General features: G+C 47.1%; 2 long non-coding RNA genes and 6 other non-coding genes across 17 annotated transcripts; 5 read left to right on the forward strand and 3 right to left on the reverse strand.

Moving 5' to 3' along the window:
- Nucleotides 1–1,904: 1,904 nt before the first annotated feature.
- Nucleotides 1,905–2,039, reverse strand: LOC117202514 (small nucleolar RNA SNORA71). Its single transcript, XR_004484935.1, has one exon. It is a non-coding gene; the product is annotated as a small nucleolar RNA SNORA71 (small nucleolar RNA).
- Nucleotides 2,040–3,841: 1,802 nt separating this feature from the next.
- Nucleotides 3,842–3,974, reverse strand: LOC117202518 (small nucleolar RNA SNORA71). The gene has a single exon (XR_004484940.1). It is a non-coding gene; the product is annotated as a small nucleolar RNA SNORA71 (small nucleolar RNA).
- Nucleotides 3,975–5,765: 1,791 nt separating this feature from the next.
- LOC117202516 (small nucleolar RNA SNORA71) lies at nt 5,766–5,899 on the reverse strand. Its single transcript, XR_004484938.1, has one exon. It is a non-coding gene; the product is annotated as a small nucleolar RNA SNORA71 (small nucleolar RNA).
- An 11,670-nt stretch (nt 5,900–17,569) lies between these two features.
- Nucleotides 17,570–24,671, forward strand: LOC117202473 (uncharacterized). 5 transcript variants are annotated; one of them, XR_007472107.1, is made up of 4 exons: nt 17,570–18,128; nt 19,362–21,206; nt 24,127–24,226; nt 24,333–24,671. It is a non-coding gene; the product is annotated as an uncharacterized LOC117202473 (long non-coding RNA). The 5 variants fall into 5 exon arrangements; XR_004484859.2 differs by having other exon boundaries at nt 17,570–17,747; XR_007472108.1 differs by lacking the exon at nt 17,570–18,128 and adding an exon at nt 18,161–18,434.
- LOC117202517 (small nucleolar RNA SNORA71) lies at nt 18,775–18,908 on the forward strand. The gene has a single exon (XR_004484939.1). It is a non-coding gene; the product is annotated as a small nucleolar RNA SNORA71 (small nucleolar RNA).
- On the forward strand, nt 20,072–20,205 carry LOC117202513 (small nucleolar RNA SNORA71). The gene has a single exon (XR_004484934.1). It is a non-coding gene; the product is annotated as a small nucleolar RNA SNORA71 (small nucleolar RNA).
- Nucleotides 21,770–21,900, forward strand: LOC117202515 (small nucleolar RNA SNORA71). Its single transcript, XR_004484937.1, has one exon. It is a non-coding gene; the product is annotated as a small nucleolar RNA SNORA71 (small nucleolar RNA).
- A 9,779-nt stretch (nt 24,672–34,450) lies between the features above and the next one.
- On the forward strand, nt 34,451–45,854 carry LOC117202474 (uncharacterized). 6 transcript variants are annotated; one of them, XR_007472112.1, is made up of 7 exons: nt 34,451–34,540; nt 35,318–35,478; nt 36,705–36,821; nt 39,308–39,381; nt 40,020–40,640; nt 41,900–41,978; nt 42,909–45,854. It is a non-coding gene; the product is annotated as an uncharacterized LOC117202474 (long non-coding RNA). The 6 variants fall into 6 exon arrangements; XR_007472111.1 differs by having other exon boundaries at nt 40,020–41,978; nt 42,909–42,949; nt 43,226–45,852; XR_004484865.2 differs by having other exon boundaries at nt 41,900–45,854.
- Nucleotides 45,855–55,620: the final 9,766 nt, after the last annotated feature.

Genomic DNA, 55,620 nt, shown 5'->3' on the forward strand with positions numbered 1-55,620 from the left:
ACTCCTCCTTTCTCACCAGGGCCTTTGGGAGAGTTCCCCTGTGTGGATGACACCTGAAAGGTGAGCAGAGTACCACGTACCCACAGGGTGGTGAAGCGCACCACTGCTATTTTTGTTACTGTACCAGGAACCCCAACACCTGGCCTTTGCCCACCACACCCCCAGAGTTCTCCCGAGGGCAGCTGTTCCTCATACATCCCTCTCCCAGCCCTGCTCCAAACCATCTCCCCAAATTCACCCCGTGTACTTTCACGCCCAGAGCCCAAGGCGCTCCTGCTTCCTCGAGGACTTCAGCCCCTGACTGTCTCTACATCCACCGCACCCTCATCCTCTCTTCCAAAGCCCTGGAGCAAACATTCCTCCGCCAACAATTCCCATCTCTGCTAAACCTGAGCCCCCAGAAGCACCTGGGATTATTCAACCCCATGTCAAGTCTACATCCCATCCCCCATCCCTAGGTCAGGCCTCAGGAGTGTGCTAAGTGGAAAGTCTCAATGACTGAAACCTGGAAGACCTGCCCCTGTGACCCACTGTCTCTATACCCAGCTGTGCACATGGAAGCAAGTATTAAAAAAAGAAAACAAAACCATAAAAGGCGGCAAGGCAGTTTCAAGATTTATTGAAGTGGGTTAGAGGACACGATGCCCAGCACAGAAGACTCCAATGGGAACTCTTGTTTCTAAAGTTACACCAGGAGCAGACAAGGGACACGGAGGCCACTGGATGACCTGGTCCAGACGGAAGGAAAGCAGACTTCTGGGTCCGTGGTGCTCTGTGGCATCTGCTGGGAAGGGCAGAGCCAGCTGAAGGTTTCCAGTTCTGAATCCCAAGTCCCCAGAATCCCAGGACTTTCCCTCTGCCCCGCTCACAGGGACAAAGCCCTTCCATACTGTGCTAAGGCAACAGGAGAAGGAAGTCTGGTGATGATCGGCGGCAACACCCCTCTTCACTCTGCTATGCCAGCATCCGTGAACAGCCCCAGAACAACCTAAAGGAGGAAGTCACATGAGGCCGGCAGCTTGGAATTTCTATTTCAGAAACACAGGTCAACTTAGCCCCTTGGCAGTTACTCACCATGAGGAGGCCCTTCCAGGGGAGCTGGGACCCAGGTCACCATCCTGAGAGGCCAGAGCTTCCATCCCTGAGGCTTCCTCCAAGGCAGCACCGCAGAGTGACGAGGAGGCCACGGGGCAGGAGGTCAGGACCAGGGATAACTCTCCAACGTTACCTCATCTTCCTTCAAGCTGACATGTGTGAGAGTGCCCCCAATTAGTCAGGCATGAACTGCGGGCTTTTCACACTAAACCTGGCTCACAAAGGAATCTCAAAACTCCCAGAGAAGAGTCAAAATGAACAGTCTTTAAAAAATGGGCCTTCTCATGGCGACAGAGCAAATGTAGTAACTGGCAGAGAGACGGCTGGAGAGCTCGCTCTCAGGAGCTCTTCCCACTCGGCCCTACCCCTGTGGCAGGAGCGGGGACCGCCACCCCAGCAGCTGTCCCCCGCACTGTCATTACTGCCTGTACACCGGACTCCCAGGTGCTCATGCTCACCCCAGCCTCAAATCGTCCTCGTGTTCCTCCCTTCCCCCGAAGACCTTCCTATGGCCTATCACATCCCACTCCTTCAAAGGCCAGGTCCGCCACCTCCAACAAGCTGCTTCCCTTTGAAAATCTTACAGCAACGACTATACACCACCCAACATCGTGCTTATTCATTACGTATAATTCATCCTGGTTCCTTACACCCGTAAAGTATCTAAACCTGACGCAGACGTAGCCTGGCTCTGCTAACAGGAGGCCAAGCTGAGACAGGCCAAGCTCGGAAGTCTCCTGTCACTGCCTGTCACACAGCAGCCCCCAGTGCCTGAGGGCTGGAAAGCACGGGCTGGAGAGAAGCAGGAGTGTGTGAAAGCGCCAGCATTTGAAAGGGACTGGTGTGGACCCTCCAAACACGGGAAATTGCTTTCCACAATTCCTCTCCCTGCATTATCAACGACCAGAGCACAGACAGCCCATGGCCACCTTTTGAATGCAGGTGCGTACAAGGCAGAGAGAGCTCCAGGAAGAGAAGGGAGTGCCAGTGGCCTATACGGTAGACTGAGTCTGGGAAAACCACCCAGCCAAGCACAGGACCCACGGAGTGGCCATTCCTTCCTGCAAAAGCCCAACAGGAATCTTCTCCCAAGGGGAATCAAAGAGAAGTCACTTTGGGGCTTCCCTGCTGGCGCAGTGGTTAAGAATCTGCCTGTCAATGCAAGGGACACAGGTTTGAGCGCTGGCCGGGGAAGATCCCACATGCCGCGGAGCAACTAAGCCCATGTGCCACAACTACTGAGCCTGCGCTCTAGAGCCCGCAACCCACAACTACTGAAGCGTGTGCGCCTACAGCCCATGCTCCGCAACAAGAGACGCCACGACAATAAGAAGCCTGCGCACCACAACGAAGGGTAGCCCCTGCTCACCGCAACTAGAGGAAGCCCGCACACAGCAACAAAGACCCAACACAGACAAAAATAAATTAAAAAAAAAAAAAGCACAGTAAAAAATCCACTCAAAAAAAAAAAAAGAGAAGTCACTTTGGACAAAAATGGGAAAATACTGCAGTTGGAAATTACAGAAATCATGTGGTCTTAAGAACCACAAAGTCACCTCTAACACAGCTTTGGTTTTTCAAATGAAGAAAACAAGGTTCTGAACAGGACACTGACTAAGCCAGCAGCAGAAGGGGATTCAAAGCCAGGGGAGGGGGCTTCCCTGGTGGCGCAGTGGTTGAGAGTCCGCCTGCCGATGCAGGGGACACGGGTTCGTGCCCCGGTCTGGGAGGATCCCACATGCCGCGGAGCGGCTGCGCCCGTGGGCCATGGCCGCTGAGCCTGCGCGTCCGGAGCCTGGGCTCCGCAACGGGAGAGGCCACAGCAGTGAGAGGCCCGCATACCACGAAAAAACAAACAAAACAAAACAAAAAAAAGCCAGGGGAGGAATCTCTGATGCCCAGGTCCCCCCATTTTCCATCACAACATCCTTCTGCCCACACTCCAGGGAAGGACAGATACCCCACAACTCTCATTGCCCCAGTGGAACTCTAGAGGCTCCACCCCTGCAGCAGCCACTGCAGACAGTGAAGGGCCAGATGTGGTCCAGGATGCCCAGAGCTGGGGTGGTGAGCAGACCTGGGGACTCGTGGATGCTGCCTTCAGCTCACCTCTCAGCTCCCCTACATCTTCACCCAAAGCCCCTGGGAACACACACACACACGACTACCGGATCAGAGGACCCAACACTCCAGAGAATGGACCAGAGATCTTACCTCAAGGACACTGGGGTCTAGACCACTCCTGATGACAAGTTCCATGACACCTCTGCACACAGTGGACTCATCTGCAACAGACAAGAAGCCAAGGATGAGCACCCGCCTTGTCCTTGCTCACAGCAGAGCATGTCAGGCACCAGGAAAGGACTTAGTGCAAGAGTTACCAGACAGTAAACGTTCTGCAGATGTTGGCTGTTATTATTTCCTGAACAGACACACTATTTCCTCATTAAAAAACAGTAGTTAACTCTAAAAAGGGAGACAGTGGATGGCCTATGGCAGGGTGGCCAACGCTGACCCATGCGTAATTGATCAGTGAAGGCGGAAAAGGACGCCATTGCCAGGTTTACGGGAACGTGCCATGGCCGACTGATAGCAACTGGGCATCAAGGGGAACTTAAGCAGCACACAGGGCCTGGTTCCCAACAGCAGGGGCAGGAAGCGAATGCCCCAACAACGACACTAATGCACGCATGATAGACCCCAAGGCCCTGGAGGCCCGAGGTGTGGCAGGGAAGAAGCAGGAGTGTGTGGGAAAGCTCCCGGAACTGCAGGGTGAGGATGTGAACCCTCCAAATGCAGGACAACCCTACCATGTTTCCTCTGCCTGCACTACCAAAATGCAGGCCACAGGCAGCCCGTGATCACTTCCAAGTGCAGGGGCAGGAAAGGACAGAGGGCTTGCTGAAAAACGAGGCCAATGGCAGAGGCCTGGAGCAGTCGGCCTAACAGAGCACAAGGACCCAGTATTTGCTTCTAATCCTGCAAAAAAGCCTTCCACGTGGCCCGGAAGGGAGAGACAAAGGGAGGACACCTCTGAAAGAAAAGTGACAGAGTTCTTAGGTTGTAAAAGACAGGGACTAGGTGATCTGAGGACAAATGGCCTCATTGTAGTCCTGCTTTATGGAGGATGAAACCAGCGATAAGAGAAGGTCCCAAAGTTAGGAGGAGGCAGAGAAGTGACTGACACCTGGGTACAGGTGGGCATACCGAAATCCTTTCCCTGCCTCCGTTCACACATTCTGCTGCCAACATAACAAACAGTCTGAGGAAGGGCTCCCCAGGGGCTCTCAGAAACAAGCACGTAAAGAGGAACCAGGTGTGTTCCCAAAGGCCCCAGACAGGGTAACGCTGAGGGCCGGGTCGAAGCCACTCTCGTCTCTCCTCTAGCTGCTTCCAGGACCACGGCGGGACCTGCGTGTACCTTGAGGGAGGCAAAGCCCCAGATCTCCAGCGAACAGAGCTCACCTCAGCAGCACATGGTCCACCCGCTTCTTGACAGGATGGGGACACATCTCAAGGGTCTCCTCTGCAACAGTCGAGAAGCCCTGGATGAGTAACCTAGATCCCACCTGGCCACAGCACGTCCTGGGAAGCCCAGGCCGAGTACGTGCATTGCGGCCACTTCACAAGCATGGGCTGCTGGTACCACCCACGAGCCACGCCACCACTCATGAACAGGACGGAAGTTATTACTCCACATGGGACAACAGCTCATCTGCATCTGAGGCAGAGGCCCTTTCAGATCATCTTTTGTGCAAACTCTAATGACACTGTACAGTTTCTGGAAGCTGGATCTTGAACAGGATAAAAGTCGAGGACAGGTCTGGGAGCGTGCAGCACCTGACAGGCCGTGCCTGGCCTGGTCTGGCCTTGACCCGGGGGTGGGGTAGGAGGGGTAAAGGCACCTCAGGCTGCCTGCGGAGGTGAGGTCTGGTGTCTATTGAAGCCTTGTCCAAGTGCAATACGGCTCTGGTTCCTGCCACCATAACCGCAGGCCATGGGGAAAGTCTCCCCTGGTGGACTGGGCTCCATCTCATGCCAAGGGACCTCCAAGGGATAAATACTGGCCAATAGGAAGAACAATTCCAAGAAAAGGACACACAGGAAGTGCCCCCACCTCTCCCCTGGCTGGCTGGCTCACAGCAGTCTTCCCCTGATTCTCCATGACATGATGGGCCACGCCACCTCACCGGGATGCGTTTGTCCTTTCCTTCTTTCCTGCTGGGCAGTTGTTGCACAGTTGCTGAGCACCGGACACCTGCCAGGCACTGAGGCTGCGGAGAGGCAAAACTCAGACACTGACCTTGAGATCAGAGCAGAGAGAGGCAAAAAAACAAGAAAACCAACGATTTCCATGAAGTATGATTAGTGCCCTCATCTCACATCAAGCCACTTCCCACACTACATCACACCAGGAAACATGCTTGACTAAGGACCTGGAAAGGGGAGAGGGGGGAGGCAGACCTGGCTTCCTGGAGGGAAGCCCTTGGTGAAAATTACCCGAACAGTGGCTCCACAGCCAGCCCACAGCTCCTTAGACACAGGCCATGCTTTATCTTCCTTTTTTAAAAGCTTCTCTGCAACTAGCACTGGGCCTCGCATAGGGAACACTCAGTAAGCCGGACACCAGGGGCCAGGAAGCATATGTAAAGGCGGCGGGAGGACGGCCGAGTGGGACAGCTCCAGAGTTGGGAAGGGACAGGAGTGAACCCTCCAAACACGGGGAAACGCTTCCAGCAACTCCTCTGCCGGCACTACCAGGGACCAGGGCACGGGCAGCCCATGATCACTTCCGAATGCAGGGGCAACAAAGGGCAGAAAAAGAGCCAGGCAGAGGAGCCCATGTCAGCAGCCGGCTCTCCGCCCAGGCACGGGAAAGCTGCCCAGCCAAGCCCGGGACCCCAACACTATCCTCACTTCATGGAAAGACTCCATCTCCCCTCATCAACAGAGGCCACAGGAAGACCAACTTCTTGTAAAAATGCCTCAAGTACTCCTCCACCCACAAAATACCAACTAAGTACCTACTAACCACTTGCCAGGCACTAGGGGTTCAAAGACACAGACCAGGCCTCTGCCCTCCCGACTGATTGCTGTTTCCCCCCCGGAAGGAAAGGAAAGCTCAGGAGAATGAAGTAACTCACCCGAGGTTCCACGGCTAACGAGGGGCTGCGTCAGCATCTGAACTCAGGCTTTTCTGGCCCCCAAACCCAGCCCCACTCTCCTGCACAAGGCTTTGCAACACAGTTCCCAGAACCCCCCTCAGCCCAGGGACCACCCCCTCTGCCGCATGGCAGGAAGGCCACGGCCCCCAGTTCAAGGCCCTCAGGAGCAGCACTTGCCCAAGGGGCTGGGGCGCCCTCACTTTAAAGCTCAAACACCCGTTTGGAAAATGGAGGTTTCAACACTTTCCCTTAAAGCTTATTAGGGGGAAATGGGCTAACGCTCACCAGAGTATTTGGCCGGTAACCGACGAACGGCTTTGGGGCCTGAAACGCTAGAGTCGGAGGTGATGGGCAGTGAATCAGGGGTTCTGGCGCCCCTCGGGCCAGGTTCACACGGGCTCTGCACGACCCCCTGCGGGACCTCGGGCCCACGCGTCACCCGACCTGTCTCTCAACATCAGCGGGCACAAGTCTCCCCACGGGGCGGGTGAGGCCAGGGGACCTGACGCTCCGAACCGGCGCCGGCCGGTGGCGCGGTGACCCGAGGCCTCTTTGTCTAGGACACGAGTCCCGAAAGGTCCACACGCGGCGGAGGGGACGGGCTCAGAACAGGGAGCGAACAAGGGCTCCGAGGTGACCTGCGGCTGGAGCTCCCCCCATCTCGGGCCTCAGTTTCCCCTCCTGTCGGGGGCGGGGAGACGGAGCACCGGCCTTGGAGGCCGCCGGGGGTCCCTGGGCAGCGCGACCTCGCAATGACTCACCCAGGGCGCCGGGACTGTCGGCTGCAGGTCATAGGGGACGACGAGAGAAGATGCTGCACGATTCCCGGCGACTAGGCCGCAAGACGCAGCTTCCAGCGGTTGAGCGCCAGCGGAAATGCAGTTGAGGTGCGGGATGCAGCCTAGAGCGGCAGCTCCCAGGGCGGAACCCGCGCAAGCGGTTCTTTCGCGCCCCCTTGTGGATTAGAACGGAAACTCTGACCTGCCAAGTCTCCAAGCATCCTTTCCTCTTCCCAACCGCCAATCTGAATATTAAATAGCTAGGACATCTGTAGTTTTGACCTGTCTACTCCTTCTCCCTGATTTTCTTGTGGCATTCACTTTTCCTGTTGAATTCAGTCTTGTTGGGAATATCAATTATGGTGTCTTGCCCTCTCCTGAGAAATGTTTGGGCGTGAGACCCAAGCTGGGAAAATTATACTTTCTTCCTTAATTATGTATCTCAAGTGTGAGAGAAGGGATCCTAAAGGAGCTTGGAGGCTAGTTGTGGAGCTATGAGTGGAGTCATACTTCAATTTACAAACTAAGGTGGTTTCTTGTAGGCGGTGTACCTTAGCAGGGTTTTGAAGGACTCAAACAGAAAGGGGGAATGGGAAGATGTTCAGAAAAGGGAGGAAAAGGAAGACGCACAAGCTGATGTGGCGGAAGGGATGGGGGAGTGGATACATGTGTTTGGATGTGAACAAGTTAGAAACTGGATAGAGCATCTCATTGCATGGCCTGTAATAGATGAATCTTTAAATGTTACAAGAGAAGAAAGAAATTCTCATTGTTGCAATGGGAGAGGCACTCACTTGATTCTGAAATGTAAGAAAAAGTCCATGTGTCTCAGTTTGCTCTTGTTTTCTGAGGGCTTAAAAAAATGAGGAAAAGGACAATTGAAATGATTCAAATAAAGTAAAATCAATAAAACAATGAGTAGAAACCAAAATGGCAGAAAATGAGCCTAACCATATTTAGAGCAACATAGCCAAACAACTTTAGGAATGGGAAAAGGGGCTGTGTACAGTCAGCAGAGGGTAAAAAGCTAGAGAACAATATGTTTGACTTTTTGCCCATAAAATTTTAACTTTAGGTAAAATGAACGCATTCCTGGAATATATTTAACAGAATTGCCTTAAGGAAAAATAGAAAACCTAAATAATTTCATAACACTTAAAAAAATTGAATCAGTTAATCTTCCCACAAAGAAAACATCATACCCAGGTGTCTTTTTCTAATATAAATTTATTTATTTATTATTATTATTTTTAATTAATTATTTTATCGATTTATTTTTTTGGCTGCATTGGATCTTCGTTGCTGCATGCGGGCTTTCTCTAGTTGTGGCGAGCAGGGGCTATTCTTCATTGCAGTGCGTGGGCTTCTCATTGTGGTGGCTTCTCTTGTTGCAGAGTACAGGCTCTAGGCGCGCAGGCTTCAGTAGTTGCAACGTGCAGGCTTCAGTAGTTGCAGCACGCAGGCTCAGTAGTTGTGGCTCGCAGGCTCTAGAGCACAGGCTCAGTAGTTGTGGCTCACGGGCTTAGTTGTTTGTCCTCATGAAGCTTGTGGGAAAATTCCCCCAAAGTGTTGCCCTTTAAAGATATTCCCAAGAGTCTTCATTAGAAGGGCCCACCATTTAAGGATTAGAATGGAGATTTTTGAACCCCTCCCTTCAGGATGGTAGAACGTAGGGTGACTCTGCTGGACGAGAGAAGGATGTGCTAGGAAAACATCAAGTGTTTTCTATGTTCAGCCAAGTATCCCTAACATCTCTGCTTTTCAGCCAGAGTCTATGATGTGAATGGCACATCCGTGAGTTGGGCAGTACACAACCTGCACAACCATATGTGGCAATTCTGCCTACCTACAGTGGAAGATGTATGGAGATGTACTTCAGGGCAAATGTAGCATATGTCTCCCCCACCCCATATACAAGAAACGGAGTAAATGTAAAGCCAGAAATCCACACACACAGAGAGGGGGAGATGCAGGACAGAGAGTACTGGTGGAATTTCAGTCCCTGGTGTTTGTCATCTTGGAAGCCCAGTTCCACCTCTGCCTTTCCTTTTGTTCAGTTACATAAGCTTTCTAAGAATGTAATTCTTTTTTTTTTTTTTTTTAGCATAAGTTAAGTTTCTGTCACTAACACTCCTGGCTAAATGCCCAAGTCTTTTCCTTAACTTATCCTAAATGACCAGTTATTAAGGTATTCCATCACTGGGGGTGGGGGTGGGGAGTTGGCATTGCACGAGGCACTGCGTGCTTATCTCAGATGACTTCCCCATCTACGACACTGGCCTACCTAACTGGAGATTCCAGCAAACAGGGCAGCATGCTGAGGTCTTGAAATAAATGTGTTACGACAACCTTTGCTCTTGGCGTTCAGATAACAGTCCATGATCAGTGGCTTGTCCCTATTTGTCAGTCAGCAGTGTGTCTGCAGACGTTAAAAACAAAACAAAACTGCAGTGCACTCTCTGCAAGCTGCAGAAGGGATGGATGTTTCAAGTGGGTCTTTTGCCAGAAGGGGGTGTGTTGGGGACCTACCCAGGCAGGAGTAGGCTGGTGATTAGGTCTGCCTGGACCAAGGCTCTTTCAGGAGTGGACACAGGGGGCTTAAGGAGGCTGTAGGGGGAGGAAGAGCCACCAGCCACTTGGAGCCACTGGTCATCAAGACAGAACAGTAGCAGCAAAAAGGGGTCAGGGGCACTGCTGAGCCAATGAACCTTCTATTCATTCATTCATTCATTCATTCAATACATGGTAAATAAGCGCTTCCGCTCTATGGGGCACTATGCTGGTGGGTGTGTCCAACAGATGTCAACAACAGCCTGATTGGCAGGAAATTGAGAAAGGAACAACAAAAACTACCACCTAAATAATTCCCCAAACAACTGTTCGAATGATTTTTCCCCATAAAGGCACTGGAAAAGCTATACCACTTTTCCAATACTGTTTTTTGTTTTTGTATAATGACTGGAGGCAAAGGGATGAATGAAAGAAGCCTATTGTGTCTGCCTTCCTCCAAGCTTATAGTCTAATAATCCACTAATAGCAAAGAAGTTCTGTCCCATAAATGCAAGCATGACTTTCGATTGGGAAGTCTAGTAGTTTATCACATTAAGAGGTCAAAAGTATGGTAAATATCACAGAATTTGGAGGAAGACAGATATGATGGATTAAGCTATGTAACCCCAAAAGGTGTTATGTTGAAGTCTTAACACCTGGTACCTGGGAATGTGACCTGATGTGGAAATAGTATTTGCAGATGTAACTAAGATGTAAGTTAAGATGAGGTCATGTTGCAGGAGGAAGGACCATTAATCCAACATGACTGGTGTCCTTACAAGTGAGGAGAAAGACACCCCAGGAGAATGCCAGAGATTGGAGTGACACAGCTGCAGGATTGATGGACACCACCAAGCACTAGGAAAAGGAAGACTCCCACCCAGAGTTTTAGAGGGAGCATGGCCCTGTTGACATGTTGATTTCAGACTTCTAACCTCCAGAATAGTGAGAGAATAAATTTCTCTTTCAAGCCACCCAGTTTGCGGTAATTTCTTATGGCAGCCCTAGGAAATGAATTCAATAGACATACTTGAAATTTTTGTCTACCACGTTTTACACATTAGCAAGCTACTTAATCCTTCTGAACCCCAAGTTTTCAACTTCAAAGTAGATAAAATATGCAAAATGGTGCCACTATGGAAAATAGGATGGTGGTTGCTCAAAAAATTAAAAACAGAATTGCCATAGGATCCAACAATTCCACGTATCCTCGAAACAAATGAACGCAGGGTCTTAAAGGGATATTTGTCCGCCCATGTGCATGGCAGTACTATTCACGATAGCCAGAAGGTACAAGCTACTCAACCGTCCATTGATGGATGAACAGATAAACAAAATGTGGTCTCTACATACAATGGAATGTTATTCAGCCTTAAAAAGGGAGGGAATTCTGACAAATGCTACAACATGGATGAACCTGAATAATATTACGTTAAGTAAAATAAGCCAGTTATAAAAGGACAAATACTACATGATTCCACTTATATGAGGTACCCAGAGTAGTCAGATTCAGAGACAGAAAGTAGAATGGTGGTGGTCAGGGGCTGGAGATAGTGGGGAATAGGGAGTTAGTGTTTAATAGGTACAGCGTTTCAGCTTGAAAGATGAAAAGAGTTCTGGGGATTGATTGTACAATGATGTGAATGTACCTGACACTACTGAACTGAGTATTTAAAAATGACTGGGGCTTTGCTGGTGGTGCAGTGGTTAAGAATCCGCCTGCCAATGCAGGGGACACGGGTTCGAGCACTGGTCCAGGGAGACCCCACGTGCCGCGGAGCAACTAAGCCTGTGCACCACGACTACTGAGCCTGCACTCTAGAGCCCATGCTCCGCAACAAGAGAAGCCACCGCCATGAGAAGCCTGCGCACCACAATGAAGAGTAGCCCCCGCTCGCCGCAACTAGGGAAAGCCCACATGCAGCAATGAAGACCCAATGCAGCCAAACATAAAGAAATAAAATAAAAATGATTAAGATGGTAAATTTTATGTTATGTGTACTTTACAATTCAAAAATTTTAAATTAGGTAAAATAATGCATTGAAATACATGAACACCATAAGGGCTTTTTTTTTTAGCTTTTGGCTCATCGTCAGCTAGTAATACATTCTAGCTGTCACCATCATCATCATGATTATCATAATTTGATAAAAATTACTATTCATTCATAACTTTGAGTCTTAGAATTCTAAAAAAAGAATATACATCATAAACCATCAGTCAATATCACATGTAATGGTGAAATCATAGAAGAATTCTTCTATTTTTATTCTAGAAGTCCCAGAAAAGTAGTCAGGGATGTCTGCTGCCCTTGGCCAGGACAACCCAAGGTCTTAAGAGTAAAGAATTGATATAGTCTGCTAGCATGGTGAGAGATACTGACCCAAAGTCAAATATTGTTACCCCGGAAGGCCCAGGTATTCAGGCAAGAAAGTTCATGATTCTCAAGCCAGGAAAGCTTACATATAATTAGCCACAAACATCTCAGTTATTTAGTTAGCAAAGGAGGTCCAAAGTTGTTGTTCAGGGAAACCCAAGTTAATTAGCTAAGGCCATCCAGATTCATTAGTCAAGAAGGTTGTTTTCAAGGATTGTCCACTGCAGATAGAAGGAAAGTCTGATGTCACCGGCCAAGGTTATCAGTCTTTTGCTTGGACTCCGGTCCCCCAGGGCCCAGCCCTGCCTGTTTGGGAAGGGAACGGGCCACCTCTTCTCCTGTCTGTCTGCATGGCAGAGGCCTGAGCCATTTAGACTTTCACTGAGCCAACATTGACCCCCCTCTCCGGAACCAGGGGCCTTCAGCCCAGGACAAAAATGAAGCAGAAGCAGAACTAGTGACAAAGAGGCTGTGGGGGTCAGAGGACCAGCGAGGGGACACAGGGAGGAGGGGATGCTGACACCTCGGTGGGAACTGACCCTGGTGGGGAGACCCTCTGTCTCACCTCAGTGTGTCTGAGCATCCAGTGAGGGCCTGGGGGCTGCTGGAGGCTCCCAAACAGGCCCAGACCCAGGCCATGGGGCAGCAGAGGCCCTGGGTGGCTGGACTGGCCAAAGCTACCAATGGGCCTCAGTCCCAGCCTGCAGGAGCCCAAGCCTATTCCTCCCGAAAGATGCAGTAACAGATAATCAGTAAGACGGCAAGGAGGAAGATGAACAGAATAAGCAAGACCGCCAGCATGCTGATCATTCTTAGTGCAGGGACAGGGCTTGGAGATCCTGCAGGGCTCACCGGGCCAGCTGCTGGCTTCCAGCCTAGACCCTGGGCATCACCTCCTTCGGACAATCTGTCCAGCCAGCCGAGACCCCATCTCCCCATCCCGCCCATCTCCAGGCTCCAGGAATCTCTCAGCCACTGTGAGGTCACAAACTCCAAGATGATGGAATGCTGACCTCCCAGCCACAGCCCAATCCTTTATAAGTGTGACCAGTATGTTGAAAGAGGGACTTCTGGTATGTCATCATAAAAACATTTTTTTTTGCCTGTCTCTTTAAACTTTCTAAGTGGAAGTATCTTTTCACTGCCCCTAGAAAAATATCAGGCAGTCGTCATCAGTCTTCTGATCATTCTTAAGTAACAAGTCTTGTATTACTAAAAATGGGGAACATAGTTTTCATTCAATTATTTTAAATGTCTGTCTCATGTATCAATCGTGTTTTCAATGATCATTGATAGGTCAGACTTCTCTGCTCTCCACCAACTGGCGCCAAGCACAGGGTGGGTTGCTGTCTGCTGGGAGGGGATGGGAACTTTCTCCCCTTACTTATCCAAATGTGTTTCTCTTCACCAGGTTTCTGCTCACTCTCCTCAGCCCACCCCCACTCCCAGTACCTCCAGGATCAGGATCAGATGGAATGACGAGTGAGATGGGGGAACATTTCTCTCCAGGCTGGTCATGAAATTAATGCTGAGCATTCTCCCTCAGCCCCTGTTTCAGGGGTTCTTCAGAGACCCCCCTCCTGGTGCCCTTCGACTGTACCCCCAGTGATGTGAACAGGCCCTCTTCTTGGGGTCCCCTCCCCCTAGCAGGCTCCCTGTAGGGCAGAACCTCTTGGGCAGCAGGTGGACAGTCCTATCCCAGATTTTACACTTGTTGGAGGAGACAATGAACTTTTTTTTTTTTTTTTTTTTTTTTTTTGCGGTACGCGGGCCTCTCACTGCCTTGGCCTCTCCCGTTGCGGAGCACAGGCTCCGGACGCGCAGGCTCAGCGGCCATGGCTCACGGGCCCAGCCGCTCCGCGGCATGTGGGATCTTCCCGAACCGGGGCACGAACCCGCGTCCCCTGCATCGGTAGGCGGACTCTCAACCACTGCGCCACCAGGGAAGCCCGACAATGAACTTTTGACTGAGGAGTGGGTTGGGCACGGGTCACCTGTGCTCCCCGATTCCAGGTGACACTTATCAAGCTCCCATGTGTTCCTGCTGAAGCTCCTGGTATGAGGATCACCAGAGAAAGGGGAAATTCCTCCTACTCTCCCTCTTGGGGGCAAGGTGGGGGGAATATTTTAAGACACAGAGTCCATAATTCCCTCTCTTTTTCATGTCTAACACTGTACTGTTAAGACCCTCAAATTAGAAGAGAGAATTGAGTCACAAGTAACCATTTTCCAGTTATTTTCTTCCTAAATTCTGCACCTGGTCCAATGTCTTCTTTAGAAGGCCGCTGCCATGATAGCAGGTGGAACCTTCAAAAACTGCCAAGACTGAACCACCTTTTACCTACCACAACTGTGATTCGTTGTTGTTCCACTGTTCATTCCACTATCTTGGTGCCTCCTTGGTGCTTGGGCTGAAATGTCCATTTTAATATCCTGTTACACTAACAGCAAACATCAACCATGCCTCTTAGATGCCCAGCCTTCTCTAGGCACTGGGGATGCAGAAATGAACCAGCCTAGATCCCCTCCCTAGCATCATGGGTGCACAGGGTACAGGAGATCATCTAGGTTGGAATTGTGGCTCTGCCCCTTCCCAGCTTTTAGAAGGCACCTTTCCCTTAATCTCCAGCTCAGAACAACGAGGCTCCCAACCTGAGTGTTGCAGGAGGCCCAGACTCTCCTAGGATGTTCCAGGCTCATGGGTGGTGGGGGCCTGTGGCAGGGACATGCTCTCAGCCTCCTGCTTGCTGCTTTTCTCCTCTGGCTCTGAAGAACTGATCAAAGCCAGATGGCCTTAGACGTGTTCTGATATACAGCAGCCACCAGGCACATGCAGCCACATGTGGCACAGAGCACTGGAAATGTAGCCAGTCCCAACTGCAATGCACTGTCAGTATAAAACAAGCACTGAGTCCAAAGACTTTGAACAAAGGAAAAGAAATCATAAATATCTTATTAATAAGTTAAAAATATTGATTACACACTGAAATGCAATATTTTGGTTATCTTGGGTTAAATAAAATATACTATTAAAATTAATTTCACCTTTTTGGGTACCTTTTTATTTTTTTTTAATTTATTTTTATTTTTTTTTGCGGTACGCGGGCCTCTCAGTGTTGTGGCCTCTCCCGTTGCGGAGCACAGGCTCCAGACGCGTAGGCTCAGCGGCCATGGCTCACGGGCCCAGCCACTCCGCGGCATGTGGGATCTTCCCAGATCGGGGCACGAACCTGCGTCCCCTGCATCGGCAGGCGGACTCTCAACCACTGCGCCACCAGGGAAGCCTTATTTATTTATTTTTTTAAATTTTTAAAAAAATTTTTGGCCATACCTCATGTGGCATGTGGGATCTTAGTTCCCTAACCAGGGATGGAACTTGTGCCCCCTGCAGTGGAAGCATGGAGTCTTAACCACTGGATTGCCAGGGAAGTCCCTAAATTTTTTATCTTTAATTTATTTATTTTTATTGCAGTAGAATTGATTTACAATGTTGTGTTAATTTCTGCTGTACAGCAAAGTGAATCAGTTATGCACATATATACATTGTTTTTTATCGTCTTTTCCATTATGGTTTATCCTAGGATATTGAATATAGTTCGCTGTGCTGTGCAGTAGGACCTTGTTGTTTATATGTTCTGTACATTTGGTACCTTTTTTTACTCTTTTTTTTTTTTTTTTTCATTTGGTACCTTTTTAATGTGGCTCCTGGAAGGTTTAAAATTACACATGCGGCCGGCCGGCATTATGTTTCTACTGGAGAGTGCTGCCTTAGGCTCTTCAAATACAGCACCCTCTCTCTGCCTCATAAATAATGTCACGGTGTCCTCACAGTGACAGAAGCCCTGGGCTTTCTCAGAAATACCAAAGTATAGCAACTACCGCGCTTGGCCATCTGCTCTGTGCTGTGTTCTCGGTGTGCATTGTTTCACTTAATTCTCACAGCAGCACTGTTGGGGGAGGGAGGACTAAGACTCTGCCCATTACCAGAAAAGGAAAACTAAGGCTGGGCAAAGTTAGGTCACTTAGCCAAAGCCACAGGGAGAGTAAGGGCAAGAGCAGGAGGCAGCAGAGGACACTGGGGCTGTGTGCACACCTGACCCCTTTGTCCAGTATCCTTCCAGCCACAGCATCCCATGGCCCCTCCTCATCACGGAGATCCCCAATGTTCTCACAGTGTTAGAATCCCACAGGCTCCTCTCAGGTACAGAAGATGGAGTGTTCTCACCCTCAGAGGCCCCCCACCCCATTTCCTTCTCCGCCGCATCGGTCAGGCCTGGATTTCCACATTGTGCTGACTTCGTGAAGCGCCAGGAATCTGAAGTGGGGAGATGCTTGCTCGGACACAAGCGTGGGCTGTTTGCACTTCAGAATGTGGACCAAGTTAGTGGCGGGGTTGCCTCAGGTCTGAGAGAGACGCCCGGCCTAGGATGCAGGCAGTGTTAGTGCTTGCGGGATTAGGGGCCGTGAGCCCCCCCTCAAGCCTCTCTGCAGTGCCAGCGGGAGTATGGGACCTCTGTCTGTCTTCTCTGGCACAATGCAAATCTGACCAGGTCCCCAAAATGCAAATTTGATCAAGTCCCTCTGATTCAAGACTGCTTTTACTTTTAGGATGGCATTTTAGCAAAGCACCTGCCCGCCTCTGTAGGCTTATCTCCTTGTCACCCTCATGATCCAGTTTCAGGTCATCTGAACAATATTTTAGTCTGGTGATGTGTCCAAATAACTATATGGCCAGAATTCATTCATTTGTTCAACTGTGCCAGCCACTAAACTCAATACAATGGTCAATCGGACAAGATGCCTATTGTCCACACAATACGTGAGTTCTTCAACCTAAATATCCATCAACAGATGAATGGATAAAGAAGATGTGGTACAGATATACAATGGAATACTACTCAGCCATTAAAAAGAATGAAATAATGCCACTTGCAGCAACATGGATGGACCTGGAGATTGTCATACTGAGCGAAGTATCAGACAAAGACAAATATCATAGGATATTGCTTACATGTGGAATCTTAAAAAAAAGATCAAACAAACTTATTTACAAAACAGAAACACACTCACAGACTTAGAGAACGAATTTATGATTACCAGCAGGAAAGGGTGACAGGGGAGGTATAAATTGGGATTGACATGTACACGCTGCTATATTTAGAATGGATAACCAACAAGGACCTACTGTATAGCAGGGGTAACTCTGCTCAATACTCTGTAATAACCTAAATGGGAAAAGAATTTGAAAAAGAATATATATATATGTAACTGTATAACTGAATCACTCCGCTGTACACCTGAAGCTAACACAACATTATTAATCAACTATACTTGGATATTAAAAACAAGAAAGAGCTTTTGCCAATTAAAGCTCCTCATGTGGAAGAGTCAGCATTCCTACAAATTAATGACAAATCAGTGACAACAAACAGAACACACTCAGAAAAGCAAAACAGGTGAGGGAATGTTATTTTCAAAATTTCAGACTGCTTCTGGAAATTACCAAGTCATCCTGACGCAGAACTCGGGCTCCGATCCACCAGAGGTCGCTGCAGGACCGCGAGCGAGGGATCCGCTCCCGGCGACGCCGCTCTAGGCCGCAGGCCTCGTCTCTGCTGCAGTTCCGCCGCCGCTGAGCGGGTGGAGGAGGTTCTCGGTTCTGGTGGCTTCTGTTTCTCTTGGATCCACGCCATCTCCCAACATCCGCGGACGTCCGCACCTTCCCGCACTGGCTGCAGTGTTTCCTCCTCTGTCCCGCGCCATCTCTCACGGCGACCCGGGTGCGTTACTGAGGGGAGCGCTGGGCACGTGGTCTGCTCCGCCCCCTCCCCCCACCCTAAGGGAAAACTGAGGCCCGAGGGGGCGGGGAGGGCCACATGTCGACTTCTCGGCCCTCGTGTCTTCGACAAAGAGGCCTCGGGTCACCGCGCCACCGGCCGGCGCCGTCTCGGAGCCTCACCCGCCCCGTAGGGAGACTTGTGCCCGCTGATGTTGAGAGACCGGTCGGGTGACGCGTGGGCCCGAGGTCCCGCAGGGGGTCGTGCAGAGCCCGTGTGAACCTGGCCCGAGGGGCGCCAGAACCCCTGATTCACTGCCCATCACCTCCGACTCCAGCGTTTCAGGCCCCAAAGCCGCTCGTCGGTTACCGGCCAAATACTCTGGTGAGCGTTAGCCCATTTACCCCTAATAAGCTTTAAGGGAAAGTGTTGAAACCTCCTTTTAACAAACGGGTGTTTGAGCTTTAAAGTGAGGGCGCCCCAGCCCCTTGGGCAAGTGCTGCTCCTGAGGGCCTTGAACTGGGGGCCGTGGCCTTCCTGCCATGCGGCAGAGGGGGTGGTCCCTGGGCTGAGGGGGGTTCTGGGAACTGTGTTGCAAAGCCTTGTGCAGGAGAGTGGGGCTGGGTTTGGGGGCCAGAAAAGCCTGAGTTCAGATGCTGACGCAGCCCCTCGTTAGCCGTGGAACCTCGGGTGAGTTACTTCATTCTCCTGAGCTTTCCTTTCCTTCCAGGGGGGAAACAGCAATCAGTCGGGAGGGCAGAGGCCTGGTCTGTGTCTTTGAACCTCCAGTGCCTGGCAGGTGGTTAGTAGGTACTTAGTTGGTATTTTGTGGGTGGAGGAGTACTTGAGGCATTTTTACGAGAAGTTGGTCTTCCTGTGGCCTCTGTTGATGAGGGGAGATGGAGTCTTTCCATGAAGTGAGGATAGTGTTGGGGTCCCGGGCTTGGCTGGGCAGCTTTCCCGTGCCTGGGCGGAGAGCCGGCTGCTGACATGGGCTCCTCTGCCTGGCTCTTTTTCTGTCCTTTGTTGCCCCTGCATTTGGAAGCGATCATGGGCTGCCCGTGCCCTGGTCACTGGTAGTGCCGGCAGAGGAGTTGCTGAAAGTGTTTACCCGTGTTTGGAGGGTTCACTCCTGTCCCTTCCCAACTCTGGAGCTGTCCCACTCGGCCGTCCTCCCGCCGCCTTTCTATTATTTTACTATTTTAATATTTTAATAATTACTGCACACCGCACGGCTTGCCGGATCTTAGTTCCCTGACCAGGAATTGAATCAAGGCCGTGGCAGTGAAAGCGCACGGAGTCCTAACCACTGGACCTCCAGGGAATTCCCCCCAGCGCCTCTTTCGATGTCTCCTGGCACCTGGTGTCTGTTGAGTGCCCTCTGCCTGGCTTGGTGCTGGTTTCTGAGGCTTTAAAAAAGGAGAATGGGAGTGGGTCTTGCCACAGCTGTGGTCTTCTGACCCTGGTCTCCAGTCTCAGCAGCCCTGTGTTCTTTTCTGCCTCTGGATTTGAAGTGGTTACAGGCTGCCCGTGTCCTGGTCATTGGTAATATGGGCCAAGGAAAAATGCAAGACTTTCCCCATGTTCAGGGGACCCATACTTGTCTCTTCCATACAGGACAGCCTTCAGTGACTAGCAGTGACCAAGCATGAGGCAGTCCGAGGATGGAGAGAGTCAGGCTGTAGTGCGTTCATTGCCTAAGACCCGAATCCCCCCAACACACACACCGTGTTTTCCTGTCGATGAGCATAATGGTTTCCTGCCAGTTGGGCAGATCACGTGATGGCTTCTTGTCCCCTGCGGGAGTGTCACATGGCTGCTGTTGCATGAGACGTGTCGTCAGGGAGACCCGGGACTGAGTCCCAGGTAAGTGGTGTCCCGCCCGTTCTCTAGTACTTGAGTTGTGTGCAGGCTGTGAGGCCAGAGATGTTGGGTGCTGAGGTGTGGAGAGCGAGGGTGCAGTGGAGGCTTGGGCCCCCTTCTGCTCCTGAGAGCCTGGATGGAGGCTGCTGTGATGTTCAGAGGACAGAGATTCACATCCAGTGACCAGCCAAGTGCTCTTCTGTGAGCCTGAGCGAGAATTCTGTCAGGTGTTCGATCCTGGTGCCACTTACACACATTCCTTCAGGACCTAAGAGTTCTCAGTATTTCTGCCGTTAGTCTTCTCTTCAGCTCTTGGCAGGGACTGGTGAATAATCGGGTGGTTCTGTCATCTTAGGCTGGAAGTCTGGTCAGTGACCTGTCTGATGGTCTGTTCCTAGGCCAGGCCGTTTCCCAGGATGCTGGCAGTGGCCTCCCTTCTCCGCTGCCTCACTGCCCTTTTCTGCCCCTGCATTCGGAAGTGATCGTGGGCTGCCCGTGCCCTGGTCATTGATAGTGCAGGGAGAGGAGTTGCTGAAAGCCTTTCCCCGTGTTTGGAGGGTTCAGTCCTGTCCCTTGCAAACTCTGGAGCTTTCGTACATGTCTTTCTTCCCACTGATTTGTGTTGCTTCCTGGTCCCTGGCGCTGTGTGCTCGCTGAGTGCCCCTGTTCCCGAACAGGGCCCTGCCTTAGCAGTTCACGGGCTGGCAGTGGAGGGCTCCCCTCTGGATGTTTTCTCTGATTCCCCATCGCACCCCTTCCTCATCCCGCATCCTCAGCCCCGCCCCTCAGCGCTGATCGCCTAGAAAGTGTTGATTTGCTGATCTGGCCCCTTATGCTGTAATCTTGAGGGCAGCGCCTCCTTGTTTTGCGTTGCGTCTGGTGCCTGATGCACAGCACCGGGACCAAAAAAAAAAACCCCAAAGAGGTGGAGATGACCCATCTGTTGTGAGGTGACAGGGCTCCTCCCATTGCAGAGTGTCAGGGAACCAAGCCCTCCAGCAAGCCAGCCTACCGGGTCAGCTTCCTTTTCTCCACTGGAATTGTTTCTGTAATGAAAGGTAGACTTACTATAATCTAGGTAGACTTACTGGTCATGAGCAGGGCCCGTGGTCCGCTGTGGGTGTTTTTCTAGTGACCGACCTGGACAAAGCCCAGTATAGTTGAGGATGCATATGTAAGTCGCCCTTATACTACGTAGCAGGCACGGGGCCCTCCCCCCACCTGTTACCCCTCCCGGTCCATTCTAGTCATTGCCAGGCAGCCACAGCCTGCAGACTGGTTAGCAGCAAATTGATCACAGTTGGCACATAGGGTAACGTAGGTATTATTCCTGTCAGAGATGACCTGCAGACCCCCTCCTAGGGTTAAATCGTCCTTGTTCCTGAGACCGTAGTGTGGCCGTTCAGGTACTGCAGTAACAGCCTGCCTTCGTGGGTGCTAGAGACTGCCAGCTGCTGTGCCAAGTGTTCTGTGCGTCCCCCAGGGCCTGCTGTGAGTGCCCGTTCACCGATTTTCCTTTGCAGCTGGGTCTGTGTGCACAGAGGCTCCACAGGACGCATCATCTTCGTGTCAGCCAGGCTCTAGGCCCCGGGGCCCCAGGTAAGGCTTTTGGACCTTTCTCTGGAATGTTGTGTTTTTTGTAAAGTCACGTGTGTGTTTTCTGGGGCTTGGGTGATCGTGTAAGGGGAAGTGCGGTGACAGTAGCATCCTGCTGTGGGGCAGTCCCCCACATGCCTAGGGGAGGGCCCTAGAAACCTGCTTGGGTGAAGGGCTCCCCGGGGCATCTCCCTTCCGAGCTCTGGGGTGTCAGTGCAAGTACCGTTGTGATGGAGACCGGTCCCGCCTCTCAACCTGTCTAGCACTGTGATCCCATCTCAGACTCCACGTCTTCATCTGAAGAGCAAAGCTGGGATAGCAGCAAAAGTTCTAAAAAATTTTTCATGGTGTTGCCATGACCACATGATCCTGATCTTTTCAGCCCGAAAGCATTTGCAGTTTTTTATGCTGGAAGTGTCTTGACTCCCCCTGGCAGAGAGGTTTTGTGGGGTCTTGGCAGGACACGACAGAAACTGCTGGGACTCGGCTAGGCTGGGCTGCTCTCCCTGACCCAGGCCCCTGGCTCCAGCCTCCTGTCCTTCCTGGCTCTTTCTGCCCTTTTCTGTTCCTGCATCGCAAGTGATCGTGGGCTGCCCGTGCCCTGGTCACCAATAGTGCAGGGACAGGAGTCGCTGGAAGCCTTTCCCCGTGTTTGGAGGGCCCAGTTGTCCCCTCCAAACCCTGGAGCTTTCACACACTAGCTTTTTGGTCCTGCCATTTCCTTCAGCGCACGGGCCTTTGCCGGCCCACATGTGATATGGTGACCGGGCTGGGCCCCGGACTTGTGGAGGTTCACTTTGTCTTTGAAGTAAAGGAGCCTCCGGACAGAAACCAGTCCATACATTTGTATTTGGACCTCACACTGGAATAAGTTCAGATAATGCTGAAGGGCACATGGGAGAACTGTAAATCGTGGGTTCTGCTCTATGAACTTAACAGGAATGGAGGACAACCCATAATACATTATTCAAGGCAGCCCATGACCGACATGCTTGTTTGTGTGTTGACTTTGCTCCTTTACTCTTTTGGGTTTTTTCCCTTTACTGTTTATTTTTTTTCTTTTTTTTGCGGTACGCGGGCCTCTCACTGTTGTGGCCTCTCCCGTTGCAGAGCACAGGCTCCGGATGCGCAGGCCCAGCGGCCATGGCTCACGGGCTCAGCCGCTCCGCGGCATGTGGGATCTTCCTGGACCGGGGCACGAACCTGTGTCCCCTGCATCGGCAGGCGGACTCTCAACCACTGCGCCACCAGGGGAGCCCCCCTTTACTGTTTCTTGAGCACAATGTGTATTGCTTCTCCAGGAGCAGCCAGTGGTGTCGAAAGAAAAATAAAGGTGGGCCAGATGTAGGAGCAAAGAGGGGTTCTACCAATTCTGAATCATTCAGAAAGCTTCCATTTGTCATGGTCTGCCAGGAGCCCGAGGAGTTCTCTTGTCAGTCACTGAAGAGAGAAGAGTGCCTTGACCTACCAACTTCTTTGTAGCCCCTGCTTTTAATCTGTGCTTTGGTGGGTTCTCTTTTAAAAAGGGTGACCCCAGGTGTTCACTAGGGAAGAAATTCCAGGCCTGTGGGTCTGTGAGTCTGTGTCTGTAGACTCAAGGCTTGCTTTCTGGTTCATGTTAGGATGTGGTGCGGCAGGAGGACTCTCCCGCCGTGTAGTCAGCCGTCAGCAGGGGGCTGCCCTTCTGCCTTTCTGCGCTGCAGATGTGTTGGGTGGAGGCCGCAACTCTGCCCCGGCGCCTTCACTTAGTAGACTCTGCAGGGGCAACGTGGTGCTCCCAAGAGGCATGTCTGGCTCCCAGACAAACAGGTGAGGTCAGGTCCCACTCACCCCCCACTTTTGGCCTGAGGGCTCCTTTTCTTCCATCTACATTCGAGTTTCTCCTGTTTGATCCTGTTTTGCCAGATGTTTTTGTTCTCATCTCATGATGATGTGAAGGTAGTGAGACTAATATTTGTGAACCACCTGGTCCTCAGTAGCCGTCTAACAAATCTGAGACTTCCCTTGTCTTTCAAACCTGCCCTCTGCCCCTTTGCATCAGAGGCTTGTCCTGTCCCACAGCCTAGTCCCTGGTCCTCGGGCTCCTCAGCCAGCCTGGAGCATTTAATGGCTGGTGGTGACCATTTTGAAAAGACTTTAGCTACCCCCCCGTCCCCCCCCATCCCAGACCTGGCACTTTAAACCTCTGGGTGCAAAGTCCCACACGTTGAGTTGGGGGTCACTTGTGTAGTGTCCTCAAGCATTAATGATATTTTCTCATTATTCCTTCAAATGGGCCTGGCAGTCTTGATTTTCACCCATCTGGGCACCTAATGAGTCTTTCTGGAAGTTTCTCTTTCATTTGCCTTTCTTGGGTGGGCATATTAAGTGGGTCTTTGCAGAATAGGATGACAGCTGCTGGGGCCTTGGGATGGACTGGGCAGAGAAGTAATGACAGTGGTGGGAGAACTGCTGAGGACGATGGTCCATCCTTTGATCAAGATGCAGTAGGAACTTGGTGTCAAAGTCTCTGACAGTGAGATCAGACTGAGCTCTGGTGTATCTGGCCAGTTGCCTTTATTGGGAACTGTTTGAAAGAAAATTGTTTATTCTAAAAACCGAACCTTTGAGGTGTTTTCCTTTATTATCCCATCTATTCTGGTGATATCTAAGGTCAGTTTTTTTTGTTTGTTTGTTTTAATATTTATTTATTTGGCTGTGCTGGGTCTTAGTTGGCGGCATGTGGGATCTAGTTCCCTGGCCAGGGATCGAACCCGGGCCCTCTGCATTGGGGAGCGTGGAGTCTTAGCCTCTGGACCACCAGGGAAGTCCTATTCTGGTGATACCTAGTAGGGCCTAGTCTATTGGGACCCTCTCAGTGATGTTACTTGGGGAGAAGATGATGCTGCAGATTAAATGCTTGTATGGTTCTTCTCCCTCCTAGGTCAGCGTTCGATCTGGAGATCGTTGAGGAAGTCCCAAGGCCATGAGTCAGTGACTTTGGGGTGACTTGGGATCTGGCATTGCTGGTATTTCTCCCCAAGGTGAGTTAATGCCACGGGCTGGGAATCCACCGCCAGAGGGTTGGCTGGTTTGAGTTTATGCAAATGGGAACTCCCAACCGTTGGTCTCGTCTGTCCTTTCTTGTAGATTCCTTTTGTTCGTGGACACCAGCGGGGCAGAGAGTGGAGAGTGCAGTCCACACATGAAGAGCTCCCCGCCGCCTGCTCAGAGTGTCATGGGAGAACTGTTTACTCAGCACGAGAAATCAGGGCAAAGCACTGGGACTGGGGGCTTGGGGCCCCCTTCAGCTGGCTCTGAGTCCCGACAGCAGTGCCCTTGGGCGCCATGGACAGGGAAGGCCTTTCCCCGTCCCTCTGCCATGCCTGCGTGACTTCAGCGACCAAGAGTTTTTCTCTTGAGTTGGCTGCTGCTCATCATCATCACTTTTCTCTCCACCCATCCATTCAATACACCGTATGCACCCGCCCCACCTGCGTTTCTCTCCACCCATCCATTCAATACACCGTATGCACCCACCCCACCTGCGTTTTAAGTCAGTAACAAGCCACGTGCCAGCGAGACTGGGCAGGGAGAAAGTGGGTCACAGGCCAAATCCTGTTTCCACTCTGAGCCTTTCCGTCCTGCTCCTGAGGCTTGGCACATGGGCTGTTGTTTGAGGTGTTCTGTTAGGACGGGTGTGAACAAACGCTGGTGGTTGGCTCAGGTTAGGACCTATGAGAGTTGAGGGCGTCGAGGAACAGTCAGGCCAGGGCTTGGGAAGGGTGATGGGGACCGGAGTGAGACAGGTGCTGATGTCTTGGGGAAGCTGTGGGTGCCTGGCTAATGAGTACGTACCTGCTTGTGTGACCAACTGGCCTAGTTTGCCTGGAATTGAGAGCTTTCTCAGACATGGGACTTTTATTGCCAAAACCAGGAAAGTCCTGGGCAAACTGGAACAAGTTGGTCAACTTATCTGGGTGTAAAATACATGGTGTCAACTTGAGAGGACAGGTTACTGAGTAAAGGTGAGAATGGTGAACGTGGAGCTGCCATTGGTGGACTCAGTCTTTTGGAGATAATTGGGGTAAAATCAACAGTTGCACTGAGGACACGTATGTGAACTTTTTAATCTCCATTTTATAGATGGAGGCGTCTACATGAGGAAGTATGTCCCAAAGGCTGTGATGAAAGGCTCTACTTAATTGTCCAGTTTCTGCATTTGGAATTGAAACCACCTTGGCTAAGCTGAGGCAGGATTCAGGCTGTCAGGCCTGCCTGGTGGCTTTGACACCCTGAAGGTCTGTACAGGGGCAGGCATTCTTCATGGCTGAAACGTTCTGCCCTGCTAGCCATTCTTCATGGCTGAAATGTTCTGCCCTGCTAGCCAGTTCCTGGTAGAGGCTTCCAGAAGCGGGCAGTTCTTTTTCTGTCTCACTCCGAGGACTGTCCTCTGACTTCTGTTTGCCACCTTTATTCAGCTGGTTGTAGCTGCCTGGAAAGATGCCAAGAGAAGGAGTCTGGGTCCACTGGAGCTAGCTGTGACTGAGCGTGGTATTTGCTGCCATGCAGGAACAGCAGCAGCGGGACACAGGCCAGTCCTGAACAAGTGTTCCTGGGGACACCAGGCGCTGGTCATCATGCTAGCCCTGTTCTACCGCAGTGTGTGAAGCACGAGCCATCCCAGGTCTGTAGGGCCTGAGGAGATCTGAGGAGAGCAGTCATCCAGGGTGACCCAGGAACCAGGCTTAAGGTCAGTAAGGCACAAACCTTGGCTGGGAAACTAGGCCTCACTGGAGCAGCTGGTGGGAGATTAACCAGACATCATACTAGACATAGGGGTACAATGGTGAATAAGACAGTTTGTGCCCTAAAAGGGGTCACCAATAAATATATAGATAATGTCTCCACACACCAAACGTTACAGGACATGCAGTGCTGGGCACTGTAGGTGTTGGGGATGCAGCTTTAAACAAAACGGGGTGCCTCCTGGAGCTTGCTTAGAACTGCTGTCCATTGTGGCAAGCCACCAGACACTTGTGGCTCTTTTAATAAAACTTAAAATTCAGGTCTTCAGTTTTATCAGCCACACTTCAAGTGCTCAGTAGCCACAGGTAGCTGCGGGGTTGGACAGTGCAGATACATAGAATATTCCCGTCACTGCAGGAAGTTCAGACAGCGCCAGTCTAGAAAACAAGGCGTTGAGTTCCATGAAAGGAGTTGCTGGGACACCTTTACAGAAAGGCTGTCATTTGAGGAGTCCAAAGAGGGCTGCTGTGCCTGGCGCTGCATTCCTGTGATTATGAGGGGGGAGGGGGTTGGGTACATCGGGGGCATCAGCCCGGAGGGGGTGTGAGAGCACTGGCTTCCGAGTCACAGACCTGGGGTCTAACCCAGCAGGGTGACATAATGTGGGTTTCCATCACCTGACCTCTGTTTCCCCTTGTGAAATGAGAACCACACCTCCACAGGAATATGGTGAGGTAAGGATTAAACAGACTTGTATGTGGAAGCCTGTGTAGGGTGTGGCTTCAGAAAGTGTTCAATAACTGATAGCTATTATTATTTATTGAAGTTTCCTCTTCAATTTTTTTTTGTCTTTTTTCGGCCTTGAGGCTTTCAGGGTATAGCCTGTAATGCTGAAGTTTCCAGGAAAGCAAAAATAGTTCCCCTCCTTTTACAACTTAAGATATGTATAATGCAATGGTTAATAAATATCTAGAAACATATACCCCCAAATTAGAGGATACATGCTTTTCTCAAGCACCTACATTTACAAATACTTTTTATGTTCCAGGTTACAAAACAAGTCACAAATACCAAAGAATCAGTTATACAGATTATTTGTATCATACTACAGTATAATTAAGGACGATAACAACAAAAATGGGTTTGGAAAAATCCATATATTTGGAAAATTTTAAATGTTCAAAAATAACTCGTCAAAGATGAAACCAGAGGGGAATTAGAAACTACTTAGAACTGAATGATAATGAAAATTTCTACATACCAGTACTTGTGAGATGTAGCTAAAGTAATTCTGAAGAAGTTTGTGCCTCACGTGCTTATATTAGAAGAAAGGCTGAATAATTTTTATTAATAAGTAATAAAAAATAGAAGTAATGAGAATAAAAATTAGAGCAGAAACTAAAGCAGAGGGCAAAAATACAACAATCAACATGGCTAAGAGTTGGTTCTTTGAAAAGTCATGAAACTGATGAAGAAAAATAATTTCAGGAAGGGAAAAGGACATAGGACAGAACTGGGATTAAAAAAATACAGATTACTTTTCACGTATAAAAATTTAAACTTTGGAACTTCCCTGGCGGTCCAGTGGTGAGGACTCTGTGCTCTCACTGCTGGGGCCAGGGTTCAATCCCTGGTCGGGGAACTAAGATCCCGCAAGCTGCATGGCGCGGCCAAAAAAAAAATTTTAACTTTGACAAAATGAGCACATTTCTAGAAAACATCCAAAAAAGTTGCCTCAAAGAGAAAGAAAACTTGAATAGTCTGATAAAACCCATCTGATAAAAGACCACAAGGGAACAGTAAAGTCAGATTTATTTGCCTGTTGCAACATAAACTTTTTTGGTCACTGTTAAAGCTGTGACTTTCTCACAAGAGGAATTTTTGATCCTTTCTTGAATAGACATATAATGACCAAAACGTATGTCCCATTGTTAAGGGACAATTGAATGCAGTCCATTTGGAGGAGGTTGAAGGGACCCTGGGCTCTGGCTTCAGACTGTCCGCAGTTTTGTCGGGATTTGGTTGTAGACAGGACATGCATGAGAAACATTGGTCAGGCCTTTAAAATCTTCCCGCCAATGTTGGCTTTTGCTTACAAGAACTTTCTGATCAAGTCTATTATTCTGCATAAACCCAGTCAAGCTGGGTGTCTGTCACCTATAATCCAAAGCATCATCGATTCTTTTTCTAAGCTTGTCAGGTATGATGCTTATTAGGGTATCCTGTGATGGGCCCGGCCCTGGCGTGAGGCCCAGCAGGTGTTGTACTTCTTCAGGAAGACTTGCCTGCTTGTGGTGCTGGCCTAGCTAACGCAGAAGTCCAGAAGGCAAGGGGACCAGCTGATCCGTTTAAATAAGTGTGTGTCAGCTGTCACTCCCAGCCTCCAGACAACGATCCGTTCTCAGGCTCAGCCTTGTTTGTCAATCTACCTACATGTCTGCTGACGTTAAAAATAAAACAGCAGACATGCCTCCTGCCAGTGGGAGAAGAGTGTGAGTGTGTGTGTGTGTGTGTGTGGTGTGTGTGGTGTGTGAAGTGGGCGTTTGTGGTTGGAGGGGACATGCTTCTACCCTGAAAATCCAGGAAAGTAGGCAGGGTTGTCCAATGACCTTGGTCAGGAAAACCCATGAGAAACTGGGGAACCTATTGCTGCCAAAAGATGCAGAAACAGAGAAGGAGGGGCCAAGGAGACTGGAAAGTTTTTATAATAAGTTTTTTTCAAATAGCCCATGATTAGAGCAGTAGATTGGATACAGTAATCTGCAGGAAAAATCGTAACTTTCTTTGCTAACTAACCAAGCATTCCAGGATAATGTTTGGCGTTGGTTCATTATCTTTCACCATCCTTGCCAAAAATCTCACATAGCATATGTCAGTTGTATTCACTGAATAATATTCCATTGTTTGTATCTATCACATCTTGTTTATACATTCATCTGTTGATGGACATTTGTGTGGTTTCCACCTTTTGGCTATTGTGAATAATGCTGCTATGAACATCAGTGTACAAATAGCCATTTATGTTCCTACTTTCAATTCTTTTGGAGAACGGGGTCTAGGCGCGCGGGCTTCAGTAGTTGTGGTGCGTGGGCTTCAGTAGCTGTGGCTCGCGGGCTCTAGAGCACAGGCTCAGTAATTGTGGCACAGGGGCTTTGTTGCTCCGCGGCATGTGAGATCTTCCCAGACCAGGGTCCGAACCCGTATCCCTTGTATTGGCAGACGGATTCTTAACCTCTGTGCCACCAGGGAAGTCCCCACCATCTCTTTTTGAGAATAAAATGTTATTGGGACACAGTCACACTAATGAATTTACCCATTGCCTATGGCTGCTTTCACACTACAACAGCAGAATCGAATAGTTGTGAAGATATAGTCCATGATGCTGAAAATATTATCTGTCCTTTATAGAAAATGTTTGCCAACATGTACTTTAGATGATTCCTGAATGCATATTTTAAGTTTTGATAGAGAATTATTTTAGTCTATTTGAGGAAAAAATATAACCAGGGTGTCAAAAGTGTGGTTTCATGAATGTTATTGTTTAGGAGGAAACTGAGTTTAAAGAGCGTGCTAATGGAAAGCGGACTTAATGAAATAGTACATAGTGGTACAGATGGTCTTTGGCTCAGGCAGAATTGTGAAGGTGGGGAGGGAGGGCCTGATACTTGAGGCCCACTGGACCGTGCAGGTGCTGGGCGATAGCGGTAGATGCTGAGCATGACCAGAGAGCTTCAGGCCAACCCCTCTGTCGGGAATGGTGGCTGCTGCTCTTTTCAGTTAACAGTGATAGTAAATAATGGGCTGTTATGCCTGGTGCTTTCCATTTCTCAAAGGACTTTCATGTCTGTTATCTCAAATGGATATCATTATTTCCACTTAGCAAATTCATCCATTAATTCCTTACCAAGGATTTATTGAGCATCTATCATGTGCTGGGTGGTATTTTAGATGCTGGGGATAAAGCCATGAACAAAACAGGCAGAGCTGCTACCCTGTGGACCTTAAATTTTAGTAGGGTGGGTATCAGGATTTTGGCAGCAAGGAATCAAAATCCATGATGCCCTCTGGCTTGGGCAATAAGAAAATTTATCATCTGTCATGACAAGAGGTGCAGTGTTAAGTTGGGCTGCAGGCACAGCGTGCTTTTGGTTTTGCTCTCCTTCCCTGTGTTTCTCTTGAACCTGCTCATCGCCATGTGTTACCATCCTCTGGTGGGTATCAAGTTTGCTTTGGTGTATCCTGACATGACAGCACCCACAGGAAAAACAGAAACACTGTTTCTTCCTTGTGTCTCTTTCTTAGAAATGAAAAACTTCCCCAGAAGCCCCACTGCAGACGCTGCAGACTTCCCCATGTGTCTCATTGCCATTGTATTTAAATTTAGATTGGACTGCATATTACAAACAATGGTTCAAAGAAGTGTTAAATACAAAATGGAGACTGGACTTGAGAATTCCCTGAGCAGACAAAACCATTTAAGCACACAAGCAAAACTAAATCCAGCTTAGTTCACGAACACAAGTGAAAGTTAAGTTAGGTTATTTCTTAAAAATGCCTCTGACAACCATCATAAAAGAAACTTAAGTCATCTTCCTGAAAATGGTATGAGATATTGGGTTGACCAAAAAGTTCGTTTGGGTCTTTCTGTAAGATGATACAAAAACCCGAATGAACTTTTTGGCCAACACAATAATTGCTTTTTAAAAATGCAATGCAGTATTATTAACTAGGGTTACCATGCTGTACATTATATCCCCATGACTTATCTATTTTATAACTAGAAGTTTGTACCTTTCGACTCTCTTCACCCATTTTGCCCATTCCCTGCCCGCCACTTCTGGCAATCACCGATCTGTTCTCTGTATCTATGAGCTTGTCCTTTCTTTCTTTAGATTCCACAGGTAAGTGAGATCATACAGTATTTGTCTTTCTCTGTCTGACTTATTTCATTTATCATCATGCCCTCAAGGTCCATCCATGTTGTCACAACTGGCAAGGTGTCCTTCTTTTTTATAGCTGAATATATATACCACATTTCCTTTATCCATTCGCCCTTTGATGGACACTTAGGTTGTTTTTATATCTTATAAATAATATTGCAGTGAACATGGTGCATATATCTTTTCAATTTAGTGGTTTTGTTTTCTTTGGATAAGTACCCAAAAGTGAAATTGCTGAATCATATGGTAGTTCTATTTTTAAATTTTTGAGGAAACTCCATGCTGTTTTCCATAGTGGCTGCACCAATTTATATTCCCACCAACAGGGCATGCACAAGGGTTTCCTTTTCTCCATGTCGAGCCGAAACTTGTTATTTCTTGTCTTTTTGATAATAGCTATTATTAAATATTATTTGATAACAATTCCAACAGGTGTGAGGTGATATCTCATTGTGGTTTTCATTTGCATTTCCCTGATGATTAGTGATGTTGAGTATCTTTTCTTGTACCTGTTGGCCATCTATATGTCTTCTTTTGGAAAACATCTATTTAGATCCTTTGCCTATTTAAAAATCAGATTGTTTTTTTTTTCCATTGAATTTATGAGTTCTTTATCTATTTTGATTATTAACCTCTTATCAGATACATGATTTGCAGATATTTTCTCCCATTCAGTAGGTTGCGTTTTCATTTAGTTTACAGTTTCCTTCACTGTGCAGAAGCTTTTTAGTTTGATGTAGTCCCACTTGCATATTTTCGCTTTTGTTACCTCTGCTTTTCATGTCAAATCCAGAAAATCAGTGCCAAGACCGACGTCAAGGTTACCATCTATGTTTTCTTCTAGAAGATTTCTGGTTTCAGGTTTTACATTCAAGTTTTTAATCCATTTTGAGTTAATTTTTGTGTATGGAGTAAGAGTGGGGTCCAGTTTAATTCTTTTGCATGTATATTTCCAGTTTTCCCAACACCATTTATTAAAGAGACTGTTCTTTACTCATTGTGTATTCTTGGCTCCTATGTTGTAAAGTAATTGACCTTATACACGTGGGTTTACTTCTGGGCTCTCTATTCTGTTACATTCATTTATGTTTCTTATTTTATGCCAATACCACACTGTTTTGATAACTACAGCTTTGTAATATAGTTTGAAATCAGGATGTGTGATGCCTCTGGCTGTGGTCTTATTTCTCAAGATTGCTTTGGCTATTTGGGGTTTTTTATGGTTCCATATAAATTTTAGACTTGTTTGTTCTATTTCTGTGAATTATGCCATTGGAATTTTGATAGGAATTGCGTTGAGTCTGTAGATTGCTTTGCGTAGTATGTATGTTTTATTATTATTAATTTCCTTCCAGTTTTATTGAGGTATAATTGACATACAGCACTATATAAGTTTAAAGTGTACAGCCAGGGCTTCTCTGGTGGCACAGTGGTTGAGAGTCCGCTTGCCGATGGAGGGGACACGGGTTCGTGCCCCGGTCTGGGAAGATCCCACATGCCGCGGAGTGGCTGGGCCCGTGAGCCATGGCCGCTGAGTCTGCACGTCCGGAGCCTGTGCTCCGCAACAGGAGAGGCCACAACAGTGAGAGGCCCGCGTACCGCAAAAAAATAAATAAATAAAGTGTACAGCTGAATGATTTGACTTCCATACGTCATGAAATGATTATCACAATAAGTTTAGTGAACATTCATTATCTCATATAGATGCAAAATTAAAGAAATAGAGGAACTTCCCTGGTGGCACAGTGGTTAAGAATCCGCCTGCCAACACAGGGGACACAGGTTCAAGCTCTGGTTTGGGAAGATCCCGCATGCCACGGAGCAACTAAGCCCATGCACCACAACCACTGAGCCTGTGCTCTAGAGCCCGTGAGCCACAACTACTGAGGCCGCATGCCACAACTACTGAAGCCCACGCACCTAGAGCCTGTGCTCTGCAACAAGAGAAGCCATCACAATGAGAAGCCCGCACACTGCAATGAAGAGTAGTCAACGCTCGCCGCAACTAGAGAAAGCCGTGTGTGGCAACAAAGACCCAATGCAGCCAAAAAAAAAAAAAAAAAAAAAAGAAAAAAAGTTTTTCTTGTGATGTGAACTCTTAAATTTGCTCTCTTAACAACTTTCATATATACTGTACAGCAGTGTTCATTATATTTATCATGTTGTACATGACATCCCTAGTACTTATTCATCTTATAATGGAGAATTTGTACCTTTTGACTGCCTTCATTCAGTTCCCCCTTTCCTCACCCTCTGCCTCTGGTAACCACAAATCTGATCTCTTTTTCTATGAGTTTGTTTATGTGTTTGTTTTTGAAGTATAACTGACCTACAACACTATGTTAGCTCCTGTTACACAACATGGTGATTTGGTATTTCTATTCATTTCAAAATGATCACCACCATAAGTCTAGTTACAATATGTCACCATACAAAGATACTGCATAGTTATTTACTATATTCCCCCCACTGTATATAGCAATCTATATGTGCTTTTTTTTTTTTTTTTTGCAGTACGCGGGCCTCTCACTGTTGTGGCCTCTCCCGTTGCGGAGCACAGGCTCTGGATGCGCAGGCTCAGCGGCCATGGCTCACAGGCCTAGCCGCTCCGCGGCTATATGTGATTATTTTGAGTTCCTGATCTCTTAAGTTCAAATACATTTTTACAACCCTGCATTTTTACTTTCCCCACCCCCACATTTACTGTTTTCAACATCATATTTTACATCTTTTTTTGTGTGTATCGCTTAACTACTTATTGCAGTCAGATGATTTTACTACTTTCGTCTTTCAAACTTCACAGTAGCTTTACACACTGCTAATTTACCTTTATTGTGTATTTGCCTTTATCAATGAGATTTTTTCCCATTGTAATTTTCTTGTTTCTAGTTGTGGCCCTTCCTTTTTCACTTAGAGAAGTCCCTTTAACATTTCTCATAAGGTTGGTTTGGTGGTGCTGAACTCTTAGCTTTTGCCTGCTTGTAAAACTATTTTTTTTAAAGATATTCACCATGTATTTCTTCTTTAGGTCTTTTCTTTTAAAGTTAATTAATTTATTTTTATATTTATTTTTGGCTGTGTTGGGTCCTCGTTTCTGTGTGAGGGCTTTCTCTAGTTGCGGCAAGTGGGCCACTCTTCATCGCGGTGCGCGGGCCTCTCACTATCGCGGCCTCTCTAGTTGCCGAGCACAGGCTCCAGACCCGCAGGCTCAGTAGTTGTGGTTCACAGGCCTAGTTGTTCCGTGGCACGTGGGATCTTCCCGGACCAGGGCTCAAACCCACGTCCGCTGCATTGGCAGGCGGATTCTTAACCACTGTGTCACCAGGGAAGCCCAGCCTGCCTGTAAAACTTTTGATCTCTCCATCAAGTCTGAATGAAAAGAGCCTTGCTGGGTAGAGTATTTTTGGTTGTAGGCTTTCCCCTTTCATCACTTTGAATATATCATGCCATTCCCTTCTGGCATGCAGAGTTTCTGCTGAAAAGTCAGCTCGTATTCTTATTGGAGTTCCCCTGTATGTAACTAGTTGTTTTTCTCTTGCTGCTTCAAATATTCTCCCTTTAATTTTTTTCCATTTTAATTACAATGTGTCTTGGTGTGGTCCTCTTAGTGTTGATCCTGTTTGGGACTCTATGTGCTTCCTGGACCTGGATGTCAGTTTCCTTTCCCAGGTTAGGGAAATTTTCAGCTATTATATCTTCAAATATGTTCTCTGCCCCTTTCTCTCTCTCTTCTTCTGGGACCCCTATAATGTGAATATTAATATGCTTGATGTCTCAGAGATCTCTTAAACTGTCCTTATTTCTTTTTAATCTTTATTCTTTTTTCTTTCAGCTTCATTGGTTTCCACTAATCTGTCTTCCAGCTTGCTGATCAATTCCTCTGTATTATTTAGTCTACTGTTGACTCCTCCTAGGAAATTTTCTAGAAATTCCTTCTAGGTATTTTTCATTTCAATTATTGTATTCTTCATCTCTGGTTCTTCTTTATATTTTCTAACCTTGTTAAAAAATTCTAACTTCTCGGGCTTCCCTGGTGGCACGGTGATTGAGAGTCCGCCTGCCGATGCAGGGGACACGGGTTCGTGCCCCGGTCCGGGAAGATCCCACATGCCGCGGAGGGGCTGGGCCTGTGAGCCATGGCCGCTGAGCCTGCGCGTCCGGAGCCTGTGCTCCGCAATGGGAGAGGCCACAACAGTTAGAGGCCCGCGTACCGAAAAAAAAAAAAAAAAAAAAAATTCTAACTTCTCACTCTGTTCATCCAATATTCTCCCAACTTCTTTGAACATTTTTATGATCATTACCTTGAACTCTCTGTGGGGTAGATGGCCTATCTCAGCTTCACTTAGTTCTTCTGCTGGGGTTTTATCTTGATCTTTCATTTGGAAGATCTTCCTCTGTCACCTCATTTTGCCTAATTTGCTCTTTTTATTTCTGTGTATCTGGTAGGTTGTTTACATTTCCCATCCTTGGAGAAGTGGCCTTTTGTAGGAGACGTCCTATGTATCTCAGCAGCACACTCCTCTCTCTGGTCACCAGAGCTGTATGCTCTAGGGGTGCCCACTATTTGGGCTGAATGTTGTGGCAGACTGACTGCTGTGGGCCATCTGGTAGGTGTGGCTGGCACTTGGTCTCGTTTGTTGTCAGGCCCTACCTTGTGTAGAGGCTGCCAGCCACTGGTTGGCTGGCAGGGCTGGGTCATGGGGCTGCTGGCTTTGTGATCCTGGGGTGGTTCTGGAGCTAGTGCTGGCTCACTGGTGGGCAGGGCTGGGTTCTGGAGTGGGTGACTGTGGGGCTGTGGGTCTCAGATTTAGTGTCAGCCTGTTGGTGGTGGGGCCAGTTCCTGATACAACTGGCTGCAGTATCTGGGATGTCCCAAGGCTAGTGTTGGCCCACTGGTGAGGGAGACTGGATCCTGGACAGAGGGCTGAGGGGTCCAAGGTGTCTCTTCTGTGGACTTTGGCTTGCAGGGGGAAAGGTGCATTAGAGGGAACGCATATCCAGGACAACTGGACAGCCTGGTGAGGTCAGGCAGAGGGAGCTATCTTCATTATCTTGGGCTGTCAAAACAAAATACCATAGACTGGGTGGCTTAAATAAAATAATTTATTTTCTCACAGTTCTGGAGGCCAGGAAGTCTAAGATTATTGTGCCAGCCAATTTGTTTCCCGTGGGGTCTCTCTTCCTGACTTGCAGATGGCCGCCTTCTCACCGTGTCCTCACATAGCAGAGACACAGAGAGACAGAGAGTGGCCTCCCTGGTGTCTCCTTTTGTTGTTGTTATTGTATTCATTCACCTGTTTTGTATTTCAGGTTTCACGTGTAAGTGACGTCATGCAGTATTTGACTTTCTCTGTCTGACTTATTTCACTTAGCGTAATGCCCTCCAGGTCCATCCATGATGTTGCAAATGGCAAAAGTTCATTCTTTTTTACGGCTTAGTAATATTCCATTGTATATATGCCTGGTGTCTCTTATAAGGACACTCATTTTACCAGATTAGGGCTTCCCTCTTATGACTTCATTTAACCTTAATTAGTTCCTTACTCCAAATACCAGCGCACTGGGGGTTAGGCTTCAACATACGAATTTTGGGGTTACATAACTCTGTCCATAGCAGGAGGCTTTGAAATTTAGCTTCCCTGAGCTGCCTGGGATCCTAAGTGGTCTAAGTAGACCTAGAGATGGCTGTGGAGCTGGATGGAGAGCTTGCTGGAGGGGACCACAGTACCAGAGTGAGGTACCAGATCTGCCCTCTGCCTAAAATTCAGCATATGCCATGGTGAATTGCAAATGTTTATTAAAAGAATCAGTTGACTGTGCCTTCTTTTTGTAGGTGTCACATGAGTGTCCCAAGTTCTCCAGCCTTCAGGAGTCACCCTTTCCTTGAACATCCACTGAATATCAGCTCCCAGACCTGCAGGAAATCCATTCAAGAGCCCAGTACATGCTGGTGTGTTTCCATAGATCCATCCTGTCGCTGCTGCATTTTTCTCTGCATGGCTCCATTGTGCCAGGCCTCTTTGTGGTCACCTACAGCCATTTCTTCACCTCCTCTCCCAGTTGCTGTTCTTTCCCTAAGCTATTTTGCTCTGAACATCCTCTGAGCAGCCATGGCTGGCTCCAGGACAGCACAGACCCCAAACTCTGGCCTGATCTTGTTTCTGCCTCAGAAGCATGTGGTGCTGTGGCCTCAGATGCCATCAAGGTGTCTTCTAGCTCATCCAGGCAGGCCTGTTCTCAAACGTTCAGCTGGGAGAATGTGACCATTTTCTGGAGTTTGATAATCTTCCGTCTTTCTTGGTGATCCACGGATGGTCTCACAACCCAGCTGAGTACTTATATTCAATCCCAGGAGATTATGAGAAGGTGTTGGTTTGTAGAGGAGAAAGATGGGAGATGATGGGGAGGAAGAGAAGATGTGGGGAAGCCAGAGAAGACAGAGGAAAACGTATTACAACTTAGCCCAATTTAACTCAAACTTGAATGTGCATCCAAATCACCTAGAAGGCTTGTTAAAGCACAGAGTGCTGGATCCCACCTCAGAGTTTCTGATTCAGTGAGTTTGGGGTGGGGACCAAGACTTCGCATTTCTAACAAATTCCCAGGTGATACTGATGCTGCCGGTCAGGGGACCCCACTTTGAAGAACACTGACTTCATCCCCAAACCATATGGGAGGCAGTGCACCCCCTTCAGACACAGTGTTTTGCTTCTCACAATGGGTAGGCAGATCCGTTCCTTCTTAAATATCCTTGTGGCCAACAGCCAAGTCCATCTGTTTGTTCACGTAGTAGCAAGATGTCCAACAAATCCCTAAAGAAACTAATGAGCAGCTTGGATCCAACTCCTTATTGTCTGCCAGAGGAAAGGCATCCATGTTTGGTAATGAGCCTTTGGTCTCTCTGCCAGGCTCTGTGGCCAGAATTAAGCACTTTGTCATCTAGCTGGTAAAGGACTTTCTTGACAGTATTGAACCAGAAAGCCTAACCAAGTCATGTACTTACATCCCATTATATTGGGGGAACAGTGGACGGTCTCTACTCTCAGAAACCTGTTTGTTTCCATCTTGGTGGTGTGCAGGACAGGAGAGGGTGTGTGTCCCACATCATGCAAAGTCCTGGGACGTGATGGCCGCTGCTCCCGTTCACACATTCCACCAGCATTTTGTAGCCTCCTGCATAGTCTGACTCTGAACTAAGTCAGAACAGGGCACAGTGACAAAATACATCCAGGATCTGCTTCAAGGCTAGGCCTGTGACACAGCTCCATGCTGGGTGTATAGTGAACCCCCACGAAATGTCAGCCTTGATTATTATGAGTTTGATTAAGAGCAGAGTGTTCCCATCACGATCTGGTATAGAACTCTCTTGCTTGATGCAATTCACAATCTCCTTCTGGGAGGAAATTAGCATTCTTGATAAATGTTTAAGCAATTTTCTGATAAACTCTAACAAGATTAAAACCTCCTTGGAGAAATCAGCTACCCAAACACTCAGCTGATTATCAGACATTTATCTTGTATTCAAGATACAAGTTTAATAATGCTTATCCAACCATTCTGTTTTCCTGGGAAATGTCCTTAACAAAAGGGAACTCTGACTTGGCTTTGTGGCATGATCAAAGTAAAACTTTGTCACAAGCTTATAACTAATTTATCTGAAAAAATTTAAAACAGTCATTATGGAGGTAGGACACAGGAATAGTAATTAACATTTTTAAGTACTTGCTGCTTGCCAGATATTATAGGAAATGTCTTATATAGCTCATCTTTCTTTCTCTTTATAATGAGTTGGTTTATCATAGCTCTGTTTTACTTATAAGATGCTCAGAGAGGTGAAGTGACTTGCCCAAGATCACACAGCCAGTAAACGGCAGAGCCAAGTTTCAAATCCAGGTCTGTCTGAGTGCAGAGCTGGAGCCAGCAATAGCTTCCCTCTTCTGCCTCTGCCAAAGGATTATAGCGGGAGATGGAGAATAGGATATTCTCTGAGAGAAGGACAAGTATAGGGCTGTGGGACTGCACAGCAGGGACAGGTCCCTCCTAGGTACAGGGCTTGGGAAGGAGCTATGGGGGAAGAGGTTTCTCAGCCCAGAAGAGGATGTAGGGGAGGGACGCTAAAGACAGCAAAAAAGGCAGTCAGGAGCAATGGTCTGCACAGAGGCAGAGTCAAGGCCCAGGTATGTTTGGAGGATATGGTAGAGTTCAATCTGGCAACTGCAGGAGTGGTCCCCAGTCCTTTCAATAATGAGAACCGTGTCTTCTAGTGTTATGGACCCTACGTGCTGCTAGTTGGATTCTTATGACTCTGGATTGACAGAGCCCATCCCAGTTCTATCACCTACTGGCTGTGTGATCTTGGGCAGATTACTTCACCTCTCTGAGGTGAAGCTTTCTTCATGTGAAAATTGGAAGGTAATAGTAGTATTTCTCTTATAGGATTGCTGTGAGCATTTAATGAGATAAACCATGAAAAGCACATGTCCAGCACCTACTAAGTGCTCTGTAAAAAGGTGAGGTTTTAATGTGTAACTGATTTATGGTGGCATTATGTCACTATTTTCTCAGTAGGGCTGTGAAAAATTTTTTTCTTATTTTAGTGTAATTTCAGACTGCTAAAAAAGTTGCAAAAAGAGTACAAAGAATTCCTGAACACCCTTCATCAATATTATACATATATATACATAAATTTCCCTCCTGAACTGTTTGCAAGTCAGATGCAAACCTGTTGGCCTTTTACCCCTAAACACTTAAGTGTGTATTCCCTAAAAGCAAGGACATTCTCTTATATAGTCATAGTACAATGATTAAAGTCATGAAACTGACACTTACACAATACTATTTTCAGCAGATTATATTCAGATTTTGTCAACTGTCCCATAACATCCTACATAACGAATGAAAATCTTGGATCATATATTACATTCAGTTTTCCTTTCTCTTTAGTCTCCTTGTAACAGTCTCCTGGTAACAGTTTCCCAGTCTTCTTGTCTCTCATGACCTTGACATTTTTGAAGAGTATATATAGGCCGTCACTCTCTTTAGGTTTGTCTGATGTTTCTTCATAATTAGATTCAGGTTGTGTTTTGGGCCAGAGTACATTTCAGTGCATCACATCATTGTGAATATTTTTGTTCATACCTTAAAATAGGGTCCCCTCATGGGAAGAGCTGGGGGGCACTGGACCACCTGCACAAGAATCCACTGAAGGACTCGATAAACATGCAGACACCCCAGTACCCCTGAGAGTGTGGGCCAGGAATCTACTTGATTAACCAGCAGCAGTGTGACCAGTTGTCTACTTGTCTACGTTCCTTCCAAGACATGGCCAGTAGATGGCGGTGCAGTGTGCACTTTCAATGCAGCTTCTGAATTTCTGGAAAGATCTCCCTGTGAAACTTCCTGTGAATTCAAGTTAACATCCACCAGGAGAGCTTGGCTGCTTAAGCTGCTCTCCCCTCCTGTCCCTTCGGAGTGACTTCTCTTTTTTTTTTTTTTTTTTTTTTGCGGTACGCGGGCCTCTCACTGCTGTGGCCTCTCCCATTGCGGAGCACAGGCTCCGGACGCGCAGGCTCAGCGGCCATGGCTCACGGGCCCAGCCGCTCCGCGGCATGTGGGATCTTCCTGGACCAGGGCACGAACCCGGATCCCCTGCATCGGCAGGCGGACTCTCAACCACTGCGCCACCAGGGAAGCCCTAGAGTGACTTCTCTTGATGCCCCAGGACCTCAAAGTGGTCAGAACTCCCTTGGAGGTTCCTAAACTCCTCGAGGTGAGAGACCCCTCTTTCTGAAGAGCTAGCCAAGCAACTGTAAAATGTAAAATCATAATACCCCAACTAGCATTTACTGAGAACTTACTGTGTGACTAGCAAGACTCTCACCTTCTCATTTAACTCTCACAGCTACCCCGGAGAAGGAGATTGTTAACCTTCCCACAGTCACACAGCAAGTTCCCATCACTACCTCCTGTTTCCGTCTTGGCTGGAACTTGTGCTTGAGTCAGAGTTGCAGACGGGGAGCAATAATGTCTGTGTCTCTGGCCCAGGCTCTGAGAGCTTGGGGAGCATCCTGAGAAAGGAGGGGATGCCCTTCCCTGCCTTGGGGGCCAGGGTGACTGGGCAGGGAGCTGCAAGGGACAGACGCTGGGTCAGTCCCACTGTTAAGGGGGCTTCAACTGATTAGGGAGGCAGACACGACATGGGTCACAGCACATAGAGGGCCAGTGGGCAGGCTGTCTAGAGACTCTGAGAGGCTGGAGGGACTGGGGGACTTTCAAAGACTGGGGGTGAAACTGCACAACTCAGATTGGGATTTGAACCCATGGGCCGGGACTCGAACCTGGCCAAAACCCAGACGGGGACTTGAATCCACTGTCTTTTAATTAAAATCACATATCTGGTCTCAGGACCTACTGAAGTTCAGGGTCTTTATGTCTCAGCAATTCAGTGAGAGACAAAGCAATAGGTAAAAAGTGGATTTACTTAGAGGGATACACATTCCATAGATGGAGTATGGTGTGTCTCGAAAGGCGAGAGTGGCCCTGGGAGAAACACCCTCCACGGACAGAGCGTGGGCCATCTTAGAAGGTGAGAGGCCCCGAAATATGGGCGGTTAGTTTTTATGGTCTGGGTAATTTCATAGGCTAATGAGTGGGAGGATTATTCCAACTATCTTGGAGAAGGGGTGGAGATTTCCAGGAATTGGGGCACCGCCCACTTTTTGGCCTTTTATGGTTAGTCTCAGAACTGTCATGGCCCTGGTGTCATTTAGCATATGCTAATGTATTACAGTGAGCATAAAATGAAGCTCAAGGTATACTGGAAGTCGAATCTTCTGCCATCTTGGACCTAGTTGGTTCTAACCAGTTTATGTCACATCCAGAGGCTATGTCATTCTTTTAAAGGTTGTGCCTTGCCCCCTTCCCACCTGTTTCAGGGGGACACTGTGGGACATTCAGTCTGTGTAATGCTCATAATAGAGCAAATCATACTTGTTGAATTTGTTTCCGCTTATTTAATCCTTTTCTAAGAGGACTGAGGGGATTTTCAAGGGAAGGGATCCATGGTATCAGGGAGGATGGTGTGAAATGAGCCTGGAGACGTGGACAGGTAAGAATGTTCACCTGGAGATGTGGGAAGGTGGGGATTTTCACCAATGGGTGTGGTCAAGGGAAATGTCCTAGAAAGCAGAGAAGTTTGACTGGAGATCTGGAAGGCATCCTTATCAATATGTACTTCTGTTGAGGTCAAAGCTGCACATTGTTTATGCAAGACCTCAACTCCCCTTCTTTGTTGTTAGCAGAACCCTGGATTAGTTGAAGTGGCCACCTGCCCAGCTAAAGAGCTACATTTCCCAGCACTGACAGCTAGTCCTGGCTAATGAGATGTGAGCCAACAAAGCTGGGCTGGTGTATTAGTCTGGATTCAATCAGGAGAGAAAAACCACATGGTAATTTGAATAGGGAAAGTGTAATATAAAGAATTATTGACTATAACAGAGGATTGAAGTAATGAGGGGTTGCCTAGTAAGAGGTAAAGAGAACTCTGAAGAATACAGGTGAAGTAGCAGATATAAGGAGCAGTCATGACTCTCAGGGCTGAGAAAGAGCTTTCCCTCCCCTATGCCCTCCCCCCAGTGCTGAGGTCCAGACTTTGTTGGATTGGGCACAGCTATGGTTCACTGAACAGCAGAGAAGTTACTGAGGTCTGCCCTAGTGGAACTTGCCAGGAAACTGCCCTCTATCATACAAGGGAAAGCTATCCTGATACCACTGAGGTATCTCAATGGAAGCACTTGAATACAAAATTGCCAAAGGTGGGGGTGCTGGAGGAAGCTACCGGCCTTTCAGTGCTTCTGGCTGCTGTAGACTATAGGAACAGGTGCTGGAGCAGCTGCCTGCTCTGTAGGAGGCTGCTGAGTGACCCACCTGAACCAGGAAAGGGTGGGCTCTTGGAAAAGCCCTCTAAAAGGGATTAGATTTGGCTAGTTTGTCCCTTTTGCACTTGGATCTTCCCTTTCTTCCTGCATCCTGGATCCAGAATGAAGAGGACTTGGCACAGAGCTGCAACTGACATGTCACGTGAATGAGAAATAAACCACTGTGGTGGTCAGCCACTAAGATCTTGGGGTTGTTTGTTCTGCAGCACAACATGCTGAAACCTGACCAATACACATGAAGAATGTTTATATAATAATTGCCAGTTACAGTAAATAGAAATTTCCTGTTTTGTAAAATACTATGAGGAGGTGAGAATTATGGTTAAAGAAAGAGCCAATAAGTTCTAAAGCAAAGAAAAAGAGTCATAAAAATACTTCCTGGACATTAGAAACACTGATGCTTTCAAATTTATTACAGGAGCAGGAGAAGAAAGAAAAAAGAACAAAATGGGAAGAAGAAAGAGAAGGTAAAATAGTAAAGAAAAAGCAAAAATAATTTGAGAATACTGTGTTTATAGACAGCTCAACTGACTCCTTGGTATTGCTCAGGAAAATAAGAGGAATATTATTAAACCAGAGCAGCCTGGTTTCTGCTTATCTAGAAGCCACTTCGAATTGCCTGTGGGAGACACAATAGAGAGAATCTCTCTGTCCTCAAGACATATGATTGAAGCCATTGTGCTCTCTCTCAAAGGCATCTTAACATGCCTTGTCTGTCCTCATCAGCAAGCACATGGGCTTCCTGCTGAACTCTAGTTTCAGAATGACCTTTGAGGTGTCCCCAAGGATCCATAAAGTTAATAGCTTTGATTTTGAGTCAGACACTTCAGCACACAGTCTCTCAATTTAGTGTGGATCCAGCTATTGGCTTTCATAGAACGTGGCAAGAGACAGAAGCAATTGGCTTTGATGGGTATGAGGAGGAAAAGGTGGCAGAGTGAAAGTCCCGCTGACCCTCTCCAGCACCTTTCAGGTGAACAACAGCAGCAGGAGAGACAAATTGATGGAGCAAGTAACAGAAGCACGTGTCATCTGAAATGAATGTGGCAGAGTTGAGCAAATTGGCAAGAGTACCTTCCAGACGCACAGAGATATCTCTAACACATTTAAGGAAGACATGGAGAGTCCCTGCCTATCTCCTGGATATTAAGTAGGTACAGATTTCCTAGAAGTAAGTAAGAGGGTCTGGAAGGGTCTGGCCAACATCTTTACTTGGAAAGATGAGAAATCAGAGCAAAAGAGGACTCAAGAGTGTTAGGGAAGGTCACACCTTGCGACTGTCTTCAAGCCCCGGGTTGATGGGAACCAGGGCTGTAAGGATGACCCTGTAACTTTACCACCCTTGTAATTCTCCGAGCTGGGCTCCTATATCAAGCCAAGGGCAAGGTGAGGAGAGAGAGGTGAGAATCAGACTCTGATATCACCCTTGTACAGTGCCAGCTGAACAGAGATGAATCAGCTCAACCACACTGGCTAAAGGGCTTTACCAAGAGCCACAGGTCACAAAGGGATATAGAGGATCCGAATCAAATAATGAATCAGGTTGATATTAGTGATAATACGGCATCGTGCAAACAAATGGATATGTAAACAGCGAATATGTCTCCCATTGAAACACCCGTGATAATAGTACAAAACTTGACCATGGCTATAAAGAAAATATCAGTAATTTTCCCCCAAGTAGAAATAGTAGAGACTTCTTTGACCACCAAGTAATAAAACCAGAAATTAAAAAGTAGAAATGAGACAAAAACCCAACCATATGGAAAAATTAAACCCCCTCCTCAGGACTTCCCTGGTGGTGCAGTGGTTAAGACTCTGCACTCCCAATGCAGGGGGTCTGGGTTTGATCCCTGGTAAGGGAAGTAGATCCCACATGCGTGCGGCAGCTAAGGGTTTGCATGCCACAACAAAGGAGCCAGGGAGCTGCAACTAAGGGGCCCGCATGCCGCAACTAAGACCCAGTGCAACTAAATAAATAAATAAATAAAATATTTTTAAAAACCCTCCTCAAAATTTATTTACTCATTTTAAAATCAAAGTATAGTTGATTTACAGTGTTGTGTTAATTACTGCTATACAACAAAATGATTCAGTTATACACATGTATACATTCTTTTTAAAAATATTCTTTTCCATTATGGTTTAACATAGGGTATTGACTATAGTTCTCTGTGCTATACAGTAGGACCTTGTTGTTTATCCATTCTCTATATAAAAGCTTATCTGCTAACCCTAACCTCCCACTCCATCCCTCCCCCAACCCCCTTCCCTTGGCAACCACCAGTCTGTTCTCTATGTCCATGATTCTGTTTCAGTTTCATAGATAAGTTCATTGGTGTCATACTTTAGATTCCAGCTATAGGTGATATCATATAAGTTTTGTCTTTCTCTTTCTGACTTACTTCACTTAGTATGATAATCTCTAGTTGCACCCCCTCCTCAAATTTTAAAACTCCATTTGAGAACAAAAGAAAGTCAGAATTGTAAGTTCAAACAAGATTGGAAAACAAAGATGAAAACACTATGTGTCTAAAACAATGAGATACAGCTAAAACCATTATGGGAGGGACTTCCTTGGTGGCCCAGTGCATAAGAATTCCGCTTGCCAATGCAGGGGACATGGGTTTGATCCCTGGTCTGGAAGATCCCACATGCCACAGAGCAACTAAGCCTGTGTGCCACAACTACTGAGCCTGCGCTCTAGAGCCCTTGAGCCGCAGCTACTGAGGCCCGCGCACTTAGAGCCGGTTCTCTGCAACAAGAGAAGCCACCGCAATGAGAAGCCCACGCACTGGAACAAAGAGTAGCCCCTGCTCGCTTCAACTAGAGAAAGCCCACGCACAGCAATGGAGACCCAACGCAGACAAAAGTAAATAAAATAAAATAAAATAACATTATGAGAGGGAAATTTCTTCTTAAACACTTATATTTCTGAAAAAGAAAAAAGAAAGACAAATATAAATGAATCAAGCATTCAAAGCTGGAAGATACAAAATGAGCAACAAAATACATCTAAGGAAACGGCTTCCCTGGTGGCGCAGTGGTTGAGAGTCCGCCTACCGATGCAGGGGACGCGGGTTGGTGCCCCGGTCCGGGAAGATCCCACATGCCGCGGAGCGGCTGGGCCCGTGAGCCATGGCCGCTGAGCCTGCGCGTCTGGAGCCTGTGCTCTGCAGTGGGAGAGGCCACAACAGTGAGAGGCCCATGTACCGCAAAAAAAAAAAAAGTACATCTAAGGAAAGAAGGGCAGAACGAAGACAAGCAGAAATTAATGAATTAAAGTACGAAACAAAGGTAGAATTGGTAAATGGAAGAGTTGATTCATTGTGGAAAAAACCCTGCACAGTAAAATAGAGAAGCCACTAGCCAGCCTAATCAAGAGGAAAAAGACCACATACAGAGAACACATAATTAGGATGAGAAATGAAAGACAAGCACGATAAGAGAACATTTTAATATGTATTTTTTAATTACATAAATAATGCACGGATACATAGGCATTAGAAATAAAAGTCAAAGAAGAAGAAAAAGAGAGAGTAAAAAGTTAAAGTCAGCTCAGGCTGCCGGACGGAATACCACAGACTGGGTGTGGCTTAAACAATAGACATTTATTTTCTTATAGTTCTGAGGCTGGAAGTCCAAACTCAAGGTGCCCACACAGTTGGTTTCCTCTGAGGCCTCTCTCCTTGGGGTGCAGACAGTTCCCCTCTTTACACGTTCGCCCCTCTGTACATGAGCCTCTGGTGTCTCTTTGTGTGTCCAAGTTTCCTCTTCTTAGAAGGATACCAGTCAGTTTGATTAGGGCCCAGCCTAATTTTAAGTTCATCGACACATTAAAAGGCCCCATCTCCAAATAGAATCACATTCTTAGGTACAGGGGGTGGGGTGGGGTTTGGGGCTTTAGTATATGAATTTTGCGGGACACAGTTCAGCCCATGACACACTCTCTCTCTTTTCCCCCCTCAAGTTCCACGTTTCTCCCAGAAGTAATATGATTAACCCCATGACATTTGCGGGGCCCAGGACAAGAGTCAAACCAAGGCCCACATACCATATATCTACATACTTTTTGTAAATCCAGCTAACAAACTGTTAAATAGAAACATTCTATCCTCCTACCTGGACAAATACACCTTCATATTGACCTGAGAAACCACGTTTGGATTTAGAATTCCTGGACTCTCCAGAGTTTCTTCCTAGAATGTGGTATAAGGCCTCCCTTCTCTTCCCTTGCCCGGCTCCGTCTACACCACCAGGGCCTCATGCATACACAGATGGAGACTCCAACCTGCACATCCAGGTTTCTCCACACACCCCTCAAACAGGACCTAGCAGTGGTCACAGCAGTGGTACACTCCATCCTCAGGAAGACATACCTGAGGCAAGGTCCCCACAGACTCTGGAAGGAATGCTGGGGTCCCAGGAATAGGAAGGCTGGTCTAGAAGGAAGGTTCAGACTCTAGATGGGCATGTCCTCTGCGGATGTGATGCATCTGGAAGGAGGATGAGCAGCCCCTCTAAAGAGCAAGCCCGACGGGGAGGTCCCTCTTGCTCAGGTCTAAGGGGAATACTGCTACAACTAGATATTTGTGGGTATCTTTTTAGACCATTTTACATCCATTTAATACATAAAAAGGAGATTCTAATTCCAAAATAAAAGCTTATTTTAAAAAATGGATTCTCGGGCTTCCCTGGTGGCGCAGTGGTTGAGAGTCCGCCTGCTGATGCAGGGGACACGGGTTCGTGCCCTGGTCCGGGATGATCCCACATGCCATGGAGTGGCTGGGCCCGTGAGCCCTGGTCTCTGAGCCTGCGTGTCCGGAAGCCTGTGCTCTGCAACGGGAGAGGCCACAACAGTGAGAGGCCCGCGTACCGCCAAAAAAAAAAAAAAGGATTCTCTCTTTTTCTGAGACTTGCTTTTTTTCCCCATTCTATCTTGTAGATCTTTCCATGTCAGCATATATAGATCTACTTTATTCTCTTTAATTGTTGCATGATATTATACAGTATAAAGGTAAGGGGGAAATGATGAAGGCCCATTTAACACAATGCAATGTTAATCCTCTTGAAAATTTGGATGATTTAAAACCAAAATAAATTAAAAAAATAAAAATTCCCAAGACTGGCTTAAGAAGAAATAGAAAACCTGAACAGACTAATAACTATGGAAGTAGCTGAGGAAGTTGTCCAAGACAACCCCATGGTTTCTTTCAAATCTACAAGTGACAGGTAATTCCAAAGCTCACCAAACTCTTCCAGAGAAAAAAGAAAGAAGGAAACTGCCCAGTGATTTTTTTTTTTGGAAGGGTATTAATATTGATACGGATTGTATTGTGTCCTCCCCCCAAATTCATATGTTGAAGCCCTAGCTCCCAATGTGATGGTATTGGGAAGTGGGGCCTTCCAACTGGGAGGTGGTTAGGTTTGGATGAGGTCATGAGGATGGAGCCCCCATGATGGGATTAGTGTCCTTATAAAAAGTGTCCTGAGAGACATCTCCCTTTCTCTTTGCTATGTTAAGACAGCCAGAAGATGACCATCTGTAAGCCAGGAATCAGACCCTAACCAGAAAGCAAATTGGTGGGACTTTGATCTTAGACTTCTCAGCCTCCAGAACTGTGAGACATAAGTTTCTGTTGTTAAAGCCACCCCAGTGTTTTGTTATAGCAGCCTGAGTTGACTAAGATAAATACCGAAACCTGACAAAGAAACAAAAAGAAATTCACAGACTAATTTAATCTACGAATATTGAAGCAGAACTTCTTCATGAAAGATTAAGAGGTAGAATCTAGTAATATAGTTAAAGAATAAAGAACTATAGTCAAGGGACTTCCCTGGTGGCACAGTGGTTAAGAATCCTCCTGCCAATGCAGGGGACATGGGTTTGAGCCCTGGTCCGGGAAGATCCCACATGCCGTGGAGCAACTAAGCCCATGAGCCACAACTACTGAGCCTGCATGCTCCAACTACTGAAGCCCACGCACCTAGAGCCCGTGCTCTGCAACAAGAGAAGCAACCTCAGTGAGAGGCTCTCAGTGAGAGCCCACTGCAAGGAAGAGTAGTCCCTGCTCGCCACAACTAAAGAAAGCCCGCACGCAGCAATGAAGACCCAACACAACCAAAAAAAAAAAAAAAAAGCATACTTGGAACAGCTGTGCTTATTTTGCAAACTCAGTGAGAAGCTGACTTTGCATAACTAATTAAAAACCCTTTGGTGGGACTTCCCTGGTGGTCCAGTGGCTAAGACTCTGCACTCCCAATGCAGGGGGCCTGGGTTCGATCCCGGGTCAGTGGAACTAGATCCCACATGCCTTAAATAAGAGTTCGCATGCCGCAACTAAAGATCCCGCATGCCACAATGTAGATCGAAGATCCCGTGTGCCGCAACTAAGACCCGGTGCAGTCAAATAAATAAACAAATGTTTAAAAAATAAAAATCCACTGATATTTTTATCTCAGCAAAAAGCCTCCCACTCTTGTGAAGTTGACATTAGGTGCCCATTTTATGGATGGGGGAAGGAAGCATGGAGAAGATAAGTGTGTTAGTTTCCTAGGGCTGCTGCAAAAAAGTACCACAAACTGGGTGGCTTAAAACAACAGAAATTTATTGTCTCACAGTTCTGGAGGCCAGAATTCTGAAATCAAGATATCCATGGGGCAATCCTTCCTCAGAGATTCTGGGGAGAATCCTTCTTTACCTCTTCTTAGCTTCTGGTAGCCTCAAGCATTTTTTGACTTGAAACTGCATGTCTGATCTCTGCCTCTGTCATCATCTTGTCTCTCTGTGGGTGTCTGTCTCTATGTCCAAATCTATAAGGACACCAGTCATATTGGATTAGGGACCACCTGAATGACCTCATTTTAACTTGATTATCTCTATCAAGATCCTATTTACAAATAAAATCACATTTTGAAGTGCTGGAGGTTAAGACTTCATCGTATCTGTTTTGGAGGACACAATTCAACACATAACGGTAAGTAATTTTGAATCATGGAGTATTAGATCCAAAAGGGACTTTTTCTGTGAAGCCACCCCACTCTATAGTTCCTCTCTGCATGACCTTAACCATGCCCAGGCTCTCCTAAAATGGAAAGTCACCAAGGAAATTCACCAAAATATTAACTATGCTAATCCCTGCAACCCTTGATGACCCTTTAAAATGTAGGCCTCTCAGATCCTCTCTTGTTTCCTACTGACCTGGGTTTCCACCCTCCTGACTTAACATTTCATGGCTCATCTACCTCCCGAATATCCTCTGGAGCCCCAACAGAGGGCTTAGACCCGTCAGAAAGAGCGAGAACCGGGTGAGATATCCTTTGGGGAGCTCTGTGATCTGAACAGGAGTGATATGAAAGTCAAATGCAGGGGCACTGGGCATGTGCAGCACAGCATAGACAAAGATATGGAGACAATTAACAGCAGACTCTAAATTGGAGGAGCTATGTGAAAAGGGCCTGGGGCAGCCCATAGCTGGGGAAAAGATTGGAAAATTAGGTTAAGTGACAAGAGACTTCAAATCAAATCACCAGATACATATTAAGTGCACAACTCAGTACTGCAATGAGGCATGGGTGATACAAAGACATATAATATCTGTTTCCTGCCCTCAAGGAAAGTATAATCTACTTACAGAGGTTAGACATAAAACTCAGGAGACGTAAGATAACAAAATATTTAAATAGCAATTCACAGTGCCACACAATCATTTGCTAAGTGAACTGTAGAGCTGATGACAAGCTTTTAGAATTCTGAACCAGGAGAGATTATCTGGTTATTTATGGTCTAGATAGGCTGCATATTTTCTTGCTGGGGGGAAACGAAGGGTTAACTGAGCAGGGCAAATCAATGAAACTAAGAGCTGCTTTTTCACAGAGATCAATGAAATTGATAAACTTTTAGCTAGATTTAAAAAAAAGAGAAGATCCAAATAAAATCAGAAATGAAAGAGAAGCCATTACAACTGATGACACAGAAATAAAAGGATGATAAGAGACTACTATAAACAATTGGGTAAGCCAGAAGAAATGGAAACATTCCTAGAAACACAAGCAAGCAAGGTCGAATCATGAAGAAGGAGAAAATCTGAGCAGACCTGTAACTAGTAAGAGATTGAATCAGTAATCAAAAATCTCCCCCAAAAGAAAAGCCCAGGACCAGATGGATTCACTGAGAATTCTACCAAACATTTAAAGAAGAATTAATGCCAATACCTCTCAAACTCTTCCAAAATAAAAAAGAGGAGGGGATACTTCCAAACTCCTTTTATAAGGCCAGTGTTACCCCGATGTCAAAACCAAAGTCAGTACAAGAAAAGAAAACTACAGGCCAATATCTCTGATGACTATAGATGTAAAAATCCTCAACAAAATACTAGCAAATCAAATTCAACGGCACATTAAAATTATCATACAACATGACCAAGTGGGATTTACCCGTGTGGGGCAAGGACGGTTCAACATATGCAAATTACACACCACATTAACAGAATGAAAGATAAAAATCACATGATCATCTCAATAGATGCAGAAAAAGCATCTGACAAAATTCAACACCCGTTCATGATAAAAACACTCAACAAACTAGGAGAAGAAGGAAATGACCTCAACCTAACAAAGTCCATATGTGACAAGCCCACCACAAACATCATACTCATTAGTGAAACATTGAAAGCTATTCCTCTAAGATTAGGAATAAGGCAAAGATGCCCACTATTATCACTTCTATTCAACATAGTACTGGAAGTCCGTGATACAGAATGATTCAGGAATCCAGGCTGCTGGAGGCTCTGTCATCGTCAGTACATTTATCTCAAGTTACCTTGGGTGTCAAATCTGGATGTGGGAGGGGAGAGAAAGAGAGAGAGAGAGAGAGAGAGAGAATGAGACTCAAATAGGGGTGTTTATGGGCTACATACACCCAGAGTGGCACACATCACTTCTGCCCACATTCCACTTGCCAAAGCTCAGCTACATGGTCACATCTAACTGCAAGGGAGGCTGGGAAACAGCTGTGAGCCCAGGAAGAAAGAGAAATGGTTTTGTGACTAGCTATCTAGTCAGACTCTTTCATACCTGCTCTTTTTCAGGTGAGGGAACTTAGGCTCAGAGAGGTGCTAGGTCACAGTGAGTAGAGAAATTGAGAGACCCCAGCTATATATAGTTGATGGAGCAAAAAACAAATGTGCGAACTTAGTATCTGAAATTATAAACTGACCAACAGAGAAGCCAAAAATATGAAGTTACATAACTATTTTGAGAGAAGAACTGTAAATGGGGTGGGTTAATGAAGTCAGTAATTTTGTTTAATATTGGTGAATAAAAAGAGACAGAGAGAGAGAGAGAGAGAGAGAAACAGGAACATTATTTAATATTTGGAGGTATCCAGAACTAAAAACAGAAACGTTTAAGGAATTAAAAGTTGTTCCCTCTGAGACCATTGCTGCTTATCATGGACCCTTTTGTACATTGATGTTTTTGTTCTTTTTTTTAGTTTAATTTTTATTTTATGTTGGAGTATAGTTGATTTACAATGTTGTGTTAATTTCAAGTGTACAGCAAAGTGCTTCAGTTATACATATACATATATCCATTCTTTTTCAGATTCTTTTCTCATATAGGTTATTAGAGAATATATTTTTTTAATATTTATTTATTTATTTGGCTGTGCCGGGTCTCAGTTGATGCATGCGGGATCTTCGTTGCCACATGCAGGATCTTTAGTTGTGGCATGCGGACTTCTTAGCTGCGGCATGTGGGATCTAGTTCCCTGACCAGCGATCAAACCGGGGCCCCCTGAGTTGGGAGCGGGGAGCCCTAGCCGCTGGATCACCAGGGAAGTCCCTATTACAGAATACTGAGTAGAGTTCCCTGTGCTATACAGTAGGTCCTTGTTGATTATCCATTTTGTACATTGATTTTTTTTAAAGCATGTGCCTAAACTGCTTTGATTGACATCTTACAATTTTTATTTTTAAAAAGTAATATTCGCTTGTGTAAAAAAAATCCAAACTACAAAATGGCACAACAAGGAAAATGAAAACTTCCCAACCTAATGAACCCTTTATTTCCACTCTTCAGAGGTAACCTCTGTTTCCAGTAACGGGTAACCTCCTAGAAATTTCCTGTACATATAAGCATTCATATGTCTATATCATCTTAAATAAAAGGAGATGATACTGTACCTACTGTTCTGTAGCTTACACTTTCTACTTAATACGCCTTGACGTCTTTTCATGTCTGCATATATAATCATTCTTCTCAGTGGCTGCATAGTATTCTTCTGTGTGGATGCACCATAATTTATCTGTTAGTCTTTATCGAGGGCCACATGGGTTGCCTTCAGTTTTTGTTTTGTTGGGTTTGGTTATTGTTTTGCTATCACAAACAATGCCACAATAAACAGCCCATGCAGCTCTGGTATAGTAGATGAATAAACCCAGAAAAATCGAACTTTGTTTCTAGGGAGCCTACATAACAAAAGACACTATAAGAAGTCTCATAAATACAGACTGACGCATGTTTTGCATACTTCTTTGAATACATGCAGAAAAGTGTACAAATAATAAGTGTGCAGATAGATTGATGTTCACGGAGTGAACTCACCCATGTAACCAGCACACAGATCAAGAAGTAGAACGCTATCAAACCCCCTTAGGAGCTCTTCATGTCCTCTTCTGGTCAGTCCTCCTCCCAGGCAGCATGAGCACTCTCCCGACCTTTGGTTCCATGAATTAGATTCACCTGCTTTTGAACTTTGTGTCAGTGGACTCATACAGCAGGTACTCTTTTGTGTCAGATTTCTTTAACTCGGCGGTCTGTTTGTGGGAGGTATCCATGTTACTGTATGCAGTTGAAGTTCTTTTGTGCTCACTGCTGCTTAATATTCTGTTTTGCGAATATTCCACCACGCATCCATCCACTACTGATGGACATTTGGGTTATTTTCAGTTGGGGGTTATGATGAAGAGTGTATATGAACACACCAGTATGTGTCTTTGGTGAACATAGGTGGGCATTTCAGTTGGGTGTCTGACTGCTGGGTGATGGGGCACATCCATGTTCAACTGTAGCTTATCCTTCCAATGGTTGTACCAATTTACATTCCCACCAGCAGTGGACAAGTGTTCCAGTTACTCCACATTCCTGATAACACCTGGATTTTGTCAGGGGGAGCTCTTAGAGAGGCACTTTTGATTGAACCGCAGGTCCTAGAAAGCTAGCTGGCGGTGGAGGGGTAGGGCTGAAAGAAAGCTGGGCTTGATTGGGTCTGGGGGATGCCAGTGATGGCTCTGGGACTAGCCCTGCACCCCAAGATGAGGTGGCAGCGGTGAGAGCATCCTTTCAAAAACAGCCTACCTGTCCCTGGGGTTTGTGATGATAGGTCTGCACTAAGGGTACCATGAGATCACTTGAGGTGGGAGGAAAGCCTTCTCTAAGGGATGGAGAGAATCCAGCTCTGGGTTCTTTAGTGGCCATAAAGCAGACATCTATTCTGCTGTATTTTAATCCTCTGTGGGCTGGGAGAAGCAGGCCCACGTAGATGTGCTGTGAGGGAAGTTATGTACCAGACTCCAAGGGAAATCCTCAGGATACCTTGACAGGTTCCTTTGTCACATGAGCCAGGTGCAGCCCCCTAATCCAGTCAGCTGGAGGTGAATGTCAAGCCTATAGTTATGGGACAGGTGGGGATCTCAGAAGAGAGGCCTGGACCAAAGGCATATACTCGGGGCTCATGGCAACCACTGATGGTCTTCAAATCCTTCGAGACTGAAACCTCCTTCTTGCTTATATTAACCAGAGTGGATTCTGAAGTTTGAAGTTAGGGATCCCGACCAGTACAGGACTTGTAGCACCAAAAAGAACAGAGCTGGGGATGAGTCAGGGGGGCAGGAGATGAGGGCCCTCCTGGTCAGACCACAGAGAACAGATATCAGTGTCACTGGCCTTGAGCTCAGTGCCTGAGGCCAGCAGTGTTTCGGAGCCAGAGAATACAAGACCCCTTGTGAAGTTAGAGGTAGCACAGTCACAAGACCACCCTCACTTCTGATATCAATTGCAAGTTTGAGGGTCCCCAAGACCACCCATAAGTTCTATAATTGGCTAAAAGGACTCTAGAACTCACAGAAATCGGTTACACTCCTGGTTACAGTTTGTTAAAGGGAAAGGATTCCAATTAAAGTCAGCCAGTGGAAGAGGGGCAGAGAACAGAATCCAGGGAAGTTGCGAACACCGAGCTTCCAGTTGGCCCTTCCCTGTGGATCCGTGGATGGCCTTACTTCCTTACATCACAGTGTGACAGTGTTGCCAACTGGGGAAGCTCCCCCAAGCCTTGGTGTCCAGTCTTTACTGGGGCTCCATCTGTAGACATGGTTGACCACCCACGTGGTTGACCCCATCTGCAGCCCCTTTGGAGGTCCAGATGGTACCATGTCACCCAAAGTCCCCATCACAGATCACACCGTTAACTGTCGGGCATGTCCAGTGCCCCCAGCTAGACAAGACACTCTGATCAGGCAGGACTTCCCAAGGGCCTAGAGATGACTTCTCAGGGGCTGAGGGCAAAGACCAGCCCCTTCTCTGAGCCAAAGTGAATTCTTTATTACATAACCCTCCCCCCACGCCACTGCCGTGAGCCCATGTGAGTCCCCTCCCCTGCATACTCAGGAGGAGGGGGGGAGGGTGAAAGAGGAGAGACTGAGAGCAAACACACCATTGCTAAATTGATGGAAGGGTCTCTTTAAATGGTTGGATTCCATTTCTGGACATTTATTTCACAGATGTACGTGCTCCTATGTTTCTATGGATGCATGA

Source organism: Orcinus orca, chromosome 16, assembly GCF_937001465.1.
Source record: "Orcinus orca chromosome 16, mOrcOrc1.1, whole genome shotgun sequence".
Taxonomy (NCBI): domain Eukaryota; kingdom Metazoa; phylum Chordata; class Mammalia; order Artiodactyla; family Delphinidae; genus Orcinus; species Orcinus orca.